This window comes from Lolium rigidum, chromosome 2 (assembly GCF_022539505.1).
Source record: "Lolium rigidum isolate FL_2022 chromosome 2, APGP_CSIRO_Lrig_0.1, whole genome shotgun sequence".
Classification (NCBI taxonomy): domain Eukaryota; kingdom Viridiplantae; phylum Streptophyta; class Magnoliopsida; order Poales; family Poaceae; genus Lolium; species Lolium rigidum.
The window spans coordinates 197268897-197340985 of record NC_061509.1 but is presented as its reverse complement, the minus strand read 5'-3'; the positions used below and the strand labels follow the sequence as shown (position 1 = coordinate 197340985).

Genomic DNA, 72089 nt, shown 5'->3' with positions numbered 1-72089 from the left:
GACTACTCCATTTGGGAACTTGGGAATTGAAATGACTTTGAAAACCTTGGAATGATGAGTCATTCTATTGAAAGATTTTGAAGGTGAATATGACTGGTGAATGACTTGGTGAATTTTACAAAAACACTGATGGTTGGGTTCGGATGCGATACCATTCCAATTTTACAAGTACCCCCACAATACCTGAATCTGGGTAGGGCTTAACCGGAAGTTTGTGTGTCTTAGTATGGGTTCCCTCTAAACAAGCGTCATCGGGGTTATGCCGAAAGCTGCCTCTACAACAAAAGCAACGAGATGATATGATATGATGCGAAATGAGGTGAATGTCCGGCCCAAGCCCTGTGCAGTTCCCGAGCTGACCGTCGGTCTTCACTCGGGAGGCCAAGCTCATGGGGAGAGGTGCCTATACTAGGGTATGTAAATGAAAGGTTATGATTGGTAGTTCGCGTACTGCGTACGATAAATCGGGGCCGATTACCCCGACGAGCTATTGCAATTGTTGTGGCACAAGTGTACAACCTCTGCAGAGTTAAACCTATTCGAATAGCCGCGTCCTCGGTTATGGACAGTTGGAAAGGCCATACTTGTTCCGTCATCGAAACTTTTCGAAAACTATGAAAGGTGAAGGGTGACTTGTGAATTTGAACTTGAAAGGTGACATTGACTTTGAATCACAACTGAATGGTGGGAATGACACTAATGTTCCCACTTGAGTTAGTTAGCACATGAAGAGTTGTTTACAAAAAAAATGTTTGTGAAATAAAATTAGCTTTACGCAAAATAGACTAGAGCTTAGCACCCCTTACTAGAAATGTTAGTACTTACATTAGTTTTAGTTTGCGAGTACTTTAAAGTACTCACGGCTGTGTCCCTGGCTATTCAAATGGCCAGACTATGAAGAGGAGCAGAACTATCAAGATGACGACAACCAGGATGTCCACGACAACTAGGGAATCTTCGACGTCGGACGTTGGCCCGTGGACTCAGAGAGTCCCTCTATCTTTACGCTTCCGCTATGAAACTATGAACTTTGTGTATGTTGATCAATAGATCAACTATGTGTGTAATATTGGATCTTGTGATCTCTATTTGTAAGACGATTACGGTATGTAATAAATGATGACTTATGATATTCAACTGTTATGTCTCGCAACAACAATATTCCTGGGATTGCGATGTATGGCATAACAGGCATCTGGACTTAAAAATCCGGGTGTTGACACAACCTCTTCCGGGTCCGGCTCTATGTTTCCCTTCAAGTAAGCATCCTTGTCCACATGATGAACATGAACAATTCTTTCCATCCCCCTAGCATAATGGGAACAACACATACACACATGTGTTCATTAGATACCATAATCAACATAATCTACCCATACAAACTAGCACACTACCATTTCTTCTACTTCAACAACCCTAACATCCAACCAAATCCATCTCCACCCTCAAATCAACCAAATCCACATCTAGGGTTTCACATATAGATTGGAGCAAATACACAAAATCAATGGATGAAAAGAGGGGAAACGGAGGAGATTACCTCAAGCAACGAGTTGGGAACGATCTCCACGGACAGATCCGACGATTTGGTGGTTGATTTGGTGGGGTGGAGAGAGGGAGAGAGAAAACCGGGCGCCTTTGGAGGAGAGAAGAGGAACGAGAGGAAGAAAGAAAGAAGAAGGGTCGGGGCCGGGCGCGCGCGGCGCCCAAACTTAAGTCAATGTGTGGCGCCCTTCCCGTGGGCGCCACACTTTCAAAGTGTGGCGCCGGCCGGAGCGGCGCCACTCGTGCCGCCACGTCGGATCGGGGTCACCGGCTCGGCGTCGACGGGCCACGTAGGATGAGTGTGTGGCGCCGGCGCCGGGAGCGCCACATGGGCATGTGTGGCGCCCTTGAGAGGGGCGCCACACAAAAGGGTTAGATTGGTGAAATAGTTTCGCCGGAGGGTTAGTCTGTGCTTTTCTTCCACTTTTGGGTTATTTTTGTGTAAATCGCCACTCCCTGAAGGCCAGCCTTGGGGAAGGCCACCCAACGACACAACATGGTGATGACACGTATCAGCATCCGGTTCCTTAGACAAACAATCATCACGCGCGAACGCGACGCTGTACCTCCGAGATGACTCTCTACACGGGCGCTGTACTCCACAGTCATGTTACGACCGTACCTCGTTTTCTGCGTTTTGTTCTGTTTACTTCTCTACCAAAGTATATTGTACAAAGTACAATATGCACGAAAGTGGACCAAAGTATAAGTACCCGGCACGAAGTACAAGTACACCGAAGTACACAAAAGTACACCCCTAATGAAACCCGAAGTACACTAGAGTTCAATTATGCCGAAACCCAAAGTACAGAGTACCTAGAAATTCAAATATTACTATGGTGAAATCTAAGTACATCCAAATTACATATGTGATAATTTTGGAAGTACACAAAAAAACATCCAGAAAATCTATCAACATAAGATCTAGTTTTGAAGACCTCGAGGCGAGGATCACAAACGTGAAAATGGTTCGCAATTAGAACGAACGATTCTAAACTTATTTCATTTTAGGAAACAAATCTCGAAAAAAAAGGAAAAACTGAGACAACCCACTCTCCCATGTCTATCTCTCGGATAGTTTCCTGGTACCAAAAGTTATTACATGTTGCACACTAAACGCACGGGTGGACCTTCGCGAAAATCGGACTTTTTTTCTGAATTTCCCATGGCTGCTCGTTTTTCTGGATTTACTTTCTCCAATTGAACGCACGGAGATTAAACAAAGATGCATGCATCCTGCTTATTTGCCCAGAGCACTACTGCGTGTTAGCTTCTCAGTTTTCAGTAATCGTGTTGTTTACATCAGTTTGTTCAGTGTTAGTTCTAGTTTTTTTTTTTTTTGAGCAGACAGTGTTAGTTCTATTTTTTTTTTTTTTTTTGAGAGAAAGTGTTAGTTCTAGTTAGTGTGCGGAGCTCCTTCGTGAGATAAAAGGGCCAGCTAGTTTGTTTGGTTGGGCTGAATTTTGGCATTTCCGAACCAGTATTAGAGTCCAATACTATCTGTACAAGGGAGCTGACTTGTGGGTGGGCTTCTAGCCCAGTGTATAGCCTCCCCCCTTAACAAGGTCTCAAAAAAAAAGTTCCTGTATGGTCCCGTAACACTAGGCCTGATGCCCCTTCATCTGTTGAACCAGGAAGATTGCGTCCACATTTAACTTCAGAATATCGATACAGAGACATCCATAGCAATATCAGCAGCCCACTTAATAGATTCAGAGACCGATCTAACACTCTCGCCATGGCTCCTACCATACAACCCACCCTCCATATAATATAACCGCTGCGTCACCCGGTTTTACCTGATTACTGTCTATATTGTCAATAGCCTAGGTTGTAGGATGAAGATCAGGAACCTTGATGGCTGTGACCACCTTGAATTCCTGTCAGAATAGTTTCGCCCACGTACACTGAAACAATGCATGCCAAATGTTTTGCGTGTTTAGCTAATTTTTTTTTGCTTGTTTAGCTAAACTGAAGCTCAAATACTGTCGAATTAAAATAGCATGGCCCCACCGAGCAATGACGGGATAGAAGATGACATTTCATTCGGAGAAGTACCAAATCTGACTATAAGCACATAATAAAATAAGTTATTCCTGATGTACAGATGCATCGACCTGAAAACGCTCGCTAGCTGCATTTTCTGAATTTAATTGCGATGTGGATGTTCTGAAAATGAAATAGTACTCCTACTTCAAGTTGGATCAATAATTCTCTCATAAAATGAGAGGTCGAACCAATAATTATCGGAGGATGGATTCTAGTCGACGCGGAGATCAGGAATCTTCTCTTCCATACTTAACACGATCTGACCAAGTGTTCACTATTGTTGGCTACTTCCTTTAATTAATTTTGTATGATGTAACAGTGATCATGGACGTTTTTGCAGACACAAGAGGCGAAGTCGACATTTGGTTAAGAAAAAGAATAAGCGTGAAACCAACATGGGAACCGGATTAATGCCACTGATTTAGAATTATAGGTAAGTGTATATTGCATATTGGACCAATATTGTGTTACTAGTTGCACTTTATATACCTAGGAGAGGTTTTTTTTTTCCTTTTCTTCCGGCGAGGTTCAGTAACATATATAGCTGTCATAAGAAAACCAAAACTTATTTCTAAGATAAACCACTTCCAAATAAAATTCCATATTCTGACAAAAATATTAGTATGCATCTAACTATAGAAAAATGCTCCTTCTGAATCTCCTTACAAGAATTAATATTTACCTGGCTAGAAGTCAGAGGTAGTCTTTCTGAACACAAAGGGCCATCCAGTAATAGACAAAACTAACCACTTCCCAGTTATACGGTCATGCGAGAAATTTGTCACTGTCAACTTGTGGATTAGTAGAGTTCACAAAAACAAATTATACAACAAATAATATCATAAAGCTCCATGGCTGAAAACAAATATAACATCTGAGGACATGGTTTAATACTCCCATAGACACGTTGTCTCATAGACACTTTGATCAGCCATTCTCCAGAAAAAGAAATAAATTCCTACCAATGAATCTTCTTTTCCTTCAGTGAGGTTAAATAACATATAGCTGTCATAAGAAAACTACACACTTAGTTTTAAGATAAACAACTTTTGAAAGAAATCCATTTCTAAGAAAAGCTTATGTATCTAAGTATATAAATTATAAAATGCTCCTCATTTGAATCTTCCTTTCGTCAGGTGAGATTCAGTAACATATAACTGTCATAAGAAAACCAGCGCATACACTTTGTTTTAAGATAAACTACTTTCGAAAGATTCATTTCGAGCAAAAATATTACGCATCTAAGTATATAAAATGCTCCGTTTGAATCTCCTTACAAGAATCAATCTTACCTTCCTAGAAGTAGTCTTTGTAGACACAAAGGGCTATTAACTCATAGAGAAAAATAACCACCTTTTCAATTATCCGGTCCTGCAATAAATTTGCAGTTGTCAACTCGCAGATTGGTAGAATTTGTAAAAACAAAGCACACATCAATCAATCAATATCATAATGCTCCATGATTGAAAATTGAAAACAAATCTAACAACGGATGAGATGATTTAATCGGTGGCACTTGTCTCATAGACACTTTGATGAGCCACTATGGCAAAAAAGAAATCGATTCCAACCAATTTCTTGTAGCCACATTCTACCCTTTTGCGCGTTACAAAGGGCAAAAATAAGCCGTGCGCGGCATCTTTCCGCAGTTACTGATCATGATGTACAAACTAGCCCTTGATAATGTGTTAAGAAAAACTTATACAGCCGTAGGTTGACATGATGTATGGTTCGTTTTCTGCGACACTTGGTGTATCTACTTGATAGATATTTAGTCGCTAATTACGTGCAGTCTAGCTGGAGCTTCTTCGGCGTCGATTTATTCAGCCGTGCTCGGTTACGTGGAGTGCATTTAGTCGTCTGCAAAACCTGACAACTAGTTAATCATATCTGTCAACGTCCCAGCGTCACTCCACCGATCATGCACCCACAATACCATCAAATTGATGGTTTCCCGCGGGGTAACATACCCCGTGCACGATACATGTTCGTGATCGCATTCTTCTATAGCACGGCCGGTGCGCCCACCCCACCAATGAGTATAAACTTGCCCTGAATCCTCATTGGAAGATGGGTCCTCTGGATTGATGCAATACTAGTGTGAGAGCTGAGAGGGCTAGCACGTTAGTGAACGATGGGGAATCCTCTGGCTATAGTACGTTATGTACTTTCGGTACAATACTAAATGGAGCATCCCTGGCTGCTGCACTGATAATTGAGTAGCAGGTTGTATATATAATCAGGGAAACCTTTGTGGCCGTCCAATGGCTGCTCCTTCTTGCGTCACCACCCTCGCAAGTAGGGCTGTTATCTTATTCCCCCTAAGTTGTCTTTTGGAATCTTGAAGAATCCATTGCATCCTGCCAATACTGCAGGCCAAAGCTCGTGATTGTGCAGCCAATTAACAACTAATCAGCCAATCAGGGGTGCCAATTAACTAATCAGGGGTGCCAATTAACAAACTGCATGCGCCTAGTGTCGCATTCGTGTACGTACTAGCAGTAAACATTTTGCTACCTTGGCTTCTTATGTTGCCTTTCACAAACTGAAGCAATCCAACACAGCAGCCCTTCCCCCCGTTGTGTTTTTAATTTGCTACGGTATAAATTCACGGTGGTTTCCGAAATGAAGAATTTGCAACCTAGTGCGAGAATTGGCGGATCATCTCCTCTACAAGTGTGGATTCACTACTTGGATTTGGAAAGAGATCCTTGAGTGGTGCGGTTGCCACAACATAGACCATAAATAGATGTAAGAAAGAAAGTATCAAATAGCACGCCATCTCTTTGCTATAGCATCGCTATAGCGGATTCACAACATTTCCGCTAAAGATAAGCACTTTTAGCACTAAATAGAATCTCTCGATGATAGCTACTAAATCGGGCTAAAACGCTAAATAAGGCTGACAATAGCGCTATTTATGCGCTAAGTCCAAACATTTTATCATTTAAAATTAAAAGTTTGATCTCCTTATGTAATATGCATTTATGCACTACTTTTATTACTACAATCATCATGATTTTTTAGTACAAGTTTATATTGTTAAGTTTCATATCACATTTATAGATGATATGAATGGTTGAATTCTAATTTTTCTAGGAGTTTTCTTATTCTGTAGAGAGACGCCAAATGACTTAGGTCCGCTATAGCTTTGTTCGCGCATAGAAGTTATTGCCGCTAAGAAGCATAGCCTGCTATCTTAAACTTTGGTAAGACGTCAACTTTTGGACAGAGGTAGTACATTTCAAGCAGCGGGTTCTTCCACTTGCCTTATCATCTGCTAGCAGCTCTGGTCAACTGTCCCCGGCATTAGCATCGCGTCGACAGTACGTACATCTAGCCAGCTAGCTTACTTGTGAACCCTAAAAGGAGTCAGCTTTGTAGCTCAAGATACGGACCAGGTCAACCGCTGATAAGAAAAAAAGGAGTAAGCACGTCCCTCTCTTCGCAAGCTACGGTTCAGACCTCCATTTTTGTGCGTGAACGAACTGATCCATGTTGGATGGGGTTATCGACTCATCGCCACCCAACAACCTATGCTAGGCCGATCTGTGACGATGAGAAGCAATAATTGGGCTCGCTATACTAGGTAGCACCCGAATTTTCGCCTTGGATTACGTAGGTGCTGACTGCTGACCCGAATCACTTGCCTTTCTCCTATTGGACGATCGAGCGGGTGAAGGAGAGCACCCACCAAGAACAGCTTCGCGCGGATAAAACGGCAGCAGAAGAAGTAGAACACAGCTAACTCCGAGAACGACCTCCGGCGTCGTGCAGTTTTCCGACGAGCCGGCAGCAACCGGGCGGCGGCCACCGTAATCCCAATTCTTCGGTGGTACGTACGGTCTACCCTGCAGCACCGTCCGCCGGGATCGGATCGGGATGGGGATCGAGGCGAATGGCGGCGCACCGCGTGTCGGGCGGCGAGAGGCCGGGGAGGTCGCTGGTTTTATTTTTTTGACGTTTTCTACGCAGGCAGCGCCCGGTGGTGCTGGAGACGCGCGCGCGCGGGGACGCGGATCCTCCGCACCACACGTTTGATACCAGGAATCCTATTGGACAGATTCCGTAGAGGTCACTGACATGTGGGGCGACATTGTGAGCTGGGCGTCCCTATCCGTGGGGTCTCCGGAGGGCCTGGAGTATCAACGGCACGTAAAAGTAGGAGCTAGCCGGCAGTATAACAAGCCGTTACGCAGATGGTAGCGGGAACGGCGATGCCGAGCCGAGGACTATCCAAGGGCAAGCTACCAGCAGGAAGACGACGACGGCCAAAGGGCCAAGAGATATTTGCTCCATGACCATTATCGCCAGGCTCTGTGGATTCTGGCGTTGCTCGCCGATGTCTGAGCACAACGACTAGCGACAAGAGAGGTGATCTTATAGTACGCGTAACTTAGTACCATTTTACTAGTATAACTTAATACAGTACTATTTTTATAGTGGGTTGTAACTTATACTCCCTCTAACTTATAGCTCAAGGCGTTATTTTCTAGTGCACAAATTAAGGAGAAGAATGCATGGGTATTTTTTTTCCAAATTTGCCCATAATAACTCTCTCCATCTGTGAGTAAATTAAGGAAACCAAAATCAATTGCTCCACTTTCTTCTCCACGCATCTATCCAATTTTCCAACTTTATTCAACGATTTAATCGCTCGGAGAAGAGATGGAGTCTCCATCACTCCCACGCCTCTCCTAGATCGATCAAAATCGTCCACTCACCCTCAAATTAGCTGCATCACCATGGAGGTCGGAGCTCCCTTGATGGCGGCTATGGTGGGATGGAGGTCGAAGCTCCCGCTGGGGCAGCCGGAGCGGACCAGGGAGAGCGATAGCGACCGTTTCCGGCACCCATCTATCCAGAGGTCTAGGAATATGAGTAGTCTCACTTTAATGGAGGTAAGTCCTCCCTTTCCATGCAGATCCACCTTACTAGCAAGGAACTTAGGCTCCTCATCTTGTCGCTGTCGAATTTTCTTCTCGACAATTTTAGCAAAAAGGAATGGATTACGGTTCAAAGAAACAAAAATAAGCAGCTCTATTTTAATCAGAAAAAGGTTCAAATTTCTAGGGTTTCGGTAGGGATCACTGTTCGCCATAGAGGTGACTGGCAATAACTGCCGCAACTCCAAATTTCTAGGGTTTCGGTAGGGATCACTGTTCGCCATAGAGGTGACTGGCAATAACTGCCGCAACTCCAAGGTCGTACGCTGATGACAATAGGGCTTAGGGGCCACGGATCGATGTCAAGTCCGGGTCAAGGTTTAACGTCATGCGTAAAAACTTAGAGCTACACTCGACATCGAGTAAACCACATTATACTGTGTCGCAAGGGAATCCACCGCTGCTGCATGGATCCAACCCGCCAGCGGCTCAACCACCGCGGTACCAGCGCTAGTAGAAAAAGGGATTTACGTCCAGGCTTTTAGTACCGGTTTCCATACGAACCGGTACTAAAGGGTGCATTAGTACCGGTTGCACTGCCCATGCCTTTAGTACCGGTTCGTAAGGACCTTTAGTACCGGTTCGTGTCACGAACCGGTACTAAAGGGTTAGCATCAGCCGGAAAACCTTTAGTACTGGTTCGTGACACGAACCGGTACTAAAGGGTAGACCTAAAGGTTTTCCTGCTCCCCATGCACCTCCACCCCCCACCCCCGTGGATCGCCTTTTTTGCTTTGTAAAATACAAATGAAAATGATAGAAAATTCAAAAAGTAAAATGTTTTCAGATTCTTATATGTTATGCAACCTACTATTCGGTGAAATTAAGAAATTCGAATTTTGACTTTTTTTGCAAAAAAAAGTTTACAAAATGGTAAAACCGCATTAATTTTTGCATACGACGTCGTAAAAAAGCGTATAATATATCAAAATCATCGTGGGAAAAAGTTTACCTGGTTAGCCAATTTTTATATTCTCAAAATTTCAAATGAAAATATGAAAGCAGGAAGATTTTAGTTTTTTTCCAGAAATTTAGAAATTTAGAAATTTTTAATTTTTTAAAAATTAAAAATAATAATAATAAGATTTTTTGAGTCCTAAAATATTACTATTACTTTTAGCAAATTATAAGATTTTAAAATTTTCAGGTTTTAGGATTGGCAAAAAAATATTAAAAATTTAAAAAATAATTAAAAATAATACAAATTTAAAAAGTTAATTTTATTTATTTATTCAACATTATTATTACATCATTACTTTTGTTTATTAAAAAAATTATTTGGAATTTAAACAATAGAGAAGTGTGACATCGACCAACATGTTAATAGGATTGATATGATACTACTATCACATACATGCGCGCGAAGCACTTGGAACTAGAACGGGATGGAACTCGGAAGTTAAGAGTGCTTGTGCGGGAGTAGTGTGAGGATGGGTGACCGATCGGAAAGTTTGACCACGGGTAAGTAATTTGACTAGAGATTAAGTGTAGTTAGAGAATAACAAAAATACTAGAAAATCTGAAAAAAAATAAAAAAAAGAGGGAGTGAAAAATAATTAAAAAAATGGATTTTTTTTAACGAAATAGCCTTTAGTACCGGTTCGTACCATGTTCATGTTACGAACCGGTACCAAAGGTCTCCAGCCCCGCGGGATCCTCCGTGCCCACGTGGAGGCACCTTTAGTACCGGTTCGTAAGGAACCGGTACCAAGGGGGGGGGGGCTTTAGTACCGAACCTTTAGTACCGGTTCCAAACCAGTACTAAAGGCCCTTTAGAACCGGTATTAAAGGGGGGTTTCTCTACTGCCGCAACATCAAGGATATGGGGTGGACTTATTGATGATCCTTCGCGAGGTGGGTTCAATGGTAGGGATCCAAAGGTTTCTCATAGTAGTAGTTCATTAACTCCAGGTTTGAGTTTGGTTCTTGCTCAAATGAAGGTCCGAACAATGGTTGGATACATTAACAAGAAGTACATACAACGAGTAGGGTTTTTTGTGGATAATTTGGGGCTTTTGATGAAGGATATTACAATGGTGGTAATGGTTTTAATAAAAACTCATAAAATAATGGATACCATCGTCCATATTGGCAACAGTACAAGGGTAACCAGAATAATAGTGGTTCGAGGGGCGGGTATCGCAGCAGAGGTTGCAATAGTTACCGTCCTTAGAGTGGTCATATTCCTAGACCACCGGTTGTTACTTGGCTTCAGCAAGATGAGGTGGGAGTTGCTCTAGCTCAACCAACATTGACAGTTCTCAAGGCGGTAGGGGCAATAGCGTCTACAAACCAACAACCCTTGGCTCCCCAAGCAGCCTACGGAAGTCTTATCCAATGCCGATGCCACTGATGCGGTCTCTAATGCAGCCAAAAATCTCGCAACATACTATGTTTCAGATGTGGTAATACCGATCATATGGAAACCATGTTGCCATACGTTCACTATTGTTCTCTGCATCTACTGTGAGAAGGCAGCATATGAGGCAAAAAACTGATGTCGAAGCCAACATCCATGGTGTATGGTTTGTGTCGAAACAACGAGTTGATAATTTATGAGGTGCCAAATTTTGGTTATATTTCGAACACGATAGTGGGAAGGTAGGAAGAATAAGTGTTGATGGTGCCTCTTAGGCGACACAAGAGGTTATTAGGGAACTCGCGGATTGTTCTAGGGGAGCACAAATTGGTTGTTATAAAGGTAGATGACAGCTTTTGCAGTGCAATTTTTCCCACAAAGGCAGATATATCCAGGTTAAAGAAAACTACTCCAGTTTCTGTTGATGCTTTGAAGGGCCTATTCCTTATATTTGATGAGTGGTTAGCTTCTCAAGGAAGCTTGGGTACTTGTTTCTGGATGCCCATACAAGTTAATATGTGACTATTTAGCTCCTTTTGTTGTAGGATCTTCGACTGGAAAGGCCAAGGAAATTTGCATGGCATATGCTAGAGATCGAACAAGATGTGGTGATAATTGTTTGTGCAAGGTCACAAGTGTTGATAATATTCCACTAGGTATGGAAAACACCTGTGTTGGCTATTGGATTACCTTTACACTTGAAGGGTACACCCCTTCCTATAGTTAATGATGCGGTTATGGAGGAAGCTAATGATGATGAAGTGCAAAAAAAAAGCAAGGCTAATGATGGATCTTCGAAGGTGCAACAAAAGAATGATACTCCCTCTATCCCAAAATAGGATGCCTATAATATTTGGATTAAATCAAATTTCTCAAAGTTTGACCAACTATATAGAAAAAAGTGTCAATGTTTATAATCCCAAGTTAATATTTTTAGAACCATTATGAAATATATTTTCATATTATAGATGTTGATTTTTTGTATATAGTTGCTCAAACTTTAAAAAGTTTGACTTTGACTGAAAACTATACGCATCCTAATTTGTGAAGGAGGGCGTATTTCTTAGTCTCAAAGCAATGTCACCGGGAGTCAAACTCAAGTGGAAAAGAAAGTTTCGACTCTTCAAACCATTATATTTTGGAGAGCCCTATGGTGTGCACACCCTCGCGGGGGAAGACTATTGCGCCATGCCGGTGTTGGGGAGTTAGGGTAGAACAGGAGGACGAAGGCCTCCCTTCACCACTCACGGCTTCAACCCATGTAATATTAGCCGGTTATAAGGGTGAATTGGCATTATCTTGCTGGAAAAACGGCTGTTTTCTCTGTTGCGACAGACTATGCCTTTCTCTGCCGTGGCAGGGAACGCTGCCGCTGACCCGTCTCATGATTTCCTACCCACAAAGAAGTGGGCCTAGGAGTGGTCTTGCTGAAAGCTGTGGCGAGCTGTACTTTGGCGTTGGAGGTTACGCCCTGACAGCGCCTAGGGGCTCGCATGTGACATTGTCTGCTTAGAGCTCCACCTCTATGGTGTCTGAGTTCGAGATGGATTCATCAATGCTTCATAGTCATCAGATTCACATCAAAAACATGTATGTGCATTATGGCTTGTCTGATGATCGCGACCCCCGCGTCTTCTGCATGCACCAGGTGAAGGGATTCGTAGCATAGAAAACAAAAAATTTCCTACCGCGAGAACGCAATCCAAGCCAAGATGCAATCTAGAAGACGGGAGCAACGAGGGAATGAATGAGACTAACCCTTGAAGATTTCCAAAGCCTACAAGAGGAGGCTCTCGTTGCTGCGGTAGACGATCACTTGCCGCTTTCAAAAGCGCGTAGAAGATCTTGACGGTGCCACAATCGGGCAGCACCTCCGTACTCGGTCACACGTTCGGTGTTGATGAAGACGACGTCCTTCTCCCCGTTCCAGCGGGCAGCGGAAGTAGTAGATCCTCCTCGGAATCCCGGCAGCACGACGGCGTGGTGGCGGTGGTGGTGGAGAACTCCGGCAGGGCTTCGCCTATGCGCTGCGGGAGTAGTATGTGGAGGAGGGGCGCTAGGGTTTGGGGAGAGAGAGGGGTAGGGCGCCGGCCATGGGCAGCCCTAGGTGGTGCGGCCAAGAGTGGCCTTCCCCTCCCTCTTCTCCTCATTATATAGGTGGAAATCCCCAAGAGTTGTAGTCCAAGTCTTCGAATAAGACCCTAACAACAAAACCTCCCATAGGTGGGAAACCTACTCAAGGAGGGAGTCCTACCCAAGGTGGGACTCCCACCTTTCCTTTAGGTGGGGTGGCCGGCCACCTATGGTGGAGTCCACCCGGGACTCCACCCTTTAGGGTTTGGCTGGTCATGCAAGGTGGAGTCCCTCCGGGACTCCACTTTCCATGGTGATTTCTTCCGGACTTTTCTAGAACTTTCTAGAACCTGCCATAAATGCACCGGATCATTTCCAAACTTGGAATATGACTTCCTATATATGAATCTTATTCTCCGACCATTCCGGACCTCCTCGTGATGTCCTGGATCCCATCCGAGACTCCGAACAATACTTCGAACTCCATTCCTTATTCCATATCTACTTAAACGACATCAAACCTTAAGTGTGTCACCCTACGGTTCGCGAACTATGTAGACATGGTTGAGACCTCTCTCCGAACAATAACCAATAGCGGGATCTGGAGATCCATAATGGCTCCCACATATTCAACGATGACTTAGTGATCGAATGAACCATTCACATACGATACCAATTCCCTTTGTCACGCGATATTTTACTTATCCGAGGTTTGATCATCGGTATCTCTATACCTTGTTCAACCACGTCTCTTGACAAGTACACTTTACTCGTACCGTGGTATGTGGTCTCTTATGAACCATTCATATGCTTGCAAGCTATTTAGACGACATTCCACCGAGAGGGCCCAGAGTATATCTATCCGTCATCGGGATGGACAAATCCCACTGTTGATCCATATGCCTCAACTCATACTTTCCGGATACTTAATCCCACCTTTATAACCATCCATTTACGCAGTGGCGTTTGATGTAATCAAAGTACCTTTCCGGTATAAGTGATTTACATGATCTCATGGTCGAAAGGACTAGGTAATTATGTATCGAAAAGCTTATAGCAAATAACTTAATGACGTGATCTTATGCTACGCTTAAATGGGTGTGTCCATTACATCATTCATTAATGACATAACCTTGTTATTAATAACATCCAATGTTCATGATCACGAAACCATGACCATCTATTAATCAACAAGCTAGTTATACAAGAGGCTTACTAGGGACTCCTTGTTGTTTACATAACACACATGTATCAATGTTTCGGTTAATACAATTTATAGCATGGTATGTGAACATTATCATAAACACAAAGATATATAATAACCATTTATTATTGCCTCTTGGGCATATCTCCAACAGTCTCCCACTTGCACTAGAGTCAATAATCTAGTTTACATTTGTAAATATATAACACCTTGGCCTTCCGGTGCTTTATCATGTTTTGCTGATGGGAGAGGTTTTAGTTAACGGATCTGACACGCTCAGAAACGTATGTATTTTGCAATTCATTTGCGTCTCAACGCATCACTCATTTTCAAATGAGTCGGTATTAAATATGTTTGGTCTTCTGGTGGAACCTTAATCCCGCGGTCTGAAATATGTCACTAATATTGTCACACACAATATAGCTTCAAAGTTCTGACACTATCGTAACTACACCAAGTTCTCAAAGAACCTCTTGACTTAACATCCTCAGTCATTGTCAAAACAATGACATACTCTGCTTTCGTTTGTAGAATCCGTCACAATATTTAGAACTCTTCTAAATCTAGCATAGACAACTTCTAGCTCATTGTGCTACCTTTTAAACAACATTTAGTCTAATTTGAGATTGAAATTTTATTTTTATATGTGACAAAACAAATATTGGTGCAACACCTTACAGACGATTTGTTTGTCATTTCTCCATACAAAACTATATATATATATCCTTGGTTCTTCTTAAGTACTCAAGAATATTCTTACTGTTTTTCAATAATCATCACATGAATCATTCTGGTACATGCTCATAACACTTTTAGAGCACAGGACATCTGATTGTGTACATATTATTCGTGATCTATAATCACTCATGTGTTTTTACTCATTGAGTGTCAGATACACTCAAGTCTTGTTTAAACCTTCACATGACAAGAACATTTTCTTAATATTTCTATATTGAACTACTTCAATATCCATTCTATGTACTTTGACTTAAACTTATTTATGTGTTTCAATCTATCTTCATAGATCTTGACACTAAATTTGTTTCAGTCCATATCCTTTCATTGAAGTTAATTTCTCAATGAAAACTTTTAATCAAATATATAATTACATTATTTATAACCAACTATATGTCATCTACATAAGTATTATAATTATGTCTCAGCGCTCCCACTTAATTTCTTGCAAATGCAAGCATCTTCATTGTTTCTGATGAAATCAAAAACTCTTTGACTATTTCATCCGGTGAAGATTCCAACTCCGCGATACTCACTTCATCCAATTGAAGTTTGTATACCTATCTAGTATTCCACGGACCAGCAAAAAACTCTTGGTTGTATCTTGTATACACCTTTAATACACACTTCTGATAAGTAATGTATTTTGCCATCCTACTAGCATATCTCATAAAACAAATATGTAGTGATTACTAGAATAATCCACATAGACTATAAGCATTGCTACAGAAGATCTAATCTTATCGTAGTCAACTCTTTGAACTTTGTCGTAAACAATTTTTCGACAAGTCGAACTTCGTCAAGGATATTTCATCCAAGTCCATCAATTTTATAGATCCATTTACTTTCAAAAAGTATTTATCTATCTTGGATTTCATGGCGTATAGCCATTTTAACGGAGTCAGGGCCCATCATAACTTCTTTGTTTGTAGTTGGTTTATCATTGTTCAAAATCAATCCTTTGTCCACAAATCATTTATTTGATCACAAACTAAACCATACCTACACGGTTCAATATGTACTTCGATCTCCATGGTTAAAACACTTTGTAGTCATGGGAGCCATGATCGTCGTGGCCGCTTCCGGAACCAATTCCGATGCTGCGCTACTCTGATCATTATGCTCAGGTTCATAAACCTTATCAAATTTTTATTGTCCTCCCACTCAAATACTTCGCTAGTAACAATTTCTTGGAAATAAATAAGAAACATCGACAAACACTTTTGTCTTTGTATCCATAGTGAAAAGAATTCCCAATCAATACTTTGGGATAACCAACAAAGACATTCATCCGATTTTGGTTGTAAACTCTTAGACCAAAATTTAAAGAAAGGACTATTAGGGTTTATACCCATGCCATAACTCATATGGCGTCATTTCAGCGGATCATGATGATGCTCTATTTAATGTAAAAGCGGTAGTTACTAAAGCATAATCCACAAAAATATAACGGCATTCAATATTTTATCTCATCATTGACCCAACATGGTTTGGATACATCTCTGGATACTATATCATCACTATGATACTCCAAGAAATGTGAGTTGTAGAACAATTTCATAACTCTCTTAGATGTTCGCTAAAAAATCGTAATTCAAATATTGTCCCAATGATCCAATCATAGATATTTGACTTTTCTATTACGATGATTTCCACTTCATGCTGAAATTTATTTGAATCCATTCAAATGTTTCAGACTTCTTCCTTATCGAATATATCCTCATATATATACTCAATTCATTGTTGGAAGTTTTCATGAAGTAGAAGAATCTCCCGCACACAACTATGCCTAGTGAACCACATACATCATCATATATGTTTCCACTAAGTTAGTTGCCCATTCAACTCTTGGCGTATGAACGGTATTTTAGTCATTCTCTTTAGAAAAGATTTGCAAGCGCCAGACGATTCAAAAATCGAATGACTCCAAAAATCCATTTACATGGAGTTCCTTCATGCGTTCCTTTCTAACATGACCTAAATGGCGGTTCCACAAATAAGTGGAATTCAAATCATTTGCCTTATGGCATTTTAGCATCAGTATTATGTATGTGTGATTCACCATCAAGATTTATAATAACTTATCCATCGTATATGGAGTAATGTCATAATTTGAACAACTCATTGTTTTTATTTGACCAGAGCAAAATAACAATTATTAAGTTCTTTATTATAAATTCTAAGGGCTAGGTAGAATGCCAATGACAAACATAATAACACTTTATTATGTTCCGTACGTGCATTATTACCATATTCCTTATCGATCACTTAGGCCATTGTATTCTTGTATTGCGCTGTTTTGTATGACACTTCATACCAACCAATATGGTACAAATACCCAAGAATTTCATTGTGTGACCAAACTAGGAATACAACCATAACATGTATATCATTTATATACACCTGAGCTGGACTTTCTAGTCTTTTATTTTCTTTCTGCCAAAATATCTTTTGTAGTTTCTGAAAGATCGAGATGTCGCCTAGAGGGGGGGGGGGTGAATAGGCAATTACAAACTCTTGCGGATTTGTCTTGTAAGAATGCGGAATTAAACTATCGTTTAGTTTACAAGCACAAATCCTAAATATGCTAAGCTCAACCAAGTGTAACAATAGCAACTAGAGCTAAGCAAGATAGGCACAAGATATATGTAGCACAAATGATAGCAAGATATATGAACTTCAAGCACGATGGCTATCACAAGGAAAGAGAGCTCGGGTATAGAAATAACCGAGGCACGCGGAGACGAGGATGTATTCCCGTGTTCCCTTGCTTTGCAACAAGGTACGTCACGTTTGGAGGGGTGGAGGTCCCACGAAGGATTCCCCACTCCACGAAGGCTCACCCTATTCTCCGAACCACACCCACGAAGGATAATGGCCCTTTCCTTATGGTTAGCTTTTCCTCCGCTCCGGAGATGGCAAGCTCCACAACCACTTCACAAGCTCCACGAAGGAGAAACCCGGGCCTCTTCACAATCTTCTTGAAGAGATCACCGGAGCACCAATCACCAAGCCAACTAGGAGGTCTCCCTCCAAGAGTAACAAGCTCACGGTCTCTCACTCGAACTAATCGTGGTAGAGAGCTCAACACTATGCAATGATGCAAAGCAAGAACACTAGAGGTGTTCAAGTCCTTCACACTCAAATCCCACCAAAGCAACGAATGCTAGGATGAGATTGGAGAGGAAGAACAAAGGGGAAAGTCAACCAAAGACTCCAAGATCTAGATCCCAAGAGATTCCCTCACTTAGAGAAGAAATGGATTGGTGGAAGTGTAGATCTAGATCTCCTCTCTTAGATCCCTCAAGAATGAGCAAGAATGGTTGGAGGAATCAAAGGGAGAGCAAGTTCTTCAAATTCAACAATGGAGGAGAGAGAATAGAAAGAACTACTCTAGCTCAAGGTGGAAGAAGGCTATTTATAGTTAGGAGGAAGAAATAACCGTTGGGGAGAAAAAGACAAGGAAAAGGCAACAAAATCGGGCCGAAAAACAGCCCAGCCGGCCGCCGAGCCGGCCGACCGAGCCTCGGGCCGGGGAGGCCGGTCGGGCGTCCGGTCGGGCCGGCCCACCGACCGGGTGAGGCGGAGCACACGCACAGCGCGCGGGGCGGTCGGGGGCGCAGGCCGCGGGTGGGCCTCGGCGCCGACGGCCCAGCCCGGCGAGGAGAGCGGCCCGTGGCGGCGAGCAAGCCGGCCGAGGCCCCTGGCCGGACCGGGCCTGTGCCGGGCAGGCCGGTCAAGGGGCCGGTTGGCGCCCGGTCCGGTTGGCGACCGGTTCGGACCGGGTGGGCCGGCGTGCGGCCCGGCTGACCGGTCGCCCAGCCGGCTGCCCCTCCCCTTTTTTTTTCTTCTTTTCTCCTTTTTCCTTTTCCTTTAATAACTAGAGCTCCCGAACTCCGATTCGAATGAAACCAATTTTGTTTGGAAGATAACAACAAATGCTATCCTATGGAAAGTGAAAACACAAGAATCTGTAGGAGGGCATTTTATCATGAATATAAAAGGTAGAACCTTATATCATGAATAACCGGTAAAATCACCCAACCTCGAAAACGTAATAGAAGATGCATGCGAACTCCGTTTTCGATGAACTTGGGCTTGTTGTAAAGCTAGTAACAAGCTCAAGAACCTCACATAGAGAAACACCAAGAAGCAATAAGGATATGCAAAGTATGCAAAGGATTGAGATCCCTAAGACGATGTGATCAAGTTACTCAACCGAAAGCCCCTCTTAATAGTGCGGCTATCTATCATATAATCCGGTCTCCCATCAACCACCTTTGAGACCGGTAAAAGGAAAACCTATCAAGGTCATACCTTTGCCTAGCGCACCCCGCTTGATCTTGATGATAACTCTTCAAGCTCTACACAAGCCGGAATGCCTCACTTGACCAATGTTGCTTCGTGAAGACTCACAAATGCTCCCCCATACACTATGATGGGAAAGCTCCATTGATGCACATCTTCACAAGTCCATTATCACCAAATGGACGGCAAGCTTCAAGCATGTGATTCACTTGAGATGCTCATCTTGAACTTGCCCAACTCAACCTTGTATCTTCACATACTCACTTAAGATAGAGCATGGCTAATATTGAGTTCCACATAAGAACTCCATCTTCATTTCTTCTTCTTGATCATATCACATATATATATCTTCATACCGATGATCTTGATGCCAATACACAAGGTATACCTTTATCTTCATGGCATCCATACTTGAATCCAACACATGGAGTACAAGTAGTACCTATGGAATATTCCTTCATATAAACTCAATGAAAACATTAGTCCATAGGGGTTGTCATTAATTACCAAAACCACACATAGGGGCAATATACCCTTACAATCTCCCCCATTTTGGTAATTGATGACAACCACAATAAGAGGGTTTATATAATGAATATTAGAAACAAGTACGCAACTTATCCGAGAATAAGTTGTATACAAGAGGTTGTATTTGATATGGTCAAGTAACACAAAGCTACTAGCCCATATCAAAACCGGCTCTACTCACACAACTACAACAAATGCAAGAGATGTGAGTAGAACCAATATATATAGTGAAAACTCCCCCACAATGTATGCACGTGTGATGAACATGAATTCATTGCATATATTGTCAAGATTAACCTTTGGGATAGTTTCCATCGTATATATACAACCATGCAAGACATATAAATATGGAATGCATGAGAGGCAAAACACTTAAGCACAAACCAAACTTAAGGATAAAACCATTCCCTTAAACCCTCTAAACTTCTCCCCCATTGGCATCGATTGTCAAAATGGGTGAAAAATTTAGAAGGCCAATATAATGTGAGTTCCTCCCCAAAGTGTGCACTTCTCATAATTTGAGTGGAATCAAGTGCACATATCCAATGATGAATACTTGAAGAAAGTCAAACTATATTGAGGATCAAAGATTGCATAAAGATAACATGGTGAAGTGAGCTTCAACAAATAAAGCAAGCAATCAACGATCCAATTGGACAAACAAAGATATCATGATAAGAGAGATATAGTGCTCTAAATAAAATAAGAAAGCTCCCCAAGGTTCGTGCACAATTTATAATGTTTGCATTTGAATACAATATGCACAAACATGGAATCCTCACTCCCTCTATATCATTTAGAACACACCAAAGATAAAAATAATATGCTTATCAAGAATAACTTGAGTCCAACAATTACGAGATATGAGTGCATGAAGAAAAACAAGTAAACCAAGCACTCATAAATCTTCTTTACCAACACCACTAAAAGCAAAAGGGTAAAAGATGGTTGGCAAGGAACAAGGATATCAAGTTGATGGATTAACGCTCTCATGTATATAAGTTTCTAAAGTGGACATAGTGATCCATAAAGAAACATGCACACACAAGAGGTTAACAAAATAAATAAGACATGATATCCAAGATGAAGTCATAAAATATACCAAGGATGTTTGCTTAAAAAGCATATATAGCCTATGGCTCCAATTTACACACTTGTGGTATATGAATGAGCTTCAACCAAGAAAATCTCAAAAGCATCACAACTAACAATAAGGGAAGTAAAGCTAGTTGGAATGTTTTGAGAGAGGCAACAAGTATCACAAATACGGATTTACTTCACAATTTCATCAATATTGTACACAAGAGCTCTTTGAGGAATTGATATGCAATAAATTGTTAGAGGGCATATTTGTGATAGGTGAATCATAAATATGATATATATATATATATATATATATATATATATATATAACCTATCATATGCATCTTCTCAAATTACTCAAATGTACAATAAGAAGTTTTCTTTTAAAAGTATTTTTCAAGAATCGCAATATTTTCGAAATAAAGAATTTCATGCCAAGATGCAACCTAAAAGAGGTTGGATGCTATATGAGTATGCATGAATAAGATACTTGTTACCGAGATAGCAATGGCATGATGTAGTAGATAAGATTTCATCGAACATCCTAGCTTGACTCCAATTATCATATGGTGACAACACCTTCCTTATAGATGAGACAAGCCTCAATTGCATCTCCAATGTACCTAAAACAACATTCAAGTACATCTTGGTGCCCAAACTCATTGGGTCCAACATGGTTTAGACTAACCACAATATATAGGACACACTCCATATAAATATGTGCATATTTAGATGAAATTTGAATTTCATGCACATCTTAGCCATTTAGGATTTGATGGAGTATACCCTATATAATGGATCAAAAAAGGCAAACATGCTACAAATATAAACAAATTACATATAAGCACGCATAAAGACTTTAAAGATCCAAGAAAGATATACTTTGGACAAAACACCAAATGAATTGAAGAAGGCATAAAGGTGTGAACAAACAAATTTGTTGTCCAAAATATATCAAAGACGCAAATCACAAAAGATTTGTTCAACAAAGTTCAACAAATGAACTAAGAAGAAACCATTGAGCATAAAGGATGAAATAAAGCAAACATGCTCAAAGATTTATCTCATTTAAGCAAATAAAACATGTAAGAAGGAATGAGATCGCAAAACTCCCAAAAGAGCAAGGTTCAAACAAATAAACCAAACCCTCTACACTTTTCACAATGGCACAATGTACCGTAAGGAAAAGGTTTGTCTTCCAAAACAAACACTTGATATGAATTAAGAGAATTTATCATAAGATTTTTCAAAGGGACAAGGAAGACACATGGGAGCAACGAAGATTTCTTGGAAATAAAAGTAAATAAGAAGCAATCCAAGGTGAAGATGATCCATGAATTCAACCACATACAAGGTTATCAATTGTTAAAGACAATGGGTATATTGGAAATAATTTCCGGTGGTGAATTGACAATGATAGTAAGGATCAACTTCACAATAAAAGGCATAGGATAAGTATATAGAATTAAGCACTATGCACGGATGAAGATTCTTGATAGCTTCAACTAGTCAAACAATCACGCACGGCAATGATTAGAATAACTTGAAGCAATCGGTGTCCCAAGTAAAATATAGAGATATGTATTTGAGGAAAACCGTACCAAGAATTTCTTACTCAAACAAGAATCCATAAGATGAGCAATAAAAGCTTTTTAATAGAAGTGGAGCTTGTTTGAGCAAACATGCCACCTAGGAACAAGATAATTAAGAGCATCAACTCTAAGTGGCATAACCTCATATGTTCACATTTTCTAGGCTTGTGATATGTACAAAACATATTACTCCCCATAACGTGATAAAACATTTCTTCTAAACAAGAGGCAACTAAAATTCGACTAGAGATGATTAATGGACATTTAGAATTTGAATTTCTCATGAGTATGACACACCACATAGTGACTAGATAATCTTGCAATATCAATACTAAGTGGTGGTACCCATGTACACACATTTTAAAGAAAGAAGATGCACAATGCATATCACTCCCCCAAAATGGGATGTTCCATTAATCACTCAAAGAGAGCCAAATAAGATATTATCAAGATGCATTAGGCTCAAAACAATACACAAGTATATGATGAGTCAAACAAACATACTTGAATACACAAGATAGGTAAGTAAGACTCAACACATACACACAAATATTTGGTACAAAACCAAACATGCAAATGGGCAAGTAACTTACAATAAATATGATGAGTTGAAGTATAAGTTACCGCAAGGAGGAACATTGGATATAAGATATAGATAATGATCCATACGACTTGGCTTGGTCAAAATATAATATATGAAGATCCCTTAATTCTTCATGAATTAGCCAAGTCTCCAATGCCCTCAATTTGTACCTATTGATCAAGTTTGAGATTGTTGGTCCCCAACCAAGTTGGGTCCTAAGAGGTTAGTCACAATAGGCTTGGCAACCCAAATGGTTCTTTTCTTGAAACCACTTTGAGTTCCAACAAACTTGGCAAACACATTGCCATCCTTATCCTTCCCTAGAGAATAATCATCATCAACAATTATAGGGTTAGATAAGGTACCACCTAAGCAAGAAGAAGCAAAGTGCCCCTTCTCACGACATAAGTAGCAAGTGTTCCCCTTTCTCTTCTTTATTGATTTCTTCTCTTGGGGAACAATATCTTGATTCTTTTTGGGAAGTGGCCTATCTTCAACTTGAGGTCGAGCATGAGCTTGACCTTGACCTTGTGGCCGTTTCCCTTGTTGTTTCTCACTCAAGTGCTTCTTCTTCTTCAATGGGCATGATCTTACATGATGCCCTTCAACCTTGCACTTGAAGCAAACCAACTTGGCCGGATCCTTGACTTTGTCTTGGCCCTTCTTCTTGTTTCTCTTGCTCTTGGACTTGTTCTTATTATTGGAGCTGAATCCAAGTCCACTCTTGTCATTGGGAGATTGTTGCACACTTAGCATCTTGTCAAGTGCGGATTTCCCTCCATGACGCTTTTCCAAGTCTTTCTTCAAAGAAAGAACTTGGGCCTCGAGCTCTTTTATTTCCTCTACATGGTTAGTAGAAATACAAGTACTAGAGGAAGTAGAAGCTTCATTGTTGGAGCAACAAGGCAAAGTAAGTAATCCAACACAAGGTGTATCACTAGTTTGACTAGATGGATTACAAGGACTAGCACATGGCAATATAACATTTTGGGTAGAGGTTGTGCTAATGTCCACATGAGGCTCACAAGATGTTACCTTAGTGATACTAGCCTCATGAGCTAACTTTAGCTCATCGTAGGAAGTTAGAAGATCCTCAAGAGAGTGTGAGAGCGTTTTATTGCTTTCTTCCAATTCCCTACAATTGCTAGTTAGCAACTCAAGTTGAGCCCTTAGCTCAACATTCTCCTTTAAGGTAGATGCTTCACAAGAATTAGAGTTAGTAGCACAAGCATCAACAATAGTTTTCTCATTTTCATGCATATAGGATTCAATTTTTTGTGTAAGCATAAAATTAGTATGCTTCTCATCTTTTAGCTCATGCTTGAGGAGAGTGAATCTCATTTCCCCATTTTCAACATGGGACTCCAACTCCACTATGGTTTCCCTATATTTATTCAAGGTATCCATAGAGTGTTCGAGATTAGCACGAGATTCTTTATTACCATGAAGAGAAGCATATACCATTGCCATATTATGCACCAAGGTATTATATTCTTCATCATTATCATCATCATCATTCTCGTCGTTAGAGGATGTGTTAGGAGTCAAAGTAGGAGGTACCTTTGATCCATTTGCCATAAGGCACATGTGCATACCGAAGGATGAAGATGAAGATATTCTTGAATCCTCATTTGAAATCATGTCTTGATCCATAGAGTGTTCGGTTTCCTCTACATTGTTAGTCAACAACCAACTAGAGGAAATAGAAGCATTTTGATTATGGGAACAAGACAAGGTAAGCATATCATCATGAGATTTATGTAAGCAATTTACACATGATATGCAAGGACTATCAACACAAGCATGTAGATTATTTTCAATGCTAGATGTGTTTAAGTCCAAAGAGGAAGCATTGCAATGGGATAGAGATGAAGAATCATCACTATTGAGCACAATATCAACATTGCAATTTTCCTGACCACTCACCATATCATTACCTCGTGTCTTGCTACACGTTGGTGAAGTGGAAGAAGATGATAACTCATCACGACCAGAGGTGGAAGCAACTTGGAGCTCTTCATGATGTGAAGGGGAAGAGAGATCCTCGGAGTCACCACCGACCAATTGAGAGGTGGATCCACCAAACATTTCCTTAAGCTTGATCCACATCTCATGAGACGATTTTCGCTTTATATATATCAAGAACCTACGAAAATCGAGTCTCAAGGAGAATAAAAGCTCATTAGATACTAGAGCTTCAAGATGTAAGTTTTTCTCATCCTCTAAAGATAGATTTTGAGGATCCATCGGAGGAGAAAAACCTACATCTAGAAATTTCTCTATATGTGGACACAAGGTCCGAAGATTACAAAGCAAGCAATTTCGCCACAAAAGATAATTTGTGCCATTAAAGACAATTGTGTCATTGTGCACTATACTAGCCGACATCTTTACTCTCAAGGCGGTGAAGCCTAAAACAAGGAGAGACCTTGCTCTGATACCAATTGAAAGATCGAGATGTCGCCTAGAGGGGGGGGGGGGGTGAATAGGCAATTACAAACTCTTGCGAATTTGTCTTGTAAGAATTCGGAATTAAACTATCGTTTAGTTTACAAGCACAAATCCTAAATATGCTAAGCTCAACCAAGTGTAACAATAGCAACTAGAGCTAAGCAAGATAGGCACAAGATATATGTAGCACAAATGATAGCAAGATATATGAACTTCAAGCACGATGGCTATCACAAGGAAAGAGAGCTCGGGTATAGAAATAACCGAGGCACGCGGAGACGAGGATGTATTCCCGTGTTCCCTTGCTTTGCAACAAGGTACGTCACGTTTGGAGGGGTGGAGGTCCCACGAAGGATTCCCCACGCCACGAAGGCTCACCCTATTCTCCGAACCACACCCACGAAGGATAATGGCCCTTTCCTTATGGTTAGCTTTTCCTCCGCTCCGGAGATGGCAAGCTCCACAACCACTTCACAAGCTCCACGAAGGAGAAGCCCGGGCCTCTTCACAATCTTCTTGAAGAGATCACCGGAGCACCAATCACCAAGCCAACTAGGAGGTCTCCCTCCAAGAGTAACAAGCTCACGGTCTCTCACTCGAAGTAATCGTGGTAGAGAGCTCAACACTATGCAATGATGCAAAGCAAGAACACTAGAGGTGTTCAAGTCCTTCACACTCAAATCCCACCAAAGCAACGAATGCTAGGATGAGATTGGAGAGGAAGAACAAAGGGGAAAGTCAACCAAAGACTCCAAGATCTAGATCCCAAGATATTCCCTCACTTAGAGAAGAAATGGATTGGTGGAAGTGTAGATCTAGATCTCCTCTCTTAGATCCCTCAAGAATGAGCAAGAATGGTTGGAGGAATCAAAGGGGAGAGCAAGTTCTTCAAATGCAACAATGGAGGAGAGAGAATAGAAAGAACTACTCTAGCTCAAGGTGGAAGAAGGCTATTTATAGTTAGGAGGAAGAAATAACCGTTGGGGAGAAAAAGACAAGGAAAAGGCAATAAAATCGGGCTGAAAAAACAGCCCAGCCGGCCAGCAGGCCGGTCGACCGGAGCCTGGGCTGGGGAGGCCGGTCAGGCGTCCGGTCGGGCCGGCCCACCGACCGGGCGAGGCGGAGCACACGCACAGGCGCGCGGGGCGGTCGGGGGCGCAGGCCGCGGGTGGGCCTCGGGGCGCTGACGGCCCAGCCGGGCGAGGAGAGCGGCCCGTGGCGCGTGGGCGAGCAGGCCAGCGAGGCCCCGGTCGGACCGGGGCCTGTGCCGGGCAGGCCGGTCAAGGGGCCGGTTGGCGACCGGTGCGGACCGGGTGGGCCGGCGTGCGGCCCGGCTGACCGGTCGCCCAGCCGGCTGCCCCTCCCCCTTTTTTTCTTCTTTTCTCCTTTTTCCTTTTCCTTTAATAACTAGAGCTCCCGAACTCCGATTCGAATGAAACCAATTTTGTTTGGAAGATAACAACAAATGCTATCCTATGGAAAGTGAAAACACAAGAATCTGTAGGAGGGGATTTTATCATGAATATAAAAGGTAGAACCTTATATCATGAATAACCGGTAAAATCACCCAACCTCGAAAACGTAATAGAAGATGCATGCGAACTCCGTTTTCGATGAACTTGGGCTTGTTGTAAAGCTAGTAAAAAGCTCAAGAACCTCACATAGAGAAACACCAAGAAGAAATAAGGATATGCAAAGTATGCAAAGGATTGAGCTCCCTAAGACGATGTGATCAAGTTACTCAACCGAAAGCCCCTCTTAATAGTGCGGCTATCTATCCTATAATCCGGTCTCCCATCAACCACCTTTGAGACCGGTATAAGGAAAACCTATCAAGGTCATACCTTTGCCTAGCGCATCCCGCTTGATCTTGATGATAACTCTTCAAGCTCTACACAAGCCGGAATGCCTCACTTGACCAATGTTGCTTCGCGAAGACTCACAAATGCTCCCCCATACACTATGATGGGAAAGCTCCATTGATGCACATCTTCACAAGTCCATTATCACCAAATGGACGGCAAGCTTCAAGCATGTGATTCACTTGAGATGCTCATCTTGAACTTGCCCAACTCAACCTTGTATCTTCACATACTCACTTAAGATAGAGCATGGCTAATATTGAGTTCCACATAAAAACTCCATCTTCATTTCTTCTTCTTGATCATATCACATATATATATCTTCATACCGATGATCTTGATGCCAATACACAAGGTATACCTTTATCTTCATGGCATCCATACTTGAATCCAACACATGGAGTACAAGTAGTACCTATGGAATATTCCTTCATATAAACTCAATAAAAACATTAGTCCATAGGGGTTGTCATTAATTACCAAAACCACACATAGGGGCAATATACCCTTACAGTTTCTCTTTTAGCTTTCCTCATTATTCAGAAAAACACTTCAACATCATTAACTTCTAGGTTTGTTGGTCAAATACCAATAACCTTGTGGTTCTTACTTTGAAGTTGATCATCATATGACAAGTGTTCCAGATTTCACTATTAGTAACTTTGTAATATGATGAACAATTTCACTCATAATTTTATCCATCATATCATGACGACTTTCCGAGACCATGTCTGTACATGCTAGGCTCGTAAAGTTTTAACTTTAGTATTCGCATGTGCAAATCTGGCTTGCATCCGTTGTATGCACACGTAGAATCTATCACACCCGATCATCACGTGATGCTTCGAAACGACGAATCTTAGCAACGGTGCATACTAAGGACGATTACTTCATGGATATGCGAATATTGTTAGTGCCCCAATAGTTGGAGGATTGTGACGCCTGGCGTCTTCAACCTTCATACATTCCCATAAAACTTATGAGTTTATGTAGTCTCACTAGATTATATTCTATCATCTTGCAATAAGGTCTTAGATATCACATATATCTCATACCTTGCTTATTTCTGAAAACTAAATTTTCAGCTCCTTACTTTTTCAAACAGATTTGAACTTCAAGTTTCATGGAGACAAGATAACTTTAGGTACTAATTGAAACCACAACTCTTTGAATCAACAATGTGAGGTTTACAAAAATTTCGCAATAGGACTTAATCATTTCTTGATTCTTTAACAATACGGTACCAGTCCGTAAAATTTCTTGTCAGACTTAACAGTATTTCTATCTCAATTACAAGACTAGCGCATGGTAGAAAACGGATGCCAATACTACAAAATCAATTCAAAATACTACTCAGACTATGTTTATGATAATTAGTTCATGTTTTAATCTAATTACTAATGAACTCCCACTTAATACAACATCCCTCATAGTTGTTAAGTGGTACACGATCCAAATCCACTACACCAAAACCGATCATCATGTGAGATGATGTAGCTTCAATAGTGAACATCAACATGTTGATCATATCATCCATATGACTCGTGTTCAACCTTTAGGTTTCCGTTGTCCCGAGGCCATGTCTGTACATGCTAGGCTCGTCAAGCAAACCCAAGTATTTCGCGTGTGCAACATGGCTTACACCCGTTGTATGTGAACGTTGAGTCTATCACATCCGATCATCACGAGATGCTTCGAAACGACGAACTGTGAAACGGTGCATACGAGGGGAGAACACTTTATTATCTTGATATTAATGTGAGGGATCATCTTATAATGCTACCGTCGCGTTCTAAGCAAAATAAGATGCATAAAGGATTAACATCACATGCAATTCATATGTGATATATGGCCCTTTAGTCTTTGCGCCTTCGATCTTCATCTCCAAAGCACGGACATGATCTCCATCATCAACGGGCATGATCTCCATCATCGTCGGCGTAGCGTCAAGGTCCATGGCGCCGTCTTCATGGTTGTTCACCTCATGTAGCAACTATTACAACTACTTTGAAATACTACTCAACATGAAATTTAAAGACAACCATAAGGCTCCTGCCGGTTGCCACAATACAATAATGATCATCCCATACATATTCATCATCACATCATGGCCATATCACATCACCAAACCCTGCAAAAACAAGTTAGACGTCTCTAATTTGGTTTGCATATTTTACGTGGTTTAGGGTTTTCGAGTAAGATCCAATCTACCTACGAACATGAACCACAACGGTGATACTAGTATTGTCAATAGAAAGAGTAAATTGAATCTTCACTATGGTGGGAGAGACAGACACCCGCAAAGCCACTTATGCAATACAAGTTGCATGTCGAACATGGAGCAAGTCTCATGAACGCGGTCATGTAAAGTTAGCCCGAGCCGCTTCATCCCACCATGCCACAAAGATGCAAAGTACTCGAACTAAAGACAACAAAGCATCAACGCCAACAAAACAATTATGTTCTACTCGTGCAACCATCTATGCATAGACACGGCTCTGATACCACTGAAGGGATTCGTAGCATAGAAAACAAAAAATTTCCTACCGCGAGAACGCAATCCAAGCCAAGATGCAACCTAGAAGACGGGAGCAACGAGGGAATGAACGAGACTAACCCTTGAAGATTTCAAAAGCCTACAAGAGGAGGCTCTCGTTGCTGCGGTAGACGATCACTTGCCGCTTTCAAAAGCGCGTAGAAGATCTTGACGGTGCCACAATCGGGCAGAGCACCTCCGTACTCGGTCACACGTTCGGTGTTGATGAAGACGACGTCCTTCTCCCCGTTCCAGTGGGCAGCGGAAGTAGTAGATCCTCCTCGGAATCCCGGCAGCACGACGGCGTGGTGGCGGTGGTGGTGGAGAACTCCGGCAGGGCTTCGCCTATGCGCTGCGGGAGTAGTATGTGGAGGAGGGGCGCTAGGGTTTGGGGAGAGAGAGGGGTAGGGCGCCGGCCATGGGCAGCCCTAGGTGGTGCGGCCAAGAGTGGCTGCCCCTCCCTCTTCTCCTCATTATATAGGTGGAAATCCCCAAGAGTTGTAGTCCAAGTCTTCGAATAAGACCCCAACAACAAAACCTCCCATAGGTGGGAAACCTACTCAAGGAGGGAGTCCTACCCAAGGTGGGACTCCCACCTTTCCTTTAGGTGGGGTGGCCGGCCACCTATGGTGGAGTCCACCTGGGACTCCACCCTTTAGGGTTTGGCTGGTCAACTCCACTTTCCATGGTGATTTCTTCCGGACTTTTCTAGAACTTTCTAGAACCTGCCATAAATGCACCGGATCATTTCCAAACTTGGAATATGACTTCCTATATATGAATCTTATTCTCCGGACCATTCCGGACCTCCTCGTGATGTCCCGGATCCCATCCGAGACTCCGAACAAAACTTCGAACTCCATTCCTTATTCCATATCTACTTAAACGACATCAAACCTTAAGTGTGTCACCCTACGGTTCGCGAACTATGTAGACATGGTTGAGACCTCTCTCCGACCAATAACCAATAGCGGGATCCGGAGATCCATAATGGCTCCCACATATTCAACGATGACTTAGTGATCGAATGAACCATTCACATACGATACCAATTCCCTTTGTCACGCGATATTTTACTTGTCCGAGGTTTGATCATCGGTATCTCTATACCTTGTTCAACCTCATCTCTTGACAAGTACTCTTTACTCGTACCGTGGTATGTGGTCTCTTATGAACCATTCATATGCTTGCAAGCTATTTAGACGATATTCCACCGAGAGGGCCCAGAGTATATCTATCCGTCATCGGGATGGACAAATCCCACTGTTGATCCATATGCCTCAACTCATACTTTCCGGATACTTAATCCCACCTTTATAACCACCCATTTACGCAGTGGCGTTTGATGTAATCAAAGTACCTTTCCGGTATAAGTGATTTACATGATCTCATGGTCGAAAGGACTAGGTAATTATGTATCGAAAAACTTATAGCAAATAACTTAATGACGTGATCTTATGCTACGCTTAAATGGGTGTGTCCATTACATCATTCATTAATGACATAACCTTGTTTTTTTTTTTTGAACAGGACCTTGTTATTAATAACATCCAATGTTCATGATCACGAAACCATGACCATCTATTAATCAACAAGCTAGTTATACAAGAGGCTTACTAGGGACTCCTTGTTGTTTACATAACACACATGTATCAATGTTTCGGTTAATACAATTTATAGCATGGTATGTGAACATTATCATAAACACAAAGATATATAATAACCATTTATTATTGCCTCTTGGGCATATCTCCAACACCAGGCGTGAGGTTGGCAATGTGCAAAAGGCATCCTCATTGGGCGCGTCGCCGAGCTCTTTGCCGAGACTGCGATGCACTCAAGGAGGAAGGGCATGTCAAAACCCCTCGCACATCACGCCTCAGTGGACATGTGTGCTCCTTGGCGGGCTCTTGTCGCAAGCTATCGTAATAGCCTTCGGTGGTGTTCTGGTCGCGCAGTTATATATGTTCGACAAACGAATCTAGTCACAACCGAACGTTGAATCTTCGTAGATGGAGAGGGCCCAGAAGTTTTCTCAAGATAATGATCGAGACTTTGAAGCATGTATGAATTTCATTTCAAAATGTTCCACTACATCTATTCCTAATGAAGTAGTGGTTGGGCGGGCAGCGAAGTTAGGAGTCTCGTTAGGGCTGTCTCCTACTCAAGTTTTGAGCTCGGTTTATCTCATAAAGGACATAGACTTGCAAAGAAAGTTATTATGCTAAAGAAGAATGAAGAGAAAGTTAGGAACGGTGATAATTCCTTAGATAGTTTTTTAGGAGCAACAAGGCTCACAAGGTCACAATGACCTTACTCTTGCCATCCTGAAGAAAAGTGTGTCTATAAGAAAGACCCTCTAGGTTTTGGTTGCACGAAGAAGCAACCGTCTTAAAGCAGAAAAAAAAAGATCCAAATGAAGGGTAGCTTCTGGAACAGTGATGGGTTTAAGGACCAAACCAAACATGCCGTAGTCACATAGTGCATGAATCAATCTTACCTTGCTAGAAGTAGTCTTTTGCGAACACAAATGGTTATTCACTCATTGACAAAAGTAACCACCTTTTCACTTTTTTTTTCTTTCAACAAAAAGGAGGATGGCCCAGCCTCCACAGCCATTGATGCATACCACATTTATTAATAAGAGTCAGGATACAAAAGGTAAAAAACAAAACAAGCCTAAGGCAATACCTCCACACTACCACTATCCCTATGGCAAAAAAAAGACAACTCTTTGGCAAAGCCTTCAGAAAGGAATCAACACATGCACCAATGAGGACTGAGTGCAACTGTAGGTCAATCTCGGGATTTTCATCCCTAAAGCCGAGCTTTGATCCACCACCTTCAACAAAGACCGCGACGTGGGTGCGCGTCGGCATTGCCATATCGTAATCAAGTGTTTCCACTGGAGTTGCAATATTGATGTTTTGCATCTATCATCATCGTTTGTCCGACTAACGACTCCTCACTAACCAGATGCCGCTAGAGGAGAAACTAGAAGTTGATGACGTCCCATACCGCCATGCCTCCAGCCAGTGTCGCACCACCTTATTTCGATACAACAGGCATGACTTGAAGTCGCTAGAAGAGAGCTCGTGTCTAGCACCTGGCAGGCAAGCATGTCTTCACCCTTCCTCATGAGATGTCGTGCATAGCCACCTCCGGCCATGCATGACTTGACACCTCCACCACGGGCATCGTGCGTAGCACCTGCTGAGTCGAAATGAACCTGATCTTGACGTGTGTGTGTTTGTGTGTGTGTGTGGGTGGGGGGGGGGGGGGTCCATACTTCCGCCAGCCTCAAACCTTCGCAAACCACGGTGCATGAGACCATCACCAAATCGAAGATCTGGCCACCACGTCATCCACATGACCATGATGTCCGTCTCCGTCGAAAATCCAGGGGCTGCCACCCCAAGCGCCAATCTCCCCCGCTACTGTTGGCTAGCGCCGCAGCGAGCAGATCGCCGCCACTAGACCAACTTCTAATTAATGCATTGTCACGCAGCTGCAGTTACCGTCAGTCACCTCTTTCCTGTCGCAAGCCGCTACAAGCCCACACCATAGGCCCTATGGCCCAAGGAACCATGCCGTGGCGGCATTCACCACCATTTCAATTACACGGTCATGCGAGAAATTTGTCATCGTCAACTCACATATTAGTAGAGTTCACAAAAACAAAGCACAAATCAATCCATATCATAAATTCATAATGCTCCATGATTGAAAACAAATCTAACACCTGATGACATGGTTTAATCGGTAGCGAAATTAATCAAGCACTTGTCTCATAGACACTTTGATGAGCCACTCTCGCAAACAGAAATCAATTCCTACCAATTTCTTGTGGCAGCATTCTACCCTTGTGCGCACTACAAAGGGCAAAAATACGCCGCGCGCGGCATCTTTCCGCCAGTCCCCGATGTACGAACTCGCCCATTCTCAAACACACGTAGTTTGACATGATTTAGTTAGCCAGGTTTGATTGGCACTTGATGTATCTACTTGATAGAATTTTAATCGCCAATTACGTGCAATCTAGCTGGAGCTTCTTCGGCGTCGATTTTTTCAGCTGTGCTCGGTTACGCGGAGTGCATATAATCGTCTCTGCGAAACCCGGCAATTAGTTAACCATATCTGCCAACCCTGCGTGACTTTGCACCCACAATGTACAATGAATTTGATGGTTTCCCGCCCGGTAACATACCCCGAGTATGTTCGTAATCGCATAGCGCATAGTATAACCTTGCCCTGAATTCCCATTGGAAGATGGGTCCTCTGGATTGATGCAATACTCATGTGAGAAGTGAAGAGGTCTAGCACAATGGGGAATCCTCTTGTACGTGGAGTACTTCCGGAACAATACTAAACACCCTGCAGGTGTTGCTGAGCTGATAATTGAGCGGCAGGTTGTATATTCAGGGAAACCTTTGTAGCCGTCCAATGGCTGCTCCTTCTTGCGTCACCACAAGCGCGAGTTATATCTTATTCCTCCCAAGTTGTCTTTTGGAATCTGCGAGAATCCATCCACCCTCCCAGTATTGCAGGCCAAAGCTCGCGATTGTGCAGCCAATTAACTAATCAGGGTGCTAACAGACTGCATGCGCCTAGGCCCTAGTGTCGCCTTCATGTATTGTACGTAGTAGCAGTAAACATTTATCCTCTTTGGCATCTTCTTGTGGATGGCCTTACAAACTGAAGCGATCGAACGGAGCAACTCTTTCCCAATGTTATGTTTGCTAGGGTACCGTATGCACTTCCCCTGAATTTTCAGTATGGTTTCCGATAGACATGCCCGAGAAGCATCCCTCTGCTTAACCGGAGCAATTCTCTTCTACTCTCCACGTCATTAGCAACGCATTGACAGATCATCTGATGTCTAGCTAAATTGTGAACGCCACTTGCAGCAAACAAAAAAACTTTACTTTGAACGCCAAAAGGGCCATGGTTTGTTGGTTTTGTACCTCAAGGAAAAGGAGTAATTAATTAAATACAAGTTAGAGTTTAGGGCATCTCTAGCACATGTTCCATTTTAAACATCAAATGTGTCTATTTTAGTTATGTTTGGGTGCCCCGCGGACATGAAAGAGGGTTGTATCCTCCCCTGGTTTGTTTGGGATAGGGGTGAACCAAGCGGTAGGATATTTTTTTGTTATATAGTATTGCATTAAAAATAATTACATATAGGAGGGCGAAAAGAAAAAAAAACTTACACTAGATAAAATAAATGCAAACACTAGCTAACAGTATTTGCGCCGCCCGTGACCTACACATCCTCGTCGTCGTCGGTGGTGGTCTCACCGACAGCGACCACGATCTCGGTGGCGCATGTGCCCGTAGCCAGTACATCAGAGGCTCGGGCGCAGGCGCCAACACATTAGCATCCACGCGTGCGCTCCAAGAAGACCACAACTAGACGGGGACCGATTGGCGTGTTGGAATCACCGGAGGCGCCACAAACTGGGGACACATGACTAGCTCCTCGAGGAACGAGGTCTCAAGGGCTAGCTGAAGGGTCGTGTCTTCGTCCATCTCGAGCGACTGCAAGGGGATGTCATCCTCCTGCTTGGCGGGCACTAACTCCTTCTCCTGCTTGACGTTAGTCGTGTAGTCCTCGGAGTTGTTCCTCTCCTGCTCCTGTTCCTCTGCGCCTTCTCTCTCGGGAGAGACGGCTACATGTCGCCCGCGAAGTAGGCGCGACGCCGCAAGACATGCTCCAACTCGAGCCACCTGTCTCCACATGGGAAAGTTGGGGCCGTACATGGGGTCGCCCCATTGATCCGGTGGGAGGAGCTTTTGGTATCAAAGGATCTCGCGGCGGCCTGCGACCCCTCGGGAGGTACAGGAGGCACCGAGATCATGACCCAGTTCAAATGCCACCCGCTAGGGAGGTGCTGATCTAGGCCATGGGAGGGGCTCCTTGTCATCCTTGAACGTGCGGGCCACCTCCACGCTGACATACATGTGCTCCAGCACGCATGGCAATTGTCGACATCGCCGCACGGAAGACAAGCCAACCTTGTTGTCGTGCCGACCCTTCTTCCACCGCCAACCGCCCTTGGTCATTGCTAGCAATGGGGAAGTAGGCTAGGGTTTGAGTGGGGACTGCACTGTACGGATTTGGGGTCTAGAGAGTGTGGGATGTGAACACCGACGGTCGGCATTAAAAAGGACCAGCATTTGACGGGCATTAAAAACGACGCAATAGAGGAGGAGTGTGTGGGTCGCTGACACGCGGGCCTATGTGAACTTGAAGGATGCGCGATTGGTGCGCATGACTACACACTTCTAGCTCAAATTTAAGTTACAGTAGCCATGGGTTCATTTACATCGCTCCATTGGACCGTGATTTTAGCTTCCTCATATATATTTGTACTCCTTGTACTTTGCATTTTTGTGCGTGAACGAATTCATCCATGTTCGTTCAGCTCATCGCCATCCACCAACCTGTGACGACGAGAAGTAATAATTGGCCTCGTTGTACTCCGTACTAGGTAGCACCCGTATTTTCGCCTTTGATTACGTAGGTGCTGACCCAAATCACTTACCTCTCTCCTATTGGACGAGAGCGGATGGATGAAGCCGAGCACCCACCAAGAACAGCTTCGCACGGCTAAAACGGCACCAGAAGGAGCACACAATCCAGCCAACTCCGAGAACGGCCTCCGGCGTCGTGTAACTTTCCGGCGAGCAGGCAGCAACCGGCCGGGACCGATCGGGTCGAGCGCGGCAAGTGGATCGCGGCGAATGGCGGCACACCGCGTGTCGGGCGGCGAGAGGCGAGGGCTGGGGAGGGGAGGTCGCTGGCTGGTTAGTTGTTCCTTGTCGCTTTCCCCGGTGGTGCTGGAGAGAGAGAGTGGAGACGCGCGCGGTGGCGGGGACGCGGATCCCGCGAACCACATGCTCGGTACCAGGAATCCTATTGGACAGATTCCGTGGCGGTCACTGGCATGTGGGGCGAGATTCTGAGCTGGGCGTCCCTCTCCGTGGGGTCTCCGGAGGGGCTGGAGTATCATTGGCCTCGGGCGCGTGAACGCCACGTAAAAGTAGGAGTCAGCCGGTAGCGTAACGCCGTCACGGCGGATCGTACGCGGGAACGGCCAAGACGAGCCGACGAATGAGCCCAGCTGCCCAAGGGAGCCGAGGAGAAGAGCCGATTCAGGACCCATCTGTTGAGGGAGCTGGTAGCAGCGGAAGACAACGAGGGCCACGCAATTATTTGCTCCACGACGAAGCGAGAGTTGCATACGTTGCCACAGCAAAGGGCTGAGTTAGAGCATCTTCAGTAGCGTCCCCAAACCGTTTCCCAAACGGTGCTGGATCGAGTGTTTGGAAGATGTATTTTGCTCGTATCGTGTTTGGGGGACGTCGCTCCCGAGCCGCGTTCCCCAAACGTCCAGCCTAAATCGTGTTTGGGAGACGCTGCTGCTCCAGCAGCGCGTCGTCGCCTGCCCTCCCCTGTTGCGTCGCCTAGAGGGAGAGCTCGACGACGTGGCGAATTTGCGCTTCTTCGCGGGCACGACCGTCGTCCTGGAGCTTCTTCTCCGACTCGAAGGACTCGACGAGCACTCGTTGTTGATCCGCCGCCTTGTCCGGGTGCGGCCCGTCGTCGTCAGACCACTCGAAGTCATTGGCATCGTCCTTCTCCTCCTCCTCCTCCTCCATTTGCGCCTCCAGTTGCACCGCCAACGCATCGACCTCCGTCGCCAATGCATCCGCCCGCGCCCCCCCAGGCCGCCTCCGTTGCCGCCAACGCTGCCTCCCGCTGTTGACGCTCCTCCGTCGCCTGCTGCCGATGACGCTCCACCGCCTCCCGCCGCCGCGCTCGATCGCCTCCTGCCGCTCACGGTACTGGAGCTCCCGCTCCATGCGCTGGCGCTGCCGCTCCGCACACCACCGCTCGGCCATCTCCTCCGTCCGGCGCCGCCGCGCATCTTCCGCCGTGGCGGCGTCGAATGCCGCAATGGCGTCCGCCAGCGCCGCCTCCTCCCACGTCGTGTTCTCCTCAGCTGCGGGGTCTCCCAATGCTGACGCTCCCATCGCCGCCTCACGCTGCTGATGCTCCCGCTGCTCGATTGCCTCATGCCGATGCCGCCGCTCTGCACGCCAAAGCTCCGCCCGGCGCCGCCGCGATTCTTCCTCCCCGGCGGCGTCGATGCCGAACTGCGAATCATGATTGGAGGAGGTGGTGGAGACGGCAGTGGAGGGAACTGGGCGGCGCCGGGGAGGTTCATCATTGCGCAGTGGTGTTCGAGGGACGAGGGTTGTGCTTGTGGCAGAGAAAGGGGTGCCGGCCGCTATGATGGCTGCCATTGAGCCGGGGGGGGGGTTTAATAGACGCCGGCGGGGGGAAGAAAGCGCGAGAAGAGGCCAGAAGCGGCGGGAAGAAAGCGCGAGAACGCGCGGTGGTGTGCGAACGCCGGCGACGCGTGGAGGCTGTGCAACACCGACGAGACGTCTCGCCTGCCCCTCCGTCGCCATTAAGGCAAAGCTGCGAAGCTTCGGTCGTGTGTCACTGCGCGCCAATAACTTCAGTCGCGAGGTAGGTGACGGTTAGGTCCAACTTGAATGTGCCGCTGACGCATCGGTCCCGTCATGCCTCACCTCGCTTTTCGTTGTGTCCGGCGTGCCCGGAGCGTCCCTTGTGGGGCGGGGACAGGCTCGGGGCGCTGGACATCGTATCGGGCCGCGCCGACAAAAAGAGGCTTTGGGGGACGCGGCTGAGCACGTTTTTTTGTTCGGCACACCCCAAATCTCTTTGGGGGACAGTTTGGGGGACACGACTGGAGATGCTCTTAGTATGATCGAACCTTTTTAGTGTTGAGTACCAGTTGCACCTTGAGAAAAAAGTGCAATTTCTTTTTTATTTTGAAGCACATCGCAATTTCTAACACCCCACGTCCAATATATCATCGTATCCAAAAAGTACATAATGTTTCCACGAACGAGAGCCTAGCAATGGTTAGTGGGACGGCTTGCAATGGCGGGGACGGCGCAAAATTTCGAAGGTGCTAGTGGGCTGGACGCCAATGTCACCGAGGAAATCAAGGTAATGAGTCGGGGGTGAAGAACCCCTAACTTGCATCTTGTAAGATCCCCAAGATCCCATCTTCATTAAAGCATCTCCATGGAGTTCAACCTGTCAACACGGTTCCGCCCACGGAGTAGTTGGCGGAACCGGGAGCTTGTGAACTCTTGAACACGCCACAACGGAGCACTATTACCTGTGTACATTTGTAAGAGAAGATAAAGCATTCTATTTTATTTCACTCTCATTGCAACTTCTTGTTCCTTATGTACTCATGCTGTTTTTAGTACACCCCTATAACAAAATGTTAATGTTCTTCTAATTACTATCTTATTTTTAGTACATGTTGCATTTAATGATTTTTGGCTAATGCATGTGTGTGATTGGACTAGCATTTTTTTGGGCCTATGGCCTCAAATAAGTGTATATATGTTAGAACATGTCTTAAGTCAAACCATATTCATATTGACCAATTCCCTAGAAAAAAGTAGCAACACATATGACACTAAATTAGTATCGCTAGATTCATCTTGACATGTAGTTCAATAATATGATAATTTGATATCACATATGTTGCTATCTTTGTGTAGAAGTTTGGTCAAATTTTAAAATGTTTGACTTCCAAAAGAGGAAAACATACACTTATTCACGGACTGAAGGTGTTCATCACCAAAGTACCTAGGATACCGCAAAAATAATCACCCATTCTCAAAGGCCTCATACTTGATGGCATCAATGCCTTTGTAACTTCCGAGCGGCCTGTAAGGATGCCTTTTAATTCCGCCATTGCTCGTAGCTTCTTGACATCATGAACTCATATTTGTTTTGTTCGAGTCAATTTCTTTCCCATATTGGCGAATACATCCAATTTGATAAGTAACTTATGCATGTTGATACATCCAGGATATCTCACATGGACATATACTTGTCCTCCATAGTTGTATACTGCGTGTTATTCAAATGGAAATAAAATTTCCAATTTAAGTGTGTTTCTATTATAAATTTGAGTTTTCACTGTATAATTCAAAATAATGATTTTATATTGGTTGATACATCCAGATTTGAATTTCATGTATAATTCCAAGAGTCAATTTTCATACAAGCCTTTTCGCATGGAATCCAAAATAATGATTTTATTTTGGTTTATATTTGGAATTTCATATTGCAACGGAGTTGAGGTAGTCATCCACTTAGTAAGATTTGTATCTACTATACCATCTTAATTCAGTGAGATTTTCTAGAAAAAATTATTTGATTTAATATTCAGTCAACACATATGAACTAAAAACTAATATGTTCCACGATGTGTAAGAGAGCTACATTTTGATTAAACTAGATGACCCGTTGCGCTATCGCGCAAATGGCAGAATCATGCTATAATTTAAACCATAATCTTTAGCTTATTTTAATATAAAAAATTAGCCTGGAAATTCAATTTTTTGGTGTATCGCACACACCATTCCATCGAAATATTGTGGGAAGAAGAAAGATATGACAATTTATTACGATTTCACACTTTTTTCCAGTTTTTATGCTTTTGTATAAGCTCCACCACCATATTACGGTTATTGTACCCAAAAAGGTAGCATCATAAAGAAGCATAAAAGGACAATTACTATTACATGAAGAATGTTTCTACTTACTGCGAGTAGCAAGAAAAAAAAGTTTGGTTTGAAATTTTGAGCCCTTTAACCGATACCATGGGAACCAGAAACTATTACAAATGTTTGCCTCGCGTAAAAAAAATTCACCCACTGATACCCCTCATCCCCATCTCGATTTGCGTTAACACCCCTCCATTCCTTCTATCTAATCCTGACCAAGTACTCTGTCGCGGCCATCCATGCCATCAGCCACAATCATCCACACCATCGGCTGCTCGTCCCAAGACTTACCTAACACTTCATAGAGGACAAAATATATTAAAAATTTCGGAATCCTAAGACAATATGTTGTCAATTTAGAACATGGTTTAAAATAGCATGTTATTTCTTCATTAATAGCACGGTATAGCATATTCTGACAGTTCACGCTAAGTTTTAGTAATTTTACTCGTTAAGACGCTATTTGCGAAATAGCATGTTATATCGCGTTAAACATCATAGTGTTAGCTCGCTATTTTTTAGAGCCTATTAATACAAGGGTTTGAGTTTTCCTTGTTAAGAAAAGAAGAATTTTCTTTTTATTTGTTGTAGTGATACGTCAATCTGTTGATTCCTCTTCTGAATCTGAAGAAAATATCGGTAATAATGATCATTCTTAGTAAATGATTTATACAATATCCTTACCTCGTGAAATATTGATGTTAGGCTTTACAAAAATTGGAGGAACTATTTTTATATGTGATTATGTATGTATGAACATGTCACTTTCGGACTAAAATCTTTATTTTTCGACTCTATCTACTATTGTTTTTCAAAATGCTATTTGAAATATAGCACGCTATTAGCAGCACGATATATGGTGCGTAGCATCTGGAGGATGCCGCCGCTATTTCTCTTAGCGCACTATTTTAAACCTAGATTTAGAATCCCAACACAATACATTTAGAGAAATAATACAAAATTTAAAAGAAATGTATTTCAGATCGTCCTCTTGGAGAAGCCGCTTGACATGAGAGCAGCAACCCATCATGCGGTGTCAGCCCACGCGGGTGCAGGAAGACGTTGTGGAGGGAGACGCCGTCAAGCAGGAGACAACATGCCAAAAGATGGCCAAGCTTCTAAAGCCGACAGTTAAAGCAAATATAAATTGCATCTATACCCGATGTTTCTTTAGTTCAAGTTTCCTCACTTCCAAACAAAGGCGATGACATCGGCAGCATGTCCCACACACTTTCAAACGGATTGACCATATCATTTAAGACTAATCAGTTTCTTAGAAATCCATTTGAAATATATAATCTACTGATAACTCATGTGTCCAACAAATAATTATTACCCTAATTATTTTACAACAACACATTTGCGGTATGAAGATATATATACTACAAATACAAGAAAAATAACACATCAATTTTGTGGTCGCACAGAGTTGAACATGGTGAATTTAAATGGTTCCCATGATGGCAATGAGAGGTCCTTTAAAATGGAGCATGCTTTGCAACCATGGACACATAAAAGGAAAAGCATTAACATCATCTTGCTCTTGTAGAGCTATGTGCAAAATTGTTTGCGTTATGAAGCACAACAAAAGTACACATGCAAGCATTGCTAAGTATCCTACTTGCCTAATCTGCTAAGAAAAAATAAAAAATGCTAACAAAGCTTATGTTATAGAAGATAAAACAAAACAATAAATTCATCTGTATGTGAAACACCAGTCATCTGTATCTTGACCTTCGTATCTTGGATGGGCGCTCTTATTCATCAACGTACATCAATCATCTTGCTGGCTTGAAGGGGTGATGTCCTACTACCAGAATGATCAGAATCTTTACATAGAGGAAAAGTTCATAGAGAAATCCTAAGAATAAACAGTCCAAACTGAAGCATAACTATTTGGATCCTTTATGCGATGCTTTTATATTCATCCCGTACCTCCTTTGCTACTCATCACAAAAGCTCCAGCACCAACATGGTCTGTTAATTAGTAGTGGTAACAAAATCCTTCCTGCATCAAAGCAGTCCAGAGATTAAATGAAGCCTAAAAATGACAAAAGGTAAGCACAAGTATAAAAACAACTGAGTGAGATCTGCGCTGTCAAAAAAGTGACTTGTTGCCTGCATATTGCACAAATGCACAACACTACCTTCCCAAACTCCAAATAGGTATATAATGCACGTGCAAAGCTGTACTTTCTAAGGAACAGATAAATCCAAGAGAAAACCATGTCCAGTGCTTAGTGCAATGAATAAAACAAATCTATCCGTTTATTTTTAGTCATCTGAATTTTCCCAGGAGATATTCAGATAATAATACTGCTGCAACAACCCTCGGGGCTGGCGTGTGGTGTCGTGTTGTAACGATTTTTCGGCCAGTTTTCCTCATAAACGGGTCAACTCTTTTCTCCTATATCAATGAAAGGCAAAGCTTTTGCCTCGTTTCAAAAAAAAAGAGAGATAGATTATCCTACAGACCTATCACAAAAAAATGGTTCCTTAGAGCTACTATTTAAACACAGTAACCAAATGAATGGCATTCAGATTAAGTCCAAGTCGTGCCATGATTTATGATAAAAGACATACAAAGTAGACAGACTTGCAATTATTTATCTAGCTATTGGTATAATTAGCAGAAAACCTATGACAATTATGTAATGGGAAAGGACAATGCCCTTGGCGCACATCTGAACCATATATTGACTAATGAAGGTTATATAGTGAGTACAACTTATCAAATTTTAACTATGTGTATTCACCATACTAAAGAGAGATAGATTATCCTACAGACCTATCACAAAAAAATGGTTCCTTAGAGCTACTATTTAAACACAGTAACCAAATGAATGGCATTCAAAATAGCCACTGTGTGCCACAATAATGATATACTCTGAGCAAAATACAACAATACTCCAGGAAATTAAACAATTTTAAAACAAAAGACACGAGTGAAAACTGAAAAGAAGAACTCATTGCATAGTTTTCAGTAGCGTGGCTGTGTAAATTCAAGTGAATGGGTCCTTCTAAAATAAATACAGGGTATGTAAATAGAGGCATGGAAAAGGAACTTACAAATGCACGTGGAAACTTTTATTTGCAAGGGAAATTTAGAATTGGAAGGCTTAATTAGGTAACTGGGAGGAAATGTATTAGAGAGGGAAGTAAAAAAGGCAAGCAGAAAACAACCACAAAGCACGATATATAGGGAGGCTGAACTCAATCAAGTGAGGAAATATCAATACACAAAAAACCTATACACAAATCCGAAATGCAGTATATAAAACAGGAATGTAGGATAATTCAATTTGCATCACAGGAAGGTGGATGCCTTGTAAGAAAAATCATATGTCTTCAACAAAGATCTAAACCCAAGTTAAGTTGCATATATCCATAGGCAATCTAAGGACCCGAAAAAGAACACTGCGCACCTTCTGCTTGAACAGGTCATCCTAAAACTACAATGCTTATTGGTGCAATCAATCAGTTTAGTAATAGCAATCAACAAAACCAGTATGACAACACGTCCAAATTTTTTTTTAAATCTAAAGATTTTAGATATATGGTTGTAAAGTAGCATTAACCAGGAGAAATATGGAGTCGCAAAAGGTGCCACCCTTGGCTTTGCTCAGTGAAAGGAGATGGCGCTCATCATGGAAAGAGGTGCATGGCTAGCTTCTAGCTGAATATGCACTACTCACCGACAAAAATATGGATCTGATGACACAATTTCTAGCCTTTTGCGGTTTTTAGGCTTGGTGGACATTTAAAAAAAAATCTTGAAGGTGTGTTAGGAATTCGACTACTTACTGGGCTCATCATCCAATCATTTGATCCAGCTACCTCATTCTCTTTCTCTTGTGTTTCCTCGTTAGCTACGAACAAACATCATTCTTAGATTCTGAAGGCATCACACTATCTTAATGCACTTCGAAACGGTTTCCTTATGTGCATCAAGTCGCTGCAACCTGACCATGCTCAGGCTTGTATGAAGAAACTAAACCATATGCTCCAATTGAACATCTATATTATAAGAATCTAAAATACAGCTCCAGAACACCACATTTTACGTACAGGCTCTTTCATGTTTTAGCCATACAGCTCAGTTTAGTAATTTTGAAGTGCAAATTTGGATTGTATTAAAAGATTTTGCTCACACTGTCAAACTACATGAGCGGCATACAATTTTCACTAAACAGGCACAAAGAAAGACTGACTCAGCCAACAAATAAAGTAAGAAGAAAAACTCCGCTAACCAAGGGCTGACGATAGCCGACGGCGCTGTCGATTGTTCAAAAAGACAGAGAAAACACCTTGTTCTATTTCTTCTTCTTCACCAATCTCTTCTGTCTGATTCTCGATATTCTCTTCTCCTTTCAAATCTGCCTAGCCATTTAGTACAAAACTAAATCAGAGTCATAGGATGCATGAGGTGAGAGAGGACCAGCTAACAAAGATCCGTGGCTGCTCCAAATGGCATGAATCACCTGGGGTTATAGTAAGCAAGGAGATGGATCTGCGCGGCCTGATTGCCTCTCCTGGGCAGTACCCTCAGGCTTCCCTGGATACCCAAAACAACGATTCTCGGAAGTGACAAACTCAACACCTGCATCATGTATAACATGTGGATCAAGAGCAGCGACAACTTATCAAGCACTATCATCACTATGTACATATAGCAAGCACTATCATCTTCCTTAGCTGTAGGAACAAATTAATTGAGGAATGGGTGAGGTTTTACCACCTGCTCTATTATTATGCCTGGGAAGGACATACCAATATAATTCCTGGTCTCGATCAAAGTATATAACCTTTTGTAGCCGAGGCACCAGTGAAAAACCTTAATTCATAAGAGAACCACAGTTTCACAACACCTTATGAACTTACAGAAGATTACTAATCAATACGGATCCACATCTCTATGCAAAACCTTACTAATATACTGTTATTTAATATTTTCATAGTTCTATAATGTCAGCAAATAAAAGTCATTCTAAAACGAACCTGAAGACTTAAGAAAATGTATTCACATAATAGCTGATCTCGCTTAAAAACTGAAAAGTAATACCACGAGAAGTATTAATTGGGACGTCATCTCTGTTTTCTCACTCGCTACCAAAGCTTATAATAAGAATCAGCCTATGCTCTAGAGGAATGGTGGAGCACAAGACATGAGGAGATAAATAGGAGTTGGCGGAGAACAAGATTTTTCATTTCCAAATTCATCTGGATTTCCCCACGCAGAATTCAGATAATAATAAAGCGAAGAGATGTCATACATACATTGGGATCCATGTCCTCGTCATCGGCCGGCCCACAATCTGTGGCTCGCCGATGCTCATCCTCCTGTCACCTCATCATCTTGACAGCCTGCCTCATGGGCACACATTCAATGATACATTGAGGTTGACTGTAGAAGAAAGCAAAGCATTTGGTGTATGTTCTGTATACCTTCAGGCTATAGTAACGGACAACACCAACCAATTCTGCAATCGCCATTGCTATAAGAATCTTCTGCACACCCAAACCCTATCTGCAAAAGAAAAATAAATTTGAAGAAGAGAGAATCAGATTGAGGGGGCACAAACCAGTAAAGCTCAGTTTCCACACTTGATTTCCACGGAAGATAAGGACTCTAGAACCACCTGACGGTAATCAGACTCCGCATAATTTCCCTCAGAGAAGCTCCATGCTCTTCATGATCCGAAAAGGGATCTCTTCACCTGGAAAAATCTTTCACGTGAATCATACAGATATAGTAACCCTAAGGAAGCTTCACCTGGAAAATCTTTCACGTGAATCATACAGATATACAAAAAATACAGTAGTTTCGATTTCTGGGTAACATCGCCAATTATATTACTTACATGGATATTGTGCAGCTATATTTGGATGCAGACAAAAAGACCAGGACATTTGATAACTCACAGTGCCATATGTAACAGAAAAAGACCAGCATGAATGGATTTAGCAAAAGAAAGCTTCAAATCCTACCGAAAAAGAAGGAGCAATGACCAGGAAAGGAGCGATGCCTTGTCTTATCACAAGGCTCATAATAGCAGTTGAACATGCAACTTTCCAATCTTCCTTTCCTGATCACAAACAGAGTAAATATCAATGTGGGCATAGTACTATGTAGCAAAAGAATAATCAGAGAATAAAAATTATATATAAGAGACGAAACCAAGAATTTCAGATGTACACATAATGCCCTCTCACCAACTGTGGAGAGAAACAAGCTTCAGATAAATAATTCGTACAAAAATGAACGCTACTATCACACTCAACCTACTACCCAAATTCCAGAACCTGCTACCATGTAACATGAAACAAGACTTGTAGAATTGTTTCTAAAACTCACTTTTACTTGTATCTATGGCATACAGATTCTACGCAATCTTCCAAACAAAAATACCGAAATAGGATACCCGCCACAACATTGAGCATAAAGACCACAAGTGGATATGAAAATCTACAACATATTGCGCTATCCGCAGCTATCTTATTGTCCTTTTCCATGGAAAAAAGCTAAGTTAACACTTTAGAACACTGAATGGCATGCCTATTTTTGATCCATGCATCCACGTGATCACCAATTGCTGGTGAAAGTAAGTTATTAAGATCATGTATTGGCATATACAATACAGCTCCACGATTATTAAGAACCTCGGCAAACACAATCAGCCATTATGAAACCGATATGAAGCATACACGTAGCTGAAAAAACAAAACAAAATATAAAATAGTCTCACAGAGCTGATACATTAAGTCAAAATAGCATGGATCTCTACATAGGCATATAGGAGTAGTTTGTACCACTATTACAGAACATGGGTGATAGGGAATCAACGTGCTCAGCGATTCAGCCTTACAACTAACATTATTTCATTGATCAGTCAAATGACCAATTTGGGCTTAACATGCTAGATGCCCCAAATACGGTAGTGTCATTCGCAACGAAAGAAACTTGATCAGATGACCCGTTGCGCCCCGGCACAAAGGCAGTAGCGAGACAGTATTGTAAGAACCACAAGTATATTGCAAGGCACGATCTCAGGCAAATAAAAAATGTATGCAACTTTCTCAGCTACTCCATTGCAGATGTGAACTGAAGATACCAAAAGCAAGCAAGCTCCAGGCCTCTTTAAAGAGGCTAAATTAAGTGAATGCTTTGGAATTGAACACCTTAAATATATAAAATCATAATATCATCAAGGAACTGTTCAACATATCAATATAAGAACATGGAAGTTAGTTCATGCAAACCTAGCTAGCATGTTACTGGAACAAATCTGCACATGCCAAAAATTCTGCTAGTAGCTAGTAGGTCAGCCACTGAATGTGCATACTTATGAATTCAGTATAGCAGAAAATTACAAACTATATAAACCTAGACTATAATGTCTCAACTGACTATTGAAATTTCGAAGGTTCTAGTTTTATTGAGCTTCTTAATTAAAATAGGATAGACTGAAAGGGATCATCTGAAGCAGCTAAACAAAGGGCACGATCTGGAAAACTGCCTGCGCTAAAGGGGAACCAGTAAGGAAAATACAACCAAAAAACAAGAAATCGCAATTCATAAGCATTTGAATAGTAAGTACAATAAGTGCACCTCACCACTATAAATGGTCCAAAGACCAGCACCTAAGATTTATTTAATCAGTAACATAGGCCTAGCTAAGACAATGAAAGACTAAAGAAGCAAACAACAATACTACTATATAACAAAAGAAGAACATACCTTTGGAGAGCTTAAAACCAGAGTCAACCATACCAAGAAAATTAAAACCAGAGCCAACGGGGCTAAAGCATTATCTGTCTTGCTGTTGTGGAGAAACAATCTGGTCATGGTGGCATGCTTTGAGCCATCATGCAGAGATGGAGAAGAGGGCACATCCCTGCCAGCAGAAGAAGGCACTCAGCAGGTGCCGACATCATAAAATTTCTCAAGAGCAGAAAATTATCTGTAACTTACAAGCAATATAATGTCCAGCAATAAAAAATGATGCTTCCACCACTAAAGTATATTAAAATAATTGTTTTCTAGAAAAATTGGTGCGAAAACACAAAGTTTATCTCTTCCTTCATAAATACATGAATATCTCATAAGTGATCCTAGGATAGGCAATTCGTCAATATATAGCCTATTCATATTGCAGCAAAATCCATCCTTTGTGTAAAAATGGACAGACTAAACAGGGACGTCCATAATTCAAATTGATGGTTATACCTAACGCAGATGAGTGAGATAAGGTAATGTGCCATCCTATTTTTATATATAAAAAAATCCAACAAAGTATGATGTACGCTGCAATTCCCCACAACGAACAGATTCTTACGGAGTATATAAAAACATCCCTTGTCCAATTCCATTTTCAATCACAATGATGATACAATGTTTTTACTTTGGTAGAGCCAAACCACACTACTCCTATTTCCTTGAAGAAAGAAACTATTCGTAAATTGACACATGTTCTGGCCCTAGTGGTTCTTACCATCATTTCTTCGTTCCTATCTTCTCTACCAGTAGTGTTCATTCACCATGTTATAGCTGCGCTTGGCCGCTTGTGCACAGATGAGCACAAAACTGCAGAATTGAAGATAGCTTTCTATAAAGTGTGGTCAGCTACAAGAAGGTAAAACACAAACGAATTGATTCTTCTCCACTTAAAAATCATTGCATGGGAGTATACAGTTTTACCAGGAGCTGCAGGCTAAAATCAAAGGATCGAAACGTTGAATAAATTAACAACCGAATCTTTACATTTTAGGAAAAAAGATTGCAAAATCGCAAATGGTAAACCCAAATCATGTCAAGTTTGAACAAACTCTGGGTGACTATTCATGATGCCCAATATGCTGTTGTTTCAAGACATCCAAATAGACATACACATAATTTGACACATTATTATCTTAAGAAAATACATCTGGATATTCTAATCACATAATATACGTTTTCATGTTAACCACCGGCAAAATAGGCCCCATCACCTTATTTATGTAGCAGTTATGGGTTCATGTCGAACTGACATACCAAAGTCATTATGGAAAGTAGAGATTTTTTCATATGGCAGTGCTTTAGGATGAACTCACCTAATTATGCATCCACCTAGACAAACCAGTTTCACCAACTTGTGATGCATCAATAGCATTAAAACAAAAGAGCCTTTCATTTGTACCTTTTGCAATCAGCGAATTGGTAGCATTCCTGACAGTAATTACATGATCCTGCTAGAGGTAGAAATAAGCATTATGTCACACTTATAAAACAACAAATGATTACTGAAAGAGAAAAAAATGCGTGTATACTATTAATCATTTTTCCTCTAGGAGCCATGATACCTGAAACTATTTATGCTAACAAATTTAGAAAAGCTGTGAAACAAGGCGACGTATCAACAAAGTTTTTTCACACAGAAAATGACCTATCATCAAAAATAACCACTAATAATAATTTAGAGATTTCCTTTTAGTAAACAATGCATCATTGAGTCCAAATTGTACCTCTCCTTTTGCATCTGTGTAGACAACGAAACAAAACAAATAACAATAAGAAGACGGCACCAACTGAGCATAAATTATGAATTCCATAGGAAAATAAAAGAAGGGAAGGGAGGGAGCTGAAGGTTGTTGGCAAGGTCGCCCTACTCCGGCCGAGGACACCGCACTACCAGGGGAGTCGGCCAGACATCTTGTTGACACCTTCAGGGAGGAGATGAAGGAGAACCAAGTCCTCAAATTTAATCTGCAACAATCATTGAGAGTTGTTTTTTATTAGTAAACTCACACCAAGATAAACAACTATACAATATTAAGGATTTTTTGCATGTTGCAATGTAAAGAGCAAGACCACATATCCTATTATGCATTAGAAACTGTGAATTATTTGGGTTCCCAGAACAACCAACATAAATTAAAATAGAACTGGACCATTTATGCTCATATACCTTAATATCCACTAACCGGAACCCTCAACAAAATTACTGGAGTCCTTCTATCTTATCTATGCCTAAACCAATCAACAAAATCTGAACATAGAGAGAGATGGGGATAAGGGTGCGCACCAGGAAGAGCAACATTAGCTCCCAGTAATGTGTTGGGGGACCTTGTCCTGCTGCCGCCGAGGCCATCCGGCAAGCCTCCGTCGCTGCCGCGTCCAGCCACCGCCGTCGCTCGGGGTGGAGGAGAGGACGACGAGCTCCCGGCGGCGCGCTGCCCCACGACTCCGTGTGCTCGACGCCCGCGACCGGCGGTGCCAGCGGCGGCGCCCGCGGCTGCTCCCGGGCCCGCGCTGCCGGCCGCCTCCGCGACGGGCGCGCCGCCACGGTTGGGGAGGAGGAGAGACGAGGACTGGGGAGGAGAGGAAGGACGGATTGGGGAGCGAATCGGGGAATGGCGATCTAGGTTTTCACCATCCCCGCGCGGCTCGAGACGGAAGGCGACGCCAACGAGCAGCTGTGGATGTCTCTGACGGTTGGTCCCCGCAAGTACCTGGCCCCATGCGTCATGGACTCCATGAAAAGCTGAACGAGTGAAAGAAAAATTACTGCATCCGACGGCTGAGGTGAGAAGTGGGATGCTGATTTTACTGTTGCAACCTGATTGGACGATTCAGATTCGTTTGCCCCTTTCAGATGGCTTGGTTGAGAGGGTAGTGTTTCAACATTTATAGGAGAAATATTCCTTTTACCAGACTCAAATTTGGATGAAACATGTAAGTTCATATGACGACTGGATAATTCCAACAGTCCAAGCATGAGAATAAGCCAAAAAAATGAAATATTAGACACATGCATTACTTCACCAAATTGATTTTTGAGGGTCAAAATTTTGGCCCTGTGCATTTTTCATGAAAATGTACATGCGGGACAAAGGCTAAGCATTGGATTAGATTCTAATTTTCTGTGTTTAAACCTTCTAAAGTTTTAGCATTAATTTGAATCATCCTGCAACAAATTTAGCTAAAAACTCTAATCACTAGTTTCACCACATATCATTGCCAAAATTTGAAGATTAATGAATATTCACTGAGCATAATTGCATGATGATCACCAAAATAATGCATATATGGTACTCGTACTTACGTGCAGTTCAACTACAATTTCCAGCCATTGAAATCTTGATGTATACCTGCATATGGAATGATATTCGAAAAGATGCATGGCTGCGGAAAAAAAACCCTACACTAGTAATCCACAAGACCACAACACGGTGAAATATCAGTGTGCAAGTAGACATCGGGCAGCAATAATAGGCATCAGGCCTGGTCCACCCTCGCTACCAACCGAACCAATTCAAGGTGACCGGCCATTAGATGGAGAGATCCAGAAGGAGAGATGCAAACTTGTGCACGTCATGCTTTAGCCAATCGCATCGTCGTGTCGCTGCAGCCTCTGCTTTTGGTTGAAAGGGATAGGAATGGGATGGTCATGGTGGGTAGCTAGCTAGTTTCATGCATGTCTCGTATGCGTTCCCCGGTTTCTATCCACTTGACCCGGTTTTAGCTTGAACAATTCGTTTTAAAATAATTATCTATTGTAGAAGTTCATAAAAAATACTCCCTATGTCCCATAAAAATTCTTTTAGATTTATCTAAATTATGAGTGGTGTTTGCACATGGGAGCATATGCTCCCTCTATTTTGAAATGCATGTTACACATAATTTGATTTTCTTAAAAAAATTGAACGAAAAATCCGCACGTACATCTTCACGCGCTACGTGCTCACAAAGTCGTTTCATGAAAAATCGACTTGTCGTGTAGCATGTGTAAAAAAGATAAAATTCAATGCTAAAAATAAAGCTTTTTGAAAGATAAACTTACTCCTTTTTACATAGACCGTACAAAATATTGGTTCATCGCGAAACTTGACCAAAGCACATACATTGTGGAGATGTACATGTATAATTTTTTGTCAATTTTTTTTGACATTTTGAAATATAATTTTTTTTGGTAGAGGGAGCATATACACCTGGGAGCCGAATTGAATTTCCAAGTGTATCCACTAACAAATCATCTCAAATATAATAAAAAATTACATTGAAATATTTGAACCGCCGACCACCGTCAAAGTGAGCCGCCAACACGCCTTTGTTGCCCCACAATAGTTCGTAAGATATTGGCACATCCTTTCAAGAATGCATGGTTGGCATGCAAACAACCGCTATCGTAGCTTCACAAGGAGTAATCATTAGCAAAGAGAATTGAAATGTATCGAAGTTATCAGATCTCCCTACGGAGTTACACATGCCATTTTCTAGCGACCCTAATGACAAACCAAACCATTCTAGATGGGGAGCCAACATTTAGCGAGTGTTGGACTCTTGGAAGCAAGGGCGAAGACTCACTAGAATTAAACCTTCGTGCACACCAGTTGATTGATAATTTGATATACTCCAAAATTTAAAACTAAGGTATCAAAATTGAAGTATATGATAACGAGAAGATCACACCCAAAAAACTTTCTTTTAGACAAAAGGAGCAAAGATCCCTAGTTCCACTTAAATGAAACCAAGAGTTTCACAAGAGAAACCGAGCCGTCGACTCATCCATAATAGGCTTACAAAACTGATCAAACCCAGAGCTAGGAGTAGTCTAAGACGTAAATGAAAAGACCCTGATAGCAACAAAGGAAACAACTATGAAGATGGATCAATGTAAACAAGCATTCTCGAGTAGCATCTTGCAGGTAGTTTCTTGACACCATCGGAGGAGGAGGTCTGCTGCCGAGCCATCAGATTTTCAAACAGCACCCAACAACATATTTCGTAGCGATTACAAGAGAGATACATGCACGTGGACTCACCACCTTAATTAAATCAAGATAGTGTGACTCCTGGATGCGGGATAAATCCGTGAGAACGATAATTTGAACATGTTGTGATGCTAGCGGTGATCTTGCACCTCGAATATCTCAATGAGATACTTCCCCCGGCCAAAATTAATTTGTGCGGCCATATATACAAGTGTATTTTTGAGCCACATTAATTAATTTGGATCAGATGGAGTAGTAGTTCTAAGGAGTACTAGTATGCAAGTATGTTGGTAATCGGTGCTCTAGAAAGGATCAAGCAAGTTGCCAAAATGTCAAAGCATTCTCGTCAACTACGCAAATATATACTTTTTTTTTTCACTTACGTGCAGTTTATGCCTGCTCCTTGCACGCCACACGTAGTGAAAGAGTTCCGTTCCAGTAAAAATACTCTGCTTGGCCGACTAATCGGATGCTGAAAATATCACCATCACAATTAACCTTCAAACCTACCAGCCTCCTCCTGTCAAAGTTCCAAAAAAGTAACCACTCCCAAACTGGGCACTCGCTGAACGCAAACCAAACAAACGTAGGCCACACATCCCGAGCCAGAGCCGTCGTCGGCCATTTACGGCAGCTCGGCAGCGAGCCACGAGCCGCGAGCCGAGCGGAGCCAGGTGCGTGCGTGCGTGGGAAAGCAAACGCCGCCGTCATCTGACGTCGCGCACCTACGAGCCCCCTCACAAGACTACAACCAAACACCGTCAGCCTGCGAGGCCATAAACACACGCCCTCCTTCTCTCTCTCTCTGCCTCGTCTCCTTCTCCAACAAAAGAGAATCTCTCTCTCTCTCTGCGCAAAGGACACCAGAGCCTCCGCCTCCTCCATTGGGATAGATCCCAGGTGATTCCCTGGCTTCTCCCTACGCCGTCCTCCTTGCCTTCTCCAATATTTGGTGCTCTGTCATGTCGTGTTTTCTTTTCATTGTCTGTTTGTTTGTGTTTCTGTTGATATAATTTTGTTCGGCTGTGTGTGTGTGAGAGAGAGAGAGCTCTTGCCAATTGGTAGGATTCAGAGGCCTGTCTCCTGAATCTAGCTAGGGTTTGAGGTTTCTGCCATGGGTGTTTTAATTAGGCAATTCACACACTTGTTTAGATCTGTCATGCTCATGTGTCTTGTCATCCTCCTGTATATTCTTCCTTTCGAAATGATGTGATTTAATACGTGATCTTAATTAGCTCGGTTTATTGAGGGCTATTCTGTAGGAAGAAGGACTAGAGCTACGCTTTCTATCATTAGGATTTCTTGTTTGTATGTCCTGCAAAGTTCAGGAACCGTCTTTTCTTTCTGCTAGATAGATATGGCTTGCCACATGTGTTCGGTTCCATTTTCATCTAGATCATATATATATATAGCTCATGTATTTCTTGTTATACAGAGGTATTTTCTGAAATAATTTCCTGTTTTGATGCAATTACATCGTCTCTTTCTGAAAATTGACACTCAATTATAGAAATACAGGAAATTTTGTCTTGTCTCATGTTTGACAACATATTCCTTATAAAGTAGATCCTAGGTTGTTTAAACGATTTCTCCAGTAAAGTTTATATGGGTAGTTGTAGTTCTGTCTCCTCTTGTAAGGTTGTGGTCAAGGCTGGTTCTTGGTTATTGCTCATATGGAGCTTTGGTTAAAATCCAGAGCCACGAAGGTGGCATCCCCATACCTCCAACGATCTTTCTCCGAGGCCACAGGTACTGGAGCATCAGATCGTATAGTCAACTGGATGAACACTTCCAATAAGCCTTGAAAATTATGCGCGTTCTCGTGGTTATGAATGTTGACCCAGATGGTTGTACTGTAGCGGGATAATCATCTCTCATAGCTGTAGCTATTAGGTACGACTTGAACTAATCTGACTCCAACCTAATTAACTATACTTATATAAGTTGGGGGGCAATGGATGGTGTCCCACAGATTTATCAATTGTTATATATGCACTAGGGGATTTATCAATTGCTGCAACCTTCTTTCTAGAAAGGAAAAGAAATGTGATTCATTTATCTGTTCAATAGGGGTTGTGGAGGATTCGTAGGCTCAAAAGTTTGGCCTAGTTGTTTAAGTAAATTTTAGTATATTAGTATGTGGCTACTATGCAAAGGAAGCTTTGACTTATGCTATTGTGCACTTGATATGCCCTTTATGTCTCTTATTCTGAAGGCATGGACAATGATGAGCAAAACGTTACATATGTCAAATCATATGTCCAGGTTATCTGTTTTTTGTCGAACCATATGTCTTTTTGTGTTGAATTCTGTATGTGCTCATTTGTCAAACTTTCGACTTTATCTCTCCAAGCTGACGCGAGCTTTATGGTTTGACGAAAGGAGAATAAACTTCGATTTCTGTGAGAAGGTTTTGGTTGGTGTTCTTATTTATCATATTGAGTCATTCATAATTCCGATCTTTTACTGATTCTGCGGCCAACTTGAGTTGCATCTCACGAATATTCACTCTACCGGTCCTCTGCTTGCCTACTAGTAGTTTGATTCCCATTTCAATCATTGTGTAAGATTCCGCAATGTTCTGTGGTTGGCATGGAGCCAAATAGTCAATCAGATCACTGGACGAGAAAGGTCCCAAAAAGGAAATAGCTAACAGAAATTCCATTTGACCAAATTATCTTTAGCTTCAGCAATTCAAGGCCCTTTTCTGGAGCCACTGATTTGTTCTTTTACCGATTTATGCAGATATAAGTAGACCGTTCTTTCTTCTGATTTTGGTTCTTTTGGTTCATGGGTACTTGCTTTTATATGATACTGCTAATTAGGAGTCACATTAAGCTCTCTATATATAGCATGAGCACCACCTGACTTACCATTTCCGTTTTGTTGCAGTGCTGTTCTAATCTGAAGATTGCCCTGGCGCATACATAGCATTTTAGCTCCTCTGCTCCTAGTTGATGCTCAACATCTAGTTGAAGAACAAGGAACATACTGAAAGCTCAACTACCATATAAGATTATCAATGTACCGGATGGTTTAGTCTGTCAGAGCTCAAGTACCTGTGGGTCACAAAATTTTGCTGAAACCAGAAGGTAATGGACAGGGCAGACACATCAGGTTTTGTTAGCAGCGGATTCAACGGTACCTCGCTGCTGCTCATATTCTTCGACTTCGTCTACTCCACCCTGCACATATAAAATATCAGGAATCATCTGATCTTCTGTTGTTTCTTCCATCACCTACATTCAGTTCAAAGGAAAGCAAAAAAATCTCAGTTCAGTGTACAAAGCTTGATCTTCTGTTGTTTCTTCCACCACCTACATTCAGTTCAAAGGAAAGCAAAAAAATCTCAGTTCAGTGTACAAAGTTTACTTAGCCTAGATGAATAACGGCTTCGCGGATATCCGTCACCGTGGAAGCCAGCCCCTGATGGACAGCTCTGCGGTTTTGATGTCTCGTCATTCTGTGCTGAACTACACGACAGTCGGCCATGGTCCGACCTCATTTTCCTTGGACTTCCGGGGTTCAGCAAGTGACAACTGCAGCCGTGGCAACAGCAGGGGTGTCCGGAGGTCTGCACATGTTTCAGCACAAGATGATGCGTGCAGGCTGGTACTTGGTTTGGGTCCGCCGCCTGAACCGAGCTCCGTGGATTACCAGCAACCTGCCGGAGGTGCCGGCCAGTCGAAAACGCCGGTGACTCTATTTGGTCGGAGCTTGTCGTTCACTGATCCTGGGACGATGAGCCATGGGCTTCATGATCAGAGGGGTAATGCTGAAGCTATTGTTCAGCGTTCTGAAGCGCCTGAAGGAAACATCATATCCTTCTCCGTTGTCGACGAGGGATCAACCTCTTCCAGGAGGAGCTCCGGTGGCTACATGCCGTCACTGCTCTTTGATCGAGTGGCTCAGGTAGAAGCACAAGATGATCTGCTGGATTACACGGACAACGCAAATGGGCATGCTCAACATCACCTTCAGTTCAGCCCCGAACCTTCAGCAACGACCATGACAGAGACTTCTTTTGGTGTGAGCTCTGATGCTGTCACCGGTGTAACCAATCCTGGGCAGCCGGCTCAGCGCCGGCATCCGAAGAAATGCAGGTTCAAAGGGTGCTCTAAAGGTGCGAGAGGGGCATCAGGCCTGTGCATTGCCCATGGAGGCGGGCAGAGGTGCCAGAAGCCGGGTTGTTACAAGGGTGCCGAGAGCCGCACGGCCTACTGCAAGGCCCATGGAGGAGGCCGCCGGTGCTTGCAGCTCGGCTGCACCAAGAGCGCCGAGGGTAAGACGGATCACTGTATTGCCCACGGCGGAGGTCGCCGGTGCGGATATAACGACTGTCCTAAAGCAGCGCGGGGCAAGTCCGGGCGATGCATCAAGCACGGAGGTGGGAAACGGTGCGCAGTCGAGGGCTGCATCCGGAGCGCCGAGGGGAAGGTCGGGTTCTGTATCTCCCACGGCGGAGGCCGCCGATGCCAGTACCCGGACTGCCGCAAGGGAGCGCAGGGCAGCACGCTCTACTGCAAGTCCCACGGCGGCGGCAAAAGGTGCGTCTTCGATGGCTGCTCCAAGGGCGCGGAAGGCAGCACGCCGCTGTGCAAGGCGCACGGCGGCGGGAAGCGCTGCATGTACGAAGGCGGCGGCCTCTGCCCCAAGAGCGTCCACGGCGGCACCAGCTACTGCGTGGCGCACGGCGGCGGGAAGCGCTGCGCGATTCCCGGGTGCGGCAAGAGCGCCCGCGGGCGCACGGACTTCTGCGTGAAGCACGGCGGCGGCAAGAGGTGCAAGGTCGACAGCTGCGGCAAGAGCGCGCAGGGCAGCACGGAGTTCTGCAAGGCGCACGGCGGCGGCAAGCGGTGCACGTACGGCACGGGCTGCGATAAGTTTGCCCGCGGCAGGAGCGGCCTCTGCGCCGCACATGCGACGCTGGTGGCCTCGCAGTCGTCTCAGCAGCGTCGACGCGACGGCGGGGCAGGGAAGAGCGGCGGCGGGAGCCTGATCGGGCCGGGCCTCTTCCGAGGCATAGTGTCGTTGTCGGCCGCAGCAGCCAGTGCCATGAACTACGAGTACTCGTCTTCGGGCGTGAGCACGGTGTCGGAGTGCGACGGCTCGCCCGTGGCCACGGCGGGGAGGCAGGAGCTAATACCTCCTCAGGTGCTGGTTCCCCTCTCTATGAAGTCCTCGTCGACATCCGTGCCGTCGCCGTCGGATAGGCGCAGAGAGGGCGGAGATCTCGCTGTTCCGGAGGGGAGGGTGCACGGCGGTGGTCTCCTGTCATTGCTCGGTGGGAGCTTCAGGAACGTCATCGACGTCGACGATCTCTGACAGTAGGCGCTCGCTCTGGTCTAAATTTCTGTCAAAGATTATAGCTGTTCTTAAACCCACACACAAAGTTGAACGTTTTAAAGATCGTGTAGTAGATGTTAGATTGGTGGATTATAAGGGAGTATGGCACTTTATAGATTATGTTATGATTGGTGGCATTTGTGACCGAGTCTAGACATGAATTTGTCAGGGCTCTTGAATGCTTAAATTCTTGGCAGGTCCGCAAGTTTTTGGGATGGGAAAGCTTTCAGATTGTAATTCTTGTCGATCACACCGATATGTAATAATGCAACATTTATTTTGCTACAAATTTGATGGATTATCTCATCGATGATTCTCTCATGTATTCTGTTGATGATAAAGCTGCTGCCTGGGTTTAAATGAGATCCGAATGCATTTTATGTTGAGCTGTTTGTCATTTGTAACAACTTTTGGGTAGGAGATTTGGTGCACTTTAGCACTAGTGCTCCCGATTTTTGTAATATTTGAAAATTATACTTCTATATTTCAAGAAATCATAAAATTCATTCCATGAATACATACACATGCCTTGAATACTGTGCGAACTTTCGGTAGAAATTGTGGTGTATTTTGATGTACAGGGAAAATAATAGGGATAGTTTTTGTCTGAAATTTGTCTTTTTATATAGTTCATAATACAACATATTTTCTCCAAATTTTCACCATACTTTCAGAAGATTTCTATATATATGTGCGTATTTATGCTCAGTTTTTTTGGAATCTCAGAAATATGTTTTTCAAAAACCGGGAGCAGTGGTGCTCATGTGCCAAAAGCATTTTTCGCAACTTTTGTCACTAATTTAGTCTTTTTTTTGAAATGCAATATATATTAAGCTAGCAAGCCGCCTCATTAAAAACCTTCCAGTCCCCTTCGGTACCCTGGTAAGGAAAAGAGTGCGTCTGAAACTTGCTGCTAAAAAGATCAAAATTTGGTTACATCGTTTAACAACTTGTCTAAGAGAAACCTAGGGGGATCATCGTCCCAAGTACAAGAGCTTTTGCTGCTAAAACTATGACGAGCTAGCTCATGAGCCACCTGGTTTGCTTCTCTGGGATAGAATTTGAAGGACACCTCGCCGATGGAAGCCACTCTGTCAACGCAGTCAGCAAAAATTGCAGAAGATTCATTCCACCAACGTTGTCCTTCAGAACAGGCTTCTATTGTCTCCATTGAGTCCGATTCAGCTACTAGACGGTTACAACCGATTGATTAAGCTAGTATTAACCCTTGACACATGGCCGCCGCCTCTGCCATCGCTGCCGACGCCACATGCGGTAATAGGACCATCTTTGCCGCCACAAACCTACCCTCATAGTCACGGATCACTGCACCCACAGCCCCTGTTCCTTCTTCCACATAGTAAGCCGCATCCACATTCAATTTCATCGTACGCGCCTCTGGTCTGGTCCAGGTGATACTCCCGACTTGGCCAGTATTCATCGGTTTTTTACCTGCATGTGCTGTAATAGATAGGATCGAAAGTTTGCACTTGTAAATAGGTGGGACAGATTCATCTCGGGTTCTTTTTCTCCGAATCCACCAAAGGTACCAGCATGTTACCGCAATCACTTCTTTTAACCCCACACTTTCCAATCCTTGCATGTTATTTTGTTGTAGCCTCATAAGATATTCTAGGACCGCAGAACCGGACCTATCCACGTTTGTAGCTTCATCAATCAGATTAGTAAGCCCCAGATTCTGCAAAATACTTTTTGCAGCCGGACATAAGAAGAGCAAATGCATGACCGTTTCTGGCCCTGGTGATAAATTGGACACTCTCCTGACGTACCAATATGGCGATTTGCTAAAACACATTTTAATGGGACAATTCCATGTAGAGAATGCCATATAAAAATCTTCACCTTACTTGGAACCTGCAGGCTCCATACAGATTTCCAAACCGGGTTTGTCGCTGAAACATTAGGAGCAGTCAGCTGTGAAGAATTAGGACCAAACTGATGTTTCCACTGCATATGATACCCCGATCTGACTGTATATTGCCCATGTTTTGTGTGACTCCAAGCAACAAAGTCTTGAAATCCTCGGTTATTAATTGGAATACGCCTGATCCGTTCTCTATCAACCGTACAAAACAAAGAATTGAGCAGCTCCTCATCCCATTGCCCAGTAATTGGACTTATCAAATCGCACACTTTTGTATAAACCGCACCAGCTCTAGGTGAAATAACCTTCCTTGTACTGCTTGTTGGAATCCACGGGTCCTGCCAGATATTAATCATTTCTCCATTACCAACTCTCCAAATACATCCACGTTTGAAGGTAGAAAGCCCAGCAACTATGATTTGCCAAGTAAAAGACGATCCAGCTTTTGGGCCTGCTTTCAAATTATCACCGTGTGGATAGTACTTAGCCCTTAGAACCTATGCACAAAGAGAATCAGGTTCATTAGTCAACCTCCAGACTTGCTTGGCTAGCATTGCCAAATTGAATGAATGGAAATCCCTGAAACCCATGCCGCCATCATTTTTTGGGTAGCAAAGCTTCCACCATACCAACCAATGCATCTTCTTACTATTTTCATCATCCCCCCACCAGAAACTGGATATAGCATCCATCATACTTTTGCAAACACCTTTCGGAATCAGGAAAACCGACATAGCATACACCGGGATAGCCTGAGCCACTGCCTTCAGGAGAATCTCTTTTCCCCCCAGAGATAGTTGTTTTTCCTTCCAACCATTTATCCTTTCAATAATTCTTTCTATAAAATGTTTGAAGCAATCACTCCTGTCCGCACCAACAAGAGCTGGGAGACCAAGATACTTATCTGATAGTGCTTCTGTATCAATATGTAGAGCTTCACATATTTCAGCCCTTAGGAGAGCATTGGTGTTAGGCGAAAAGAATATACTAGATTTTGCTAAACTCACCATCCGTCCGCAGTTTGCGCAAGAGGGTATCCAATGATCGTTGCAAGGAAGTTGCATTATTCATATCAGCTTTCATGAGAATGAGGGAATCATCAGCGAATAAAAGGTGTGATACTGACGGTGCATTTCTGCACACCCTAATCCCATCAATGCCACCAACTTCTTCTTCATACAACAGAAGACCAGATAATCCCTCCGCACAAAGGAGGAACAAATATGGAGATAGTGGATCCCCCTGACGGAGACCTCTAGTAGGAGTGAACATATCAGTTTCATCAGAATTAAATCTCACTTGATACCTGACCGAGCTGACACAAGCCATCATCAGAAAATCCATCTTTCAGCAAAGCCCAAGCGTCGCATCATATTTTCCAAAAAGATCCACTCAACGCGGTTGATACGTCCAAAACGTATCTACTTTCCCAAACACTTTTGCTATTGTTTTGCCTCTAATTTGTGTATTTTGGATGCAACTAACACGGACTAACGCTGTTTTCAGCAGAACTGTTCTGGTGTCTCATTTTTGTGCAGAAATCTAACTTTCAGGAAAATCCTCGGAATTTATGCGAAAGGTCCTATTTTTCCAGAAGACTCACGGAGCCAGAAGGGCAAGTCAGGTGGAGGCCCGAGGGCCCCACACCCTAGGGCGGCGCGGCCTAGGATGGGGGCGGGCGGCCCTAGCGTGTGGCCCCCTCGGCCGGCCTCCGACGCTCTCCTTCGGACTACTTATCGCCTTCGACCTAAAAACGCACGGAGAGAGGTCGAAGTCGCCAGAAACCCTCCAGAACGCCGCCACATCGCGAAACTCCGTCTCGGGAGCCAGAAGTCTCCGTTCTGGCACTCCGCCGGGACGGGGAATTGGAGGAGATCATCGCCATCATCACCACCGACGCCTCTCCATCGACCAGCCATGTTTCCCCCATCCATGTGTGAGTAATTCCCCCGCTGTAGGCTGAAGGGGATGGTAGGGATTGGATGAGATTGGTCATGTAATAGTATAAGATTGTTAGGGCATAGTGCCTAGTGTCCGTAATTGGTACTTTGATGATATTGTTGCAACTTGTTATGCTTAATGCTTGTCACTAGGGCCCGAGTGCCATGATCTCAGATCTGAACATGTTATTATTTCATCATGATATTCATTGTTTATGGTCTTACCTGCAAGTTGTATACACATGTCGCTGTCCGAAACCAATGGCCCCGAAGTGACAGAAATCGGGACAACCGGAGGGGATGGTAGTGATGTGAGGATCACATGTGTTCACGGAGTGTTAATGCTTTGCTCCGGTACTCTATTAAAAGGAGTACCTTAATATCCAGTAGATTCCCTTGAGGCCCGGCTGCCACCGGCTGGTAGGACAAAAGATGTTGTGCAAGTTTCTCATTGCGAGCACGTACGACTATAATTGGAACACATGCCTATTGATTGCTTTGTGCTTAGACACCGTTTTATTATTATCTGCAAATGCCCTGCTTGATTGTTACATGAGTTTCTCTCATCCATGCAACGCCCGTTATCCGTCCCCGTGCCTACAGTATTTTAATCCTGCTGTTTACTATAATCACTACTGCTGTCTCTCGTTACTCTGCTTGTTGTTATTTCACTACCGCTACTGCCATAAAGCTGCTACTATCGATAAACTCTTGCGAGCAAGTCTGTTTCCAGTGCGAGCTGAATTGACAACTCCGCTGTTAAGGCTTTCAAGTATTCTTTGTCTCCCCTTGTGTCGAATCAATAAATTGGGTTTTACTACCCGCGATGACTGCTGCGAACCCCTATACTTGTGGGTTATCAAGACCGTTTTCTGGCGCCGTTGCCGGGGAGCATAGCTTTATTTGGAAGTTCACTTGGATTGATATTGTTCGCTGCAAATTCTCCATCATGGGTAAAACTCGCGATCCTAAAGTCGCCATATTACCATCCACTATAAGAAAAGGTACAACTCGAGTACCTATGCTTGCTCTTGATTCACCATCTCGTGATTGATAAACTTGTTTCACCACCACATGCTTCACTTGCTGGTACTTCATCTGAATCTGAAAATTCTTATAATATTGATGATGCTTCGATGTGCTTGATGATAGTGGTTCATTGGGATCCTTTCTAGATGCTACAATTGCTAGGTCTAGACAAATTGAAAATGCTGAAACTCCTAATGCTACTACACCGTTAATTCACCCGAACTTGATTATTCTAGTGATGATCCCGATGAAGATTATGTGGAGCTTAATGATGATTTTATTAATAGATGCAATGCTACCGCCGATGCAAGTAAAATTAAAAAGTTTCTCACACAATATACCGTTAGACATAAGTTATCTCCTGATCCTAAATTTGCCACATCTCCTATATGCATTAAGGATAAAGATTATGATTTTTCTCTTGATCTATCTCATATAGCTATTGTAGAGAAAGCACCCTTTTGTGGTACTGAAAAAGAAAGTGCTGTAGAACACATGATTGAACTTTCTTCTATGAGTAGCTTGTTTTCTGATGATGTCAAGATGCGTACTTATTTTGTCGCTAATTTTTTTTTCCTTTCTCATTAAAGGATGATGCTAAAACTTGGTATAATAATTTGCCTCCTGGTTCTATTAAAAGTCCAACTGATTTGCGTGATGTTTTCTTTCGAAAATACTTTCCTGCTAGTGCTCAACATGTTGCTTTGACGTAAAATTTATAGATTTGACCAGGGAGATGAAGAGAAATTGCTTGAGGCTTGGGCAAGATTTTGTTCTCTTATCAGAGCTCGACCTGGACATGATTTAGAAAAGAATGATCTACTTGATATATTTTATAGTGGACTAACCATTGAGTCTAGGGCATATTTGGATAATTGTGCTGGTTGTGTTTTCGGAAAAGAACTCCGGACGAAGTCGAAGAATTATTGGCTAAAATAGGCCGGAATCATGATGATTGGACTACGCTCGAACCAATTCCAACGCCAATATTGAAGAAGAGGGGTTTAATTAAATTGAATGATGAAGATATGAGGGAAGCCAAGAAGTCTCTCAAGGAGAAAGGTATTAAATCTGAAGATGTGAAGAATCTACCTCCCATAGAAGATATATGTGAGATAATTCCCCCTTCATCCATGATTGAGGTAAACTCCCTTCAGCGTTTTACTAGGGAAGATATTCCGTATTCAAAACCTCCTGCGCAATGCTTAGATGAGTTTGATAATTATATTGTTAAGCAAGAAAATTTTAATATGAGAGTAGAGAATCATCTAATGGAAAATTCTCAAGCTATTAGAAATTTGCATGATATTGTGGAGAGAACATCCAATGATGTTAAGATGCTTGTTAAACATTTTCAAATGGTTCAAACTCAAATTGATCAACTCACTAAAGTGCAAAATGACTTATTAAAAAATAATTCTAAAGAGAAACATGCTTATGAAGTAACAACTAGAGGTGGTGTCTCTACCCGGGATCCTCTATATCCCGAAGGGCATCCCAAAAGAATTGAACAAGATTCTCAACGCATTGAACCTAGTGCTCCTTCTAAGAAAAAGAAGAAGAAACATAAAAATGTTGTAGAATCCTCTGAACCTGTTAATGATCCTAATAGTATTTCTATTTCCGATGCTGAAACTGAAAGTAGTAATGAACATGATAATAATAATGGTAATGATAAGAATGATGTTTCTGATAAAGAAGAAGTTGAAAATGAACCTGAAAAGCAAGATAAGAATAAAAAGTATACTAAAGAAAATTTTATTGCTAAGAAACATGGTAATGAAAGGGAACCTTGGGTGCAAAAGCAAATACCTTTTCCTGCTAAGAAACTAAAATCAAAGGAAGAAGAACACTATAATAAATTTTGTGATTGGATGAAACCTTTATTCTTGCAAATCCCTTTGACTGATGCTATTAAATTGCCTCCTTATTCAAAGTATATGAAAGATATTGTTACTAACAAAAGGAAAATCCCCAATGAGGAAATTTCCACTATGCTTGCTAATTACTCTTTCAATGGCGAAGTTCCAAAGAAGTTGGGCGACCCAGGTATACCTACTATTCCTTGTTCTATTAAGAATAATTATGTTAAAACTGCTCTATGTGACTTGGGAGCCGGTGTTAGTGTTATGCCTTTTTCTCTTTATAAGAGACTTTACTTAGATAAGTTGATACCTACTGATATATCTTTGCAAATGGCTGAGAAATCTACTGCTATTCCTGTTGGTATATGTGAGGATGTTCCTGTTCAAGTTACTAATAACTGCTTGATATTAACTGATTTTGTTGTGTTGGAAATGCCTGAAGATGATAATATGTCTATTATTCTTGGGAGACCTTTTCTTAACACCGCAGGGGCTGTTATTGATTTCAATAAAGGAAAGGTTACTTTCAATGTTGATGATAGGGAACACACCGTCTATTTCCCCAAGAGGATTGATAAAGTATGTGGAGTTAATACTATTTCTAATGTGAGAACTATCAAAGTCGGAACTATCGATTGTCCAATATATGAGCCTAAATAAGAATATCAAACTCTTATGATTGGATCCATATCAATACAATTCAAGGTAACATGATTGATTTGAGGTTTATTTCTTCTTATGCTATGTAAAATTTATTTGGTGGCAAGACTTGATCAACCTTGTTAACAAATACTTTTTATATGCATAGAGGAGGTAAACAACATCTCTTTGTTCCTCCACTTGGTCTACTTGTTGTAGCACTCTTGATTTTCAAAGTTCCTTAGTTAATTAGAGATTTCAAAATTTTTCCTGTCCAGTAATAATAAACTTAATACCCGGAAATGTGCATTTTTCAAAGTTTTCAAAAATTCACAAAAATTATACCGTTGGTCCTATTTTTCGAAAATGCACCTGGGAGCACCTGGGGATGACCAGTGGGGCACCCCAGGGTGGCACCCCACAGGCCGGCGCGACCAGCAAGGGGGGCGCGCCACCCTAGTGTGTGGGTCCCCCTTTGCCCCACTTCAGCATCTCTTCCTCTCACACTCTTCTCTCTCCCGAAAAAATCGACACCAGCTTTCTCTCACTCGTGTTTTTGCTCAAGAACTCCAGATTTCTCGATCTCTTTGCTCAGCCCAGATTTCTGTTTGAAATTTGGCACATTTGCTCTTCGGTATGTGACTCCTTCAATTATTCAAGTAGAATTTTGTTTGGTGGAGTATATCTTGAATGTTTTGCTGCTGTAGGTAACATGTTTAGTGAGCTTGCATGCTTGTTCTAAGTGGTAGAAGCTAGTTTTGATGCATGATTAGTACTCTAGCAAGTTCCTATGGTAGTTTCTCTCGATTATATGTCACCAAATTAAATTTTATAGTGTTTGTTGAAAAATTTCAGAAAATGGAAGGGAGTAGGCACCAACTCAACCAACAAGAATTGGAGGTGCAACCGGTCATGAGAGTTCACCGCGAAGAAGGAGTATACCCCGCTTACTACCCGTGCGTGGATTTTATGAGTAGTGCAGGAATCTTGCAAGATGTTCGAAGTCTGATTTCTCGTGCAGGGTTGGATGATTTTGTTGATGGTGAACCATGCCAATATGCAAAACTGACTATGTCTGTAGTGCAGGACTTTAAATTCAATTGGTCGCGATCTAACCCCATGGTTCAGTACAAAATTTATAATAAAACGGTCAACTTGCATTCAATGATTTTTGTGCAGCAATCAGAGTGCCGCAATGGGGATCATGCGAGAAGATAAGGGGATCGCCGCAAGAGTTCTTGGACCTCTTCAAGATGATTTGTCATGGAAGAAGCTTCTCGAGAGGATGGTGGTAAAATCAGTAGCATTCATCTCCCAGCTATTCGTTACTTTGCTTATTTCATCACCAAGTGCGTTCTAGCAAGAAAGAATGGAAGTAAAATATCTATCCAGGATCTAGCCTTTCTAGTTGCTGCATTACAAGGTGATAGGACTTACAATTTGGGTGCTTTGATAGCCAATAGACTTGCTACTAACCGTGAGAAGGGGGGAATTTGTGGAGGTCTCATTGCCTCTCGCTTATTAGCTATGCATGGTGTAGAACCTCACCATCTTGATATTCAGCTCCCCATAGAGAAACTTGACATAGTCTCCATGATTAAGCATGAATTTGTTTCTGATTCGTCCAATTTGAGCAACATGTCTTATAGAATAACATTTTACAAGAAAGCTTGGAGAATAACTAAGAAAACTGAAAAATTAGTAGGATTACCTTCACCTGCTCTGTTTAACCTTGATTCCAGGGAGGATTGGTCAGTCACGGAAGGTGAACTGAAGGCATACATAGAGAGAGATGGCCATCATGCAAGAGACAACACGGAGGAGGACGAGGAACACCTCGACTCGTCATCCGATGCAGCAAGTTCTTCGCATCAACAAGTTGGGCATGAGGAGCCTCCACGCTTTTCTTCTGCATCGGGACCTTATTATGACTACACCATGTATGATCCACCGGCGTGGAACCCAGACCCTCGCTGGGGTTGATCTCCACTTAGGCCAAAAGCCTAAGCTTGGGGGGAGGTATACCGGCATCACTCTGTTTAGTTTCTTTGAGTGGTTTTCTAATGAGAGGGAGATGATATTTGGGGAAGTGCTGCGTGAAAACAGATTCTGGACTGTTACTAAAAAAAATTCGTGCGCACAGCCAGAACGTTATTTTGAGCTGCCAATTTTTGTGCATTTTCCCCAGGTTGTTATCTAACTTTCATTAGTTGAACACTTTTCAAGCTGAGCAGCTTAAGAAATTCTTTAAAATCGATTCATCGTCTCATTTGTCAAGTTTTGGCAGATTTCTGCCATCTTGCTTTTCTGTGTTTCTTTTAGTTTGCCATTTCTTGTTCTTACTTTGTTTCTTTCCCAAAACACAAAAAGAATAAAAATATTTCTGTTGTTTCTCTTCACCATTTGTTCATTTTTGGTTTCTTGCATTTATTTCGCTTTATTTACTATTGCTAGTTTGCTATAAGAAAACCCAAAAAGATTTTGCTTTGTTTGCTTGTTTCCTTTTATTCTTGTTCTCAAATTCGAAAACACCAAAAATATTTGTTGTTCTTCTTTGGTTTTGTAAAGTTCTTTATGAGTTCAATGGTCTTCGGTGGCTGGAGCGTGGTTTTCATTTCATATTATCCAAGCTACACAAGTGAAAGGCGATAATGACGATTTACGACAATTGGATTGTGGTGAGAGGCTGGTATGAACTCTATTTGTTTTCATTTTTGTACATATACACATCCATGTGAGCATGCTTGGTTGGTTCATGTGAGGTATATGTCATTTAAGAAAGTCTAGTAGTTCATGATCTCTCATGTTTAGCTCCAATTTATTAATATGAGTAGCATGTCATGGATGTTTGCTTGCATTGTTTTATTCATAAATAGGTATGATATTGTGGTATCCTCCTCTGAATAATTCGTTTGAATTAATTTGGCACATGCTCACGCATGCATATGACTGAACAAAAGTCAATTAAGCCTCGATGATTTACATTGCTTCAGAGTTCTTGTATCACTTTTATGCCTCAGTTAATTTATTTTGCCGCAAGCATGATTATGATAGTTACTACTCTCTTGATTTGTCGCTCCCTAGTCTTTTGCTAGCCTTCACTTGTACTGAGCGGGAACGCTGCTCGTGCTTCCAAACACATGAAAAACAAGTCATTCCAGAGTGTCCACCATAAATACCTATGCATGGCATTTCAAACCATTCCAAGTAAATTCTCATGCGCTACCTTTAAACCTTCAAAATGCTTCTCAATTTGTGTTAATGTTTCATAGCTCATGAGGAAGTATGTGGTGTTTAACTTTCAACCTTGTCATTTACTCTTGACGGACTTTCATATGGACTAGTGGCACATCCGCTTATCCAATAATTTTGCAAAAAGAGCTGGCAATGGGGTTCCCAGCCCCAATTAATCAACTTTCACTAATAATTCTCTTCGCATGTTTTGCCCTGATTCATCAGTAAGCAACTTAAATTTCAAATAGACACTCCTCCATGGTATGTGATTGATGGAAGGCACCCGAGGATTCGGTTAGCCATGGCTTGTGTAAGCAAAGGTTGGGGGGAGTGTCACCCATAATAAAACTAAAATACGTGTGTAAACAAAAGAGAAGAGGGATGATCTACCTTGCTTGTAGAGATAACGTCCTTCATGGGAGCCGCTCTTGGAAGTCCGGTTGGCGAGGTAGTTGGTGTACCCATTACCATTCGTTGACAACAACAAACACCTCTCAAAACAATTTTACTCCTGTTTTAAAAATGAAAAGCTCTAGCGCATGTTAATCCCTGCTTCCCTCTGCGAAGGGTCAATCTTTTACTTTTATGTTGTGTCTCCATCCCTTTTTTGAGCACTTTCTTGAGAGCACAACTGTCATTCTTAGTGTAATATGCTTGTCTCAAAATATGATTGATTGTGGTATAACTTTGATGCTTTTATCTTTGACAATCACTATTTCTAGTCTTTCTATGAACTTCGAGAGGTGCCTGAGCATTTATGTTTTGCTTGATCAAATATGGGCAAGCGAGATACCACTCTATCATACTCTTTTATGAACATTGCAATCCTGCTTATATACATGATTCATGATGCTTATTATTAATTGTTGGTACCTTTCCATGATTGACATAGCTATTAGATGATTTTATTTGAATGTATCTTATTATGAACTTCCTAAGTGTTAGCCATAGCATGAGAATATTTACATCATATGAACAAATGTGTTCGTGAAAGTTCTTTTATCGCTCAGTTGTTAACTGAATTGCTTGAGGACAAGCAATAAGCTAAGCTTGGGGGGATTTGATACGTCCAAAACGTATCTACTTTCCCGAACACTTTTGCTATTGTTTTGCCTCTAATTTGTGTATTTTGGATGCAACTAACACGGACTAACGCTGTTTTCAGCAGAACTGTTCTGGTGTCTCGTTTTTGTGCAGAAATCCAACTTTCAGGAAAATCCTCGGAATTTATGCGAAAGGTCCTATTTTTCCAGAAGACTCACGGATCCAGAAGGGCAAGTCAGTTGGAGGCCCGAGGGCCCCACACCCTAGGGCGGCGCGGCCCAGGAGGGGGGCGCGCGGCCCTAGCGTGTGGCCCCCTCGGCCGGCCTCCGACGCTCTACTTCGGACTACTTATCGCCTTCGACCTAAAAACGCACGGAGAGAGGTCGAAGTCGCCAGAAACCCTCCAGAACGCCACCACATCGCGAAACTCCGTCTCGGGAGCCAGAAGTCTCCGTTCTGGCACTCCGCCGGGACGGGGAATTGGAGGAGATCATCGCCATCATCACCACCGATGCCTCTCCATCGACCAGCCATGTTTCCCCCATCCATGTGTGAGTAATTCCCCCGTTGTAGGCTGAAGGGGATGGTAGGGATTGGATGAGATTGGCCATGTAATAGTATAAGATTGTTAGGGCATAGTGCCTAGTGTCCGTAATTGGTACTTTGATGATATTGTGCAACTTGTTATGCTTAATGCTTGTCACTAGGGCCCGAGTGCCATGATCTCAGATCTGAACATGTTATTATTTCATCATGATATTCATTGTTTATGGTCTTACCTGCAAGTTGTATATACATGTCGCTGTCCGGAACCAATGGCCCCAAAGTGACAGAAATCGGAACAACCGGAGGGGATGGTAGTGATGTGAGGATCACATGTGTTCACGGAGTGTTAATGCTTTGCTCCGATACTCTATTAAAAGGAGTACCTTAATATCCAGTAGATTCCCTTGAGGCCCGCTGCCACCGAGTCGGTAGGACAAAAGATGTTGTGCAAGTTTCTCATTGCGAGCACGTACGACTATAATTGGAACACATGCCTATTGATTGCTTTGTACTTAGACACCGTTTTATTATTATCCGCAAATGCCCCGCTTAATTGTTACATGAGTTTCTCTCATCCATGCAACGCCCGTTATCCGTCCCCGTGCCTACGAGTATTTTAATCCTGCTGTTTACTATAATCACTATCTGCTATCTCTGTTACTCTGCTCGCTGTTATTTCACTCATCGCTACTGCCATAAAGCTGTTACTCGATAAACTCTTGCGAGCAAGTCCGTTTCCAGGTGCAGCTGAATTGACAACTCCGCTGTTAAGGCTTTCAAGTATTCTTTGTATCCCCTTGTGTCGAATCAATAAATTGGGTTTTACTACCCGCGAAGACTGCTGCGATCCCCTATACTTGTGGGTTATCAGCGGTCATAAGCTTTATGCATATCAAGCTTGACAGCACAAGTTCCATTAATGCCAGATCTCTTCCTTTTTATTGAGTGAATACATTCATACGCCACCAGCACATTATCAGTAATGAGTCGCCCTGGAACAAAGGCACTTTGTGTAGGAGCAATGATATCAGGGAGAATTGCCTTTAATCTCTGAGCTAGCACCTTGGATATAATTTTGTATATAACATTGCACAAGCTAATTGGGCGAAACTGTGTAATATTCTCCGGATCATTGACCTTGGGTATCAACACAATGGTAGTATCGTTCCAGCCATCCGGTATTATCCCAGTATTCAGTGCCTGTAACACTTCAGTAGTAATTTCTTCCCCGCAAACATCCCAAAATTGTTTATAAAACACTGCATGTAACCCATCTGGCCCTGGCGCTTTGAAATCTTCAATACTAAAAATAGCTTTCTTCACAT

The 72089-nt window shown here is 42.6% G+C and overlaps 1 protein-coding gene and 1 long non-coding RNA gene across 2 annotated transcripts; one reads left to right on the top strand and one right to left on the bottom strand.

Annotated features, from left to right (window-relative positions):
- Positions 1 to 45048: 45048 nt before the first annotated feature.
- LOC124687939 lies at positions 45049 to 46203 on the bottom strand. The gene is made up of 4 exons (XR_006998363.1): positions 46126 to 46203; positions 45932 to 46013; positions 45764 to 45850; positions 45049 to 45086 (listed from the first exon to the last, which is right to left on the bottom strand). It is a non-coding gene; the product is annotated as an uncharacterized LOC124687939 (long non-coding RNA).
- A 7833-nt stretch (positions 46204 to 54036) lies between these two features.
- On the top strand, positions 54037 to 58945 carry LOC124692800. Its single transcript, XM_047226232.1, has 2 exons — positions 54037 to 54136; positions 56129 to 58945. The coding sequence occupies exon 2, from the start codon at positions 56618 to 56620 to the stop codon at positions 58559 to 58561; it is 1944 nt and encodes a 647-aa protein (XP_047082188.1). The 5' UTR covers positions 54037 to 54136; positions 56129 to 56617; the 3' UTR covers positions 58562 to 58945.
- Positions 58946 to 72089: the final 13144 nt, after the last annotated feature.

Coding starts and splice junctions, on each gene's coding strand:
- LOC124692800 (XM_047226232.1), top strand. CDS start 56,618: ATGAATAACGGCTTCGCGGATATCCGTCACCGTGGAAGCCAGCCCCTG.